The following is a 72,089-nucleotide window of genomic DNA, read 5'->3' as shown; positions in this document are numbered from 1 at the left end:
GCATGATAGTCTTATATGTATTTAAATCAAAGATTTGTATTTAAATATTGATTCCTCATATATTTAAGCTCTGACAGAGAAAATTTATGCATTTGACGATGGGAATAAACTCGACTGGTAAGGAGAACCGGATCCTTAAATAACCTTTCTTCTACTACATTTGCAGCCAGTTCATGAGAATGTTTGTGCCCTTGGTTGAGCTCTTGGGCTTGGGCTGAACCAGGTGGATTTATGCTTGGACAAACCAAACATGACATGGCATGGGTGGTTGGGTTGAACCAGATCGTGATAACGTGGTGTTGAAGAGGAAGTTTTTATTTTTATTTTTTTCTTGATCTTTGGATATGTTATGTTTGAATTGTTATGCTGCGATTTGCTTTAAAAAAAACTGGAATCTGAAAAATTTCATCCACGGGGAAGAAGTTTGGGAGGAGGAGGAAGAAGAGGGAAGTGGAGTCTTGACAAAAGTATTTTAGTATTTTAATAATACAATTATATATATAATAAAAATTATTTTCTCATTTCACTTACATGCCAAACATACTTTTTAAATTTATTTTTATTCTCATTTCTCTTTCCATTTCTATTTTTATTCCAATTCTTATTCTATTAAAAATTATTCCATTGCAACAATCGAAGGCCTTAATGTCTAATAATACAACAAAGATTCAAATAGCTAATTTTTTGGCCAATCAGATAGGTTTGAATTTCATAAATTTCCCACAGAGAGACACATGTATTCATCTTTTTTCACATTCTTCATATTTTTTTACCCCTCCCACATACATACATATTCTTCGTTAGATCCAGGAATATTGATTTAGTTATATGACTTAGTTCAAATATCCTATTACAAGAGCTGAGTTGGAAAATTATTAACATATATAAAATGGATATTTTCTGGTCTAAACTTGATAACTTGTGACCCAATGTGTCAGTGGATCGGGATTGACCCATTTAACTGATATTATCTTATAAAAAATGGATGAAGTTTTAGTACCAAAACCTTACATGACAAGCAGATTTTGAAATAAATCAAAATAAAATTGATCACTCTCATATATTTATGATACAATTTTTTTGATTACATGTAATATTATAGTAGAACTTCTCATTTAAGTGTAAATTTTTTAAAAATTAAAGTATGAAAAAATAATAAATGGATTGATAGGTTGGCTTATTTAATTCACTAACTCACAAGGAGTTGGTTGGGATGAGATTTTTTCAACCCATATAAAATGATTTGAATTCAATTCAACCTATATTTTTCTCAATTTGTATGAGTTAACTCTTGTGATTCAGGCTAACCTATATTCCCAACTTTTATTTTCATATTAGTCCTGGTCTGTTAAGTATTTATCAGCTAATTCAAGAACAATTATCTTATTATATTTACTATTTTGATGTGGATACATATTAACTAATTCGGCTTTAAATGTTATTATATGCGAGAAGGCATAGCGATAGCTCATCTTCTGGTGAAGCATATCCTCGCCGCGTCCTGTGCCTCCGCTTGGCTGTGAATCAGGACCGTTCAAGCTGATATAAGTGCTCCAAAATTGCCTAATCTCATCTCCATCTTTATACGAGAAATGAATTATTTAAATTTAATTGTTTTATAAAACAATTGTCATAATATTATACTTACTCATGTCTTTATTATGGGGCGCATTCTAAATTTTTTTTTAGTCTTTAAATATAAAAACATTTCATGGGGTATTACTGCAATAAGGTAAATAAAAAAAATAACCAAGTGAGTATGGCAAAGATAATGACAGTTTAGGCACCTTAGATATCATTTTAAGGTTCAATTTATGGATATATATATATATATATATATATGAAAAAACATTCATTAAAAGCGGCAACCATTTAAGTTGCTCCCAAATTTTTTAAGAGATTAGTTTCATGGTTGTCGATTGTGGGCATACTTTGGATAACAACAAAAAAAGTAAATAAAAGAGATATTATTTATAAAAAATTTTAGTAACAATATACAACTGTGAAGTACGCAGGTCAAATTTTATCAATTTAACTTTTTATTTTAATATGATATTAAAATAATTATTTTATAAAATTAAAGCTAAACCATTTATTTTATTATTATTTAAAGGCTGAGATAGGACGAGGAGAAGAAAATAAGGGGAGATTATGAGAAGATCCGGACCCCATTTTTGTGTATTTTTTTTTTTATAAAGTCCATATACATATCATTAACTTTACCTAAGATGTATTAAATTCTTTTCACTAGATTTAATCAAAACTATTATCTACACCGTCTTTTTAAAAATATAAGAATTTTTTTTTTGAAATTAGATACTAAAAAATAAAGTATTTTTAATTTTTTAACGTAACTAATAAGTTTTTTTTATAAATATCCTTAATAAATAACTCAATCTTATTTTACCTTTAAGTGGGAAATCCTATTAAATAAAGATAAGTAGAAAAAGATAATATTAATTTAAAATTAATTAATTAATTTATTGAGAATATAATATAATTAAAAATATTTTATATTTTTAAACAAAGGAAGTGTTATATTTACATATATCAGATTATTGCTTACTTTTTTAAAATATTTATTTTGTATATCAATATAATTAATTAATTAAATTACAATAAATGCGGACTGAACTTTGACTAAAAGGAATTATGTTGATTAAAACATTAAAATTACAATTAAGTGCATATGTATGGATTTGCTCCATTCTATTCTTATTATAAAATATATCCTATTATTTTATCGAAATTAAAGAAAAGTGATTAGGTTATTAGTTTTATTTAAAAATAAAATAAATTTTTAATTTTAATTTTATTCATATTTAAATATTTTTTTAAATTTACATTATCTTTTTTATACTTAAAACATTTAAATAAAAATAACATTGAAAAATATATTTAATACATATCAGGTATTTTATATTATAGATTAAAAAATATTTTTGAAAATCATAAGACAGAATGACATATGATAAGATAGGAGGGAGTAAGCTATAAATTCTAAAGGCAGTTTTAAAAAAAGAAAGGGGAAAAAAAAAAAGCTCTTCTCACAGCCTCTTTGAATGCAGCATTTATGAGAATGGATTCTCTTAATTTCCAACTCATGACAATTTAGGATACCAACCTGTCATTTGAAAAGGTACTTTATTTTAAGAAAATCTGGACAAGAGATTTATTCCATCCCATCCTTATCATGAAATAGAGTTATTTTCTCCATTTAAAAATATTAAATATTTTTAATAAAATTTCATCTTCAATAAAATAGTTATCTACCTTCAAACTAATTTTATATTTTTATATTTATTTTTATTAAACACATTACAATAATATAAAGTCATTATCAATAAAAAAATTTTTGAAAAAGAAAGACAACGATTACATTTCGAAAAATTAAAAATGCCTTACATTGACATTTTTTACAACCAAATTCTCAAAAAATGTAAACTTATATTTTTTAATAGAGGAAGTATCAAGCCTCGAGTTGCAGATCATAATGAATAATTAATGGATAAAATTGAAAAATAATGATTTTAAATTTATCTTACATTAAATATAATTTTTTTAAAATTTTATCTTATGTTAAACACCAAGGAAAGTATATCTCAAATTTTAGAAGAATGAAACTTTTTCTAATATATCAATCAAAAGACTGAAAATTCCAAAGCTATTTCACTTGCTCAAATGATACAAGGGCTTGTTTTGTTTTAACTTATTTCATAAAAAAATTATTTATTTTTTTAAATATATTTTGAGAGTTTATATGATGCTTGTTTAAATTTTAAAAATAATCAAAATTTAAAAAAATTATATTTTTAATTATTTTAAAAATTACTTTAAATATTTTTTAAAAATAATTTAATATAGTAGGTGGAAGAGCATTTTAAAGAGAAGTGAAATAAAGTTAATAATAAAAAGCATATTTTGTTGGACGCAGGAAATCGAGGCTTTTAGTGATAAGACTCCGTTTCAAACGTAAAATAGATGTTTACTATTTTATTTATCTTTGAACTTAAGGGAAAAGTTTTAGTCTTTCTAATTGTATTACCAAGGTTTAAAGGTTTAAGCTATAAAACCTCAATTTGAACCCGTTTGTTTAAAATTAAAAAATAATTTATTTTTAAATAGTTTAGAGGTTTTATAAAAAGAGTTTTGTTTTATAGAGATTTAAAAAAACAGACATTATTATTTTATATTTGGTTACAATAATAAAAAAGAAATTATTAATCAATTATTTTTAAATTGTATGATATCTTGATTTTTGTTTTATAAAAATAATTTATTGTTGCAACAGAAATTGATGGCAATTTAAATTAATGAAAAGAAATGCAATTATTCAAATAAAAAAAGATAAAAAAAACATGTAAAAGAATAAAATAGTGTAAAAGACTATATTGATAAGAATTAGATTGATTTGAGAGCTAAGTTATCTTCATTTAGTTACATATACATTTCAAATCATTAATATACATATATAGGGCAAAGGAACAAAAACATTCACCAAGTAATCGGCCAAAAGCATTTAGTAACTTAAAGTGATAAAAAAAAAGCAAAAATACTTATAACACTATCAAACTTGATACAAAAGTGACCAAATCATTAACTTGCTCTAATATCCGTTAGCTTCTAGTGTTAAATATTAATTATGCTTGCCACATGTTAATGTTTGCTAACATGGACTACAAAAAGAGTAAAAATACTCATGAAGTTATAAGCTAAGAGCATCCCATAACTTAAAATGAAAAAAGGATAGGAGGATCCTTAATGTTATTTTAATAGATGTAATAGTGACCAATTCATTAAAATTTATGCCATGTGATTTCTTTTTATCGCCACGTATCTCACCCCCTCCCTCCCTCTTTACTTATTTTTCTTGTTTATAAAACCTGACATTCAACACAATAAAATAGGTTACATGCAATTGAAAATAAAAAATGAAGAGGTTGTGGCTTGTTGTAAAGAATGCAAGCATTTTATGATGGAGATTATCTTTACTCGTAATGTCTTTGTAATTGTGCATACCTTCTACCTACCTTAAGAATATTGGTAAAATCTTAAATGATTTCGTTCACGATGAGGATCAAAATTCTCGATTGGCTTCCAACATTGTTGTAAAGAATCAAGCAATTTAACTTATTGTTTGGTCAAAACGATATTTTCTCATATAGTATTCATACGATGACCAATCAACCTTTGTAGAAATTTACCTGAGAATATTTTTTATTCATATTAGTGAAAAAATTATTAACTTTTGCTTCATTGTTAGCTAAACGGTAAAAATTTAAAAGATTGGATAGATCTATCACTATTACACCTATTAACGTAATATTATGGGTATTCTTGTCATTTTTCTTACTTTAGGTTATTGGATGCTTTTGACTCATGACTTTGTAGATATTTTAACCCTTTTAGTTCACATCAACAAACATTTGATATGTGATAAGCACAAGTCAACATTTTAAAAATTTATAAAAAAATTAAGATTGTAATCTATATTTAATTAATATGTACTACTTGAGTCTTTAATATAAGACAAAGTTAACAAATTTTTAACTTATTAAAAAATATTAGTTATAAATTTGAAAATGTGAAAAAAATTATAACTTTTCAATTTTATCCTTTTTTTGTAATTAATGACACAATAAATTAAAGGATTAATATGCAATGTAAACCTTTGAACTATAGGTTCAAAAGTGATCTAAATTTTAAACTTTTAAAATGTACATTTTAAATTTTAAATAATTAAAGTTAAGCAATTTCTCCTCCACTATTAAGTTGAAACAGACGTTTATTAAATTGGGACCTAATGTGCAATTTTCACCAAATGATGGTAGGAGAAAGAGTGAAATTTGATAAAAATCACACAGTAGGCTCCAATTTTCAAAAAAATTAATAAACATTTGCTAAAATTTAATGATGGGAAGGAAATTGCCTGAACTTGAATGATTTAAGATTTAGAATGTATTTTTTAAAAGTTTATAATTCAAATCGCCATTGGATCAATAGTTCGGGGCTCAAATTATATATTAACCTCAAATTAAATTATTGTTTAAGAATTTAAATGACAATAAATAAGCAAGGATAAAAATTGAGAAAAAAGCATTAATTATTTTAATCTCGTATTATGTTCAAGACTAAAAAAATTTTAAATTTTATATATCATGAATTGGAAGGGGTATAATTTTATTAAAAAAATTTTATAAATTAAGATGAAGGGAGTATTATTTTTGCATGCTCTCAACCTGTCCTCTTGGTCATGGAGTCATGACCAACAATGGCAACCCAAACGAATACTTTTACACGCACACACAAACATATCCATTTTAGGAAGACTTCAAATTTGGAATACATATTTGTATATACTGAACCACAATTTAAAAAATCCTGCAGTCGAGGGAAAAAAGAAAGAAGACGAGGCATATACCAACTTTATTATTTTTTCCAAAATCCAAGACAATTGAATTGAAAAATGCCAAGCCATTTAGTGTTGATCCTTCAACCTATGCAAATAACAGTGGAAAAGTAATTAAATCCATTCCATTACAGCCCAAAACCAACATAAATAGTAATAAAAATCCAATATTAGAAACATTAATTTCAATCTCTCCTCTGCGTGTGTATATATATACACACCCCACACATCTCTCAACCTTCATATTCACATTCAGAGAATTAGAAGAAGAAAGTAACCAACGAAACAGTAAACATGGGTCGCCGGAAGATCAAGATGGAGATGGTGAAGGACGCAGGGTCGAGGTTGGTGACGTTCTCAAAGCGTCGGAACGGGGTCTTCAAGAAAGCGAACGAGCTAGCGATCCTGTGCGGCGCCGAACTCGCCATTGTGGTGTTCTCGCCTGGTGGCAAACCCTTCTCCTTCGGCCATCCTTCCGTCGATGTGGTTACTCAGAGGTTTCTCCGGCACCTCGAAGAGGAAGACGACGATGAGGAGGAGGCCAAATATCCGGCAGGTGGTATGTCTTCCTCGAAGAAAGCTTCTCGAAAAGCGGAGAAACTGAACCAGAGGCTAATGAATCTGACGAAGCAGCTGGAGGAGGAGAAGAAGAAAGGCGAGATGCTGGACAAGGCGATCGAGGAGAAGAAGTTCAAGTGTGGCCTCGGGCCTGAAACCAGTCCTGATGATCTGAGCAAGCTCGAGCGATTGAGGCAAACGCTGGAGAAACTCAGGGATAACGTGAAGTTACGCAAGACAGAAATGGAGGCTGCGTCGTCTTTGCTTCAACTTGCAGAGGAGTTACAGTTGGAGGAAGACGATGATGTTGCAGAAAGTGATTCGCATGACGGCAAGACCAGAAATGGAAACTCAAAAATTTAAGACTTTTTTATCGTTGTTGGCATAAAAATAAAAGGCCAAAAGGTAAAACCTCAAAGTCAAAAGTCTGCTTCCTTCTCTGTCTTCTGACTACTCTGTAACTCCGTCTGCCTGAAACATAAAAGAAAGTTATAATAAGGAAGCTGCTTGCTGACGTGAACTCATTGTTCGACTATAATAAAATTGACTTTATGCAACACAGATTGACAAATTATTAATGCCAATATAAATTACTCTCTTCATTAAAAAATTATAATATATTTTTTAAAAAAATTAAATATTTAAAAATTATTTTTAAATTTTTTAAAATATAATTATTATTTTTTTAAAGTGTCTCTATTCAATAAATTATTTTATATTTTTATGAAAAAATATCCTATTAAATAGGAGTAAATATGAAAACATAAGGTTAATTTCAAGATAAATAATTATTTTATTAGGGGTGAGATTTGATTAAAAATATTTTATATTTTTAAATGGAGAGAGTATAAGATAATAATTTTTACTAAATTTTGTTATTCATACTTAATGAACACAAGTGTTTCATTTTTAAAACATTTCATATCATAGGACCTGTATTTAATATAATAAATACAAATTTTATCAAAAAATATAATAAATAAAAAATTTATAACGAGTCACACTATTTATAGGTTATATTTATAAATTATGAATAATATAAGTCATTTTAACTCATTTTTATATGACATGTAAATTTATAGGGAAAATGTGTTTAATAATTGATAACTAATATTGTTTTTTTTTTGAGTTACAAAGGCAAGCCAAAGCTTGAATTACAAAAGCAAAGAGAAACTAAACATTCCTCTTATCCAACAACAAAATGTCTAAGCAACCTAAGGGACAATTTCAAAGTAAAACAGTGTTCGCTCCAATAGTATGAGCAGTCTTGGCTAAATAATCAATATAACTTAAATTCTCTCTGGACATTTGTTTTATGACAAGGTCCCAATTGCTATAAATAAGATCATGAATTGTCATTATTTTATTAAATGAAGAATCAGAATGACAATCCCTAAAAAACATGTTGATGGCTTCCCAAGAATTAGAGAACAGCTTAATTTTTTGAAATTTTTGTTGGCAACAAATCTCCAATCCTGTTCTTATGGTGAGAAGTTCAGCAACTGAGATGGTTGCTCTTCCTAATTCAAGTCTAAAGCCTAGAATCCAATCTCCCTATTCGTTTCGGAACACTCCCCCGCAAGTGGCATGTCCTTGTTGGTTAATGGATGCATCCACATCAACACGAACATAGCCATTAGGTGGAGAGGTCCATTTATTTACGTCATCTGAAAAACCTTGGAATATTGCATGTTTAAACTTGTTGGTACTTGAATCCTACATCAACAAGTACAGACCTTGATGTCTAATCTCATTAGACTTGAATTGGGTTCCTTCAAAGAGTCTTTTACATCGAGCCTTCCATAAAAGCCAGCATATATTATAAAAAACCGTAATCCCTGAGTCCATGAAGCTCTTCTATGACTAATATGTTAATGGGAAAACTTCCGTGACTTTCATAGTTTTAGTAGTGTAAAGCTGTTCTAAATATAAAATGCGTGAATGTAAAAGCATAGGAAAAAAAATGTTTATGCTTTTATAAAAATGGTGCATATTTTGCTTCGTATAAAGAGATACGTTGACTTTCTCCCTAACCCCATGAAGCTCTTTATGAGATATTATTATTGTTTTTCCATCCTTCCTTCCTTTCTTGATTTGTAATTCTTTTTGTTTTTTTGGGTACTACCTCTGCTCCTTTTTTTAGTTGAATTTTATCGGTATTCTTTTTTATTGTGAAATTTATTCATATTTTCTTTTGATTTCATCACTTGTTATCTTAAAAAATGTAAGAGTGTTACCACCTTCTACTCTCAGACTAATTTTTTTTTTGTATGCTCAAACTAATTTAAACTCCACATGTCATAGGCTTCAACTTAAGATTTCAGAAGAAGCTGATTCAATTCTTTCAATTATTTGAATTATAAGTGCCTCTTGATAAATTTATTGATATTGTTTTAATGCTTGAGACATTAATTTTCTTTAAATTTAAATTATGTGAATTTATGTGAATTTTTTCTTTTTAATAAATAAATAGGAGATTTTATATTTTACAAAAATAATAAAATGAAAAAGTATTATAATTTTTTTTACATAAATTCACACATCTCAATTTTATGGGATTTAAATCCTAAAGCGTTAAGTTTTATTTTCTTTGAAATTGTAGGATCTTTTATTTTAAACTTTAAAATTATAAAAAAAATCAATAGTTCATGATTTAATAAAACTAATAACTATTGTTTAATTTTTGAAATGAAAATAAAAACATACTTTCTCTTTAAAGTTGTGCAATATTTCCTCTATTCAAAATACAAGTAACTTTTAATTATAATTTGCATATCAATAAAATTCAATTATATCATCATTCTCATGATAATATATCATAGTTACTTTTTAACCTTAGCCCTACCTACCAAGAATTAATTAAATTAAAAGAAGCTTGAGAATGGTGAGTAAACCCACAAAAAAAGTCAGGTTAATAAATACAATAAATAAAATAAAAAATAATTTTTATAAATATTAAGTTATTTATATTTTAAATTAAAATTAGATGAAAAAAGTGACTTGTATTTTGAACTAGAAAAAGTATATTTGACAGTACATTTAATTATTCGTTGCCTTGGAATTTTTACCCAGCAATACTCCAAATTAGAAGGTTTTATTAATAGCTAAATGTAGTAATAATCTAATTGTTGGTTCCTGTTCACGAGCTCCAATAAAAATATTTGTGGCTTCTGCCACCCCCAAATCGCCCAATCGTATCGTTGCTGAAAGAGCCAAATCATTTCAAAATTAAAATAGCTCGAGTTCCAAAAAGAATTGTGTCCAAATAAGCATAAACTGCAGCACAACCTACTCAAATCAAATCAAGTTGACCCAAAGAAATCATAAATAGCCTGCTTGATACTGTTAGGGGAAAAACATGGAAAAAGCACTATAGAATCCCCTCTAAGCATTCAAACTACTCGTAAATCTCACCAAGATCAAGTACACAAATAATTAAAGTTAATAATTTAAGTTAAATTTAACGGACTAATTTTCAATTGATTTAAAAAAATTTGAAATAATTTTAATTGAGTTTGATTTTGGTCCAAATACAAAAATAAAAAAATTATTTTTGAAAATATATAAAATATAATTAAATATTAATTATTTTTTTAAATTTTAAGTTATTTTATATTAAAATATTATATATTTAAATCCTATATATTATTTAAATTTTTAAAATATATTAATTTTTTAAAATAAAATAATTAATTTTAATGTAAAAAATAATTAAAAATAATTTTAAAAATAAAATTTAAATATTCAATCCGCTTGAAAAAATTTGGTCTGGGTTTGGCTATTCAGACGTTTCAGGTGACGCACTACAAATGTCCCTAGCTCTACAAATGACTGTGAGATTCCGGACGTGGTTGTAAATAAATTTCCTGTGAATTAACCAAAAATATCCCTAATTCAGAAAGAAGAAAACGCACTCGATAATAAAAAACACTCCCAGACCCACTCCTCTCTCCACCTCCTCTATCTCTCTCTCTCTCTCCCGCTAAGTCGGCTCGTAAGTCCTAACCCTTCACTCAACTATTCCAGCAACAAGACGCCCTTCCCCTGCAAAGTTCTCTATATAACATTTGTAAATTTGTATTAATTAATTAGCTTAGAATATACTGGTTTTTATGATCTTATGTGCAGCATAATAGATGAACAATGAACCACACAAGTAAGCTCAATAAACAGAGGTCCAACATATAGCATGTTATTCCCCATCTTTTAACTGAACATGTCAAAGATAATGAAAAATTAATTAATTAATTATTATTATGGTTATTGATATGATCCATGTAATGCGAGCAATTGATAATCATCTCTTTACTATCTTTGTACTCTTTGAAAAACTATGAGGGCCAAGTAAACTGTAAGTCTACCTACACTTAAGGTAGTCAAAGAATCACATGTCATGAATTCTTTATGTATGCATGTTAATTTCTTATCTTATTTAGATCATATATATTAAGATACTAATTATGACACATGGCATCAGAACATTAGTTATGAATATTAAATTTGTAGTATCTCAATTATTTTATGGATATATATATATATATATATTCAATGTCATGGAGAAATTAAATTATTTGAATTTCAATTTATTATTTATATCATTCTATTTTTTTTCACTCATGATAAATATATATATATATATATATATTATTTCTATGTTTAAATGTTATGAAAGTATGGAAATGTGTTCAGTTTGTATGTTGATTTTTCATCTTGCATTGAGATTTTATTTGAAGATAAAAACATTGTATGATGGCATTAGTGGATCACTTAATTCATGATTTTATCCACTTAAAGATAATAAACTATTTCTTAATATATATCAGGTAGTGAACTTGTCTCTGGTTGGTATTTGTGTTCTGGGGACTAAAAAAACATTTTTCGAGATCACGTGAAACATTGTCGGAAATATCTCTTGGCTCGTGGCGTCACATCACCTGAAGCATCGTACTGTCGTCCTTTGAGCCGAAAATGCTATTGAGGACGCCGGGAAACATGGAGATAGACATTGTAAATTTGATAATTCTATCATTTTTAAATAATAATAATAATAATTTTTATGAAAAAATTTTATACATTTTTCAAAATATGCATGAAAAGATTATTTTTGAATCAGTTGAGCTAGCCTGATGCCTAACTATACATCAGGCTAAGCATTGAATAGGGGTGATGTTCGACCCAACCTTACCCATGTGCAACTCTAATGAAAGGTTAAAGAGATAGTTGAAGAATGAAAATAACAAATAAATTTTTTTATTAGATTAAGAGATTGGGAGTAATTTTATAAATGAAATAATTATATTATGTCACTACATCTTTGAATTCCCAATTTTGGGGACTAAAAAATTGAACTATGAATGAAAATGAGGATTTTAGAGACTCTTCTTTATCATTTCATTCCTTTAAAAAAAAAAAAAATTCACAAACAATGACTTAGACTTTTTAGCTCAAGTAGATCCGATAATTCGGGCGAATCGGGCTTATTCAGGTCGGGCTCAATTCAGGCCGGGCTTATTCAGATCGGGCTTAAAAAATCTTACTCATTCTAAAAAACCCATATAACCAATCCTAACCCTAATGTCTTTGGGCTTCGGACTTATTCGGGTAGGCCGAATACCTGAAAATTTTTAAAATATTTTTTCTTTATTTTTTAATTAATTTTAATTTTTAAATAATTTTATTAAGCATAAAATATTATTTTAATTTGAAAGGAATACAAATAATAATAACTTATTAACTTTGCAGTTAAGTGCTTAAGTAACTCTATTACTATTTTGTTGTATTATGAATGTTTCCTTTACTTGTAAATTAATTTCTTATTTATTTAAATATTGCCCTTATCATGGTTACATAAAAATATTTATAAATTTTAATTGAATTATATTATTTTAATTATGACTAAGTTAATTTAAATTCAACTACGGTTAAACCACTAATTTAAAATTATTGCTCTAATTAGCTCAAAGTTTTTAATAACTATTGGATATAAGAAAAATAGCCATCATTATATTATATAAAAAATCATTTAATTATGGATAAAACACTATTTTTTTAAATTTTTTTAATCTTTTATATTGTTTAAGCCTTATATATAAAGGGTATTTACTTTAGTTTATTTTTAATTTTTAACCAAGTCTGGCATGGATGATAATTAAATAATTATTTAAAAATATTATTTTATTTATTACATTTGTTTAGTAGTAGAGTTAGGAATTTGTACATGCCCAAATTTAATTTTTAAAATTATTTTTAATTTAAAATTAATTATTTTATTTTATAAAAAATATAAAATATATTTTTTTGGACAAGAAAATGGTGTATATGACTTAATTTTTTTTTGAAAAAAATTGAGTCTTAAAATATAAAAATTAATATTAAAATATATTTTAATTATTATTTTGAGATATTTTATTTGATTAAAAATAATAAAAATAAGAAAATCTAAATATTTTTATTTTTTAAAAATAACTATAGTAATACACTCAAATATATGGTATTTCATAATAAAATGATATAAAACTTTAAAAATAATTAATATTTATTATATTATAGGTGTTTTTAAAAAATTATTTTTTTATTTGGGTATTCGGGCCAAGCTCGAACCCGATTGGACTTGGCCCGAATTTTTTCGGGCCTATTTGGGCGGCCCAAATAGGCTCGAACAAGAAAAAATATTATTTTTTTGAGTTTGGGCTTAAATTTTTCGGGCGGGTTTGGGTTGGCTCGTTGGGCTTGGTCTAAGTTACTGACTCTAAGTTTAAGTCACAAACAACTTGCAATATAGGGCCAGGGAGAAAAAACTCTCAAACAAGTCCATTCCATTCCCTCTTGAAAATATCTTCCAAATACAAGGTTAGGGATCCGGATAGGTGAGGACAAAGATGCCTCATGTTCTGAGCCTCAGCCCTTTCGGGCTTGGACCTGTTAGGACTTAAAAATAAAATGGTTATGGGCTTTTGATTAGTGAAACTGTTCGTTTGACTTAAAGAAAGGGATTGGGCCGAAATTGAGACCCAATTACATTTTAAAAACAAAACCATGGTGAACGCTCCAGTTTTTATTCATTATTTATGCCTGAAATTTCAAGAAATTACGTGTTACCCCAGGAAAGTTTTTGACATTACAAGTCATCCCTAAACTTCCAGAATTATATTTTTACCCCAAATATCTTCCAGAATTACAATTATGCCCCCAGACACTTTTAATATATCGAAGTCCCATATTCTTTTCCCTAATTCCTAATTTCTAAGAAACTTAAAGGATTCACAAAATTACTTTAGTTCCTCTTAAAAGTCTTATAATTTGTCATGATTTGAATTTGATTGCATTGATAATGGACATATGTTATAGGTGTGACACTGCTAATTTAATTTTGGGGTTTAGACTTTCAAGGATAGACACGCAACACTTATTATGTATTTGATATTTGTTGTATCCTATAAGTATGAAAATATTTAATGCATTTTTGGTATGGACTTTTGTATGAGCCAAATCTATGTGATATGAGAGCCTTCTTGGTGCATGATAATAGTTACATAACTGAAATTCACTTGTTAGGAATTTTGTATAATTATGTTGTGCACCATAATTATTATTTTTTATTTTTTATTTTGTGATTTTAGTTTCTATTTTTTGAGCAACTATCTTTTGTTAAGGCCAGTTATAAAACTTCTTGGTGTATGATAATAGTTGTATAACTAAAATTCACATGTTAGGAATTCTATACTATAATTATGTTATGCACACATAATTATTATTTTTTATTTTCTATTTTACGATTTCAATTTCTATTTTTGAGCAACCATTTTTGTTAAAGCCTTTTGTGAGACTCATTGGGATCATTTGTGAGAGTCCCTATACATGTACCTTACTATTTTGAGAACTATTTGGCTTTGAGTGAATCTAGACTAGGATCTCTCTTTATAATCTAGTACTTTTAACAAGGCCTATCATCTTTTATAAGTCCAACTGATCTGTTTGACAATGATTGAATTCACTATTGAGAAAAGGAACTAGAAATGACATTTCTGACAATAATATTACAATTGAATATTTGAAAGTTGTTAATAATAGTATGTCAAGACTACTATTATTTGATGCTTAATAGCAATTAATTATGATGAGAAATTAGATCAATTGGAAGCAGTTGATGGGAAGAAAAAAGAAGAAAAAATTAAAGATATTAAACATTTGAGAAGATTAGAAAATCAAATATATTTTATTAATTAAGAATGTTTTATTTTAATTATCATAATACTTGAATTATTATCATATTTCAATATTTGTTGTTATCTTTTCATTTAATTTTAAGATTTCTAGAATTTTTTCATATTTATTTCTTAGATCGAGACCTATAAATAGTATCTTAACTCAATTACTTGGTAGATATGCTTTTGATTGTATAAGAATTGCTATCAGTTTGCTTCTTCTTAGAGTTTATCTCTTCTCTCTACCTAGTTTTCTCTTCCCTCTATATTCTCTCTACTCTCTTTCTCTCTTTTCTAATTTTTTTTCTCCCTTTCCTCTTCCCCATGCTGCATCATTCAGTATCAAAGCCAAGTTGCCGTTCCACTTCTATTGCCAAACTCACTATAAAATACCCTCCCAGTGCCAAGAACTATCATACGGAAATGCTTTTGGGGGAAAAATTTATAACTTAAGGCTCCATATGTTATTCGGCAAGGTACTTTAATCCTAAATTTTAATCTTTAAGTCTTTTCGATATTATAGAGGTATTTTGAATCCCTTTCTTCCTATTTCTTTTCCTAATTTCTTTTTTCTTTTGTTCATGTTTTGTTTATATATTTCCTTCATTCTAAACCATTCTACTATAACTCCTTCACTTTTTGCTCCATATTTTGTTTTCTTCCTTTGTTGTTTTATTTCCATATTTCCTCACATTCCTTTAATCATCTGAGTTTTTCCTTTGAGTTAATCTAAAAAAAAATTGATATCTTTTAATCCTCTTACTTATAATCTTAGGTCACATCCGACTCTTACACATCATTTGGCCTTATGCTTAGGTTAAAATTTACCTTAGGCTAGTCAAAGTTTTTATTGATTTCCCTAAAGAGTTTATAAGCCCCCAGAGGTCACCGTGAAGACTTAACTCAAGTTATTATTTATTTAATAAGTATGATCCTTGAGAAACTTTTAAGTTATAGGAGGGTTACAACAAGTCTTCATCTTAATGAGTAAAGGCAACTTGTAAACTTTTTTTCATATATAGTATATCAGACGTTCCCTTTCCATCTCACTTTCCATTGCTTATAATCATACAAAAAAAAAACCACCTTCAAGTGTGATGTTATGTGCTCATTCAATCATGATATGATTATATCGATGGTCAATATGTTTACATTGATTATTGTTGGTATAATTATTATTGTCAATATGATTATGTTAATTTGCACCACCATGATTATGTTAATCACCATCAATGTCACAATAAATATGATTTTGTTGATCCATCTGACTTGAATTTCATATGTTTACGTCTTGAACTTATGAGAGATAAAATTGATGAACTCTAAAGCTCCCCTCGATCTATATTAAAAGAAAGGAATTGCTATCAAGTTGAGAGAGAGAAGTCAAATTGAAAGAAAATAACTCCTAATCCTCGTTATAGTATTGTGAAACCTTATATAGAGCCTAATATTTTGATCTCAAAAGGAAATAAGATGCCTAACCAAGACCATGTATATATTAGTGATGCTAGAGAGCAATATCATTACTGATTTTAAAATTGAGGCATATGACCATATAAAAATTAAAGAAGTCCAGAAAAATCATATTAAAGCTTTTCCTTTTACCCTAGATATAAGCATCGTTAAGACTCAAGAGGTAATTCTTAACCAAGAAAAAAAGCAATTGTGAAAGAAAATTCTACAAATGGTAGCTAAGAATTTTGAGATAATTAATGATGGTGTCCACTTCATCCAACTCCTACTTTGCTTCACTCGTCTACCATGCCTTCTAGTGCTGTTGTTATTGCAACTATGGAAGCACACATTATTCTTGAACCACATGGTCCCCTCTAATTTCTTTGGTTTGTTGGAAGTGATTTTTGTATTTGTTTATTGTGCTTCTACATGCTCAAATTGTTTGCTATTCATTTGATGCTATTTTTTGGTATCTAATTTGCTGGAAGAGGTTCCCAAATAAAGTAATGACTTGAAATCTTTTGATCTTACCATATTTCCTAAGCATACCTACAGTTTTACTTTCCAAACAAGAGTTGTTCGAGTGGTGGAGAAAAGATGGAAAGAAAAAAAAATCAAAGATATTGATTTAAGAAGATTGAAAGATCGAAGATATTGTATTAGTATATTTATTAATTAATAATATTTTATTTTAATTATCATACTACTTGAATTATTATCATCTTTCAATATTTAATATTATCTTTTCATTTAATTTTAAGATTTCTAAAAAATTTTCGTATTTATTTCTAAGGTTAGGTTGAGACTTATAAATAATATCTTCACTCAATTATTTTATAAATACATATTTAATTGAATAAGAATTACAATCAATTTGCTTCTTTTTTAAGCTTCTCTCTTTTGAATACCTAATTCTCTCTCTTTTTTTTCTCTCTACTCTCTCTCTCTCTTTTATATTCTCTTCTTGTAACATCTTAAGTTTTCTCATTAGTAATTATTAGTGTTTTCAAGGATAATTTGGTCAATTTAGATAAATTTTTGATTTAGCAAGGGTTATGGAGACTAATATAATTTTTGAATCCTTGAACAACCTTAGAAAAGGACTAGATCGATGTTCAAGAGGGCCATGGCACGGAAGAGAGTTTAAAATTTTGTAGGGTATTATGTGCAAAATTAGCACTTATTAGATCGGGAATTAGACTTAAAAAACAAAAGAGAGAAAGTGAGATAACGAGAGAGCGACGGAGGAGAGCTTATGGTCTGTTAGGGCACAATCTTTAGGCTACTTTGAGGGCATTTATAGCTTGAATTACTATTGTATAAGTTGTACATTCCCTCTTCTCCCTCTTTTATGCAAAATTCTAAATATTTAGGGTAATAGAGGCTTTGATTTCTGTTCCTTTAGGTTCAGACCAAACCTATTGGTTTATTTAAGATCTTGGGGAGTTAAATCAAGCTTCTAACCTTAAGTTTATGAGTTTTAAGGTGACTGAGAATTTTTGATAAAGGTTTGGACGAACCTTAAGTATAATTTGAAGATTTTGAGACAATGTGAGATATTGATTAGCGAATTTAGTGTGTTGGAATGTTTATAGGATGGTTAGAATGCGTGGGAATGGTTGGTATTGTTAGAAAAAGAATTTGAGTATTTTAGACACTTAAAACCTAGAGAATTTGGAGTTATCCGGAGTAATAATTGACAATTATCACTTATTAGTATAGATTAAGCATTTCTCGGGACATATCGTGTGCATAGAATGTGTGAAGCTAATGTTGAGCCATGGTAACCTTTTTTGTATGACAAAGGATTAAGGTAACCACATAGTTTATTATGTTTATTAACTATTATAACTATGTAGAAGTAATTACTAATGATAAAGTTGTGGTTTTGAAGAGTTTTATGTATAGTTTGACATTATAAATGATTTTAGCATGAAAAATTAATTTGTAAATAGTTATTGATTTTAATTGAAATGTATATACCATGTATATAAGTTTGTAATGTGAAAATGTGATGAAAAGTAGTAAAAATTATAAAAGAGCATGATCGTAGGGGACGGGGGTTTACCCGAGATATGTAGGGATATGTGTGTGTGGAGATATGTGAGTGAAAAATCCATATAGTTGACCTGACACCATGGGACATCCGATGCAGCATTATATAGGACTGTTACCATGAGACATCCGAGTAGTCTGGCAACTCCCTAATACTTGTTAAGGTGCGGTTCGGAGTCAATGACGCCTCTATCATAAGTGTGTGAAGAGGGAAAAATCATAGTCCATGGGCAGGTTAGATTATCTTTGGTCAGGTATTTCTACCATCGAAAGTGTACTCGGGTCAATAAGTGGTTGATCCAGTCGGGCCTATGGTTTCATGTCAAGGAGCATTGGAGGTTTGGTGATTAGATGATCATGCTAGTGTGAAACTATGTGTTTTGTTGTGAAAAGATACACTCATCTCATAATTATAGTATACTTGTTATTACTATAGTTTTGATACTTTTTCATGGTTATTTGCAGTAATAAAAATTTGATAAACTATATAAGTTACTGAGATGTTTATTTTACCCCGTGGTTAAATTTTACAAGTGAGGGCTCCGGTAAGAGTAAGGGAAAGGAAGGGGCATTTGAAGAGTGAAGAGTATTATTGTATAGCTCTTCCTTTCTCTTTTTGGGTACTATAATGAATATTGTCACTAAATATTGTCAACTTAGAAACATGACATTATTTGGATATCACTTATATGAATTTGTGATAAGTGTGTATATCTTGATCCAAGATTGATGTTGTGGATTAAGTGTGTGCTTGGCCAAGTTATATTTACAAGTGATATATATTTAAAGTGTTTTGAGTGTTAAAATGACCAATTAATTTGTGTGTTAAATTTTATCCGCCCCATTGTGTTATTGTCAATTGAAAATTTGGTGATCATTTTGATCATGATTACTCAATTGTGTGTTATGATTGAATTATTATGTGGTGTGTGGTTCATTTGAGGTAGTTAAGGTGTCTATGGGGCTAATCGCATTTGGTATTGTGAGTTGGACACCATGGTGTGTGTTTTGTTGTGAAAACAAATCATTTTAGGTTCGAATGTCCATCTTTTAAATGGATGGTTGTTTGAGTGTGGAACCAGAGCCATTAGCTAGAGGGCTCAAAGAGCTTTGTGTGGACACTTGAATCGCTCAAATCGGATGTCGAATGGCGAAACGGCGAGCTTTGAAAGTTCAGAGAGAAGCCATGATAGCAATCTGTCATAACAGCAGGTGAAAGCCACGATGTGTGGTTGTTGCGCCACGGTGTAAAAAGCCTTCAAGGGATTCGTCCCTCTATGCCATTCGCCGTGGCGGACGAACAAATATTTACTGAAAAATGACGTTTTTAGCCTAATTTTGACATGATGTGTTTCCCATACTTTTATATTTGTTCTAAATTAATTTTTAACTATGATTTGAGCACAAACAATATTTTAAAATAAAAAGATTTTTTTTTTGAATCCCAATGTTTTAAACTAATTATCTTTAAACTCTTGAGTTGTGGTAATTCCTTTAGAGGATTTTTATTTGATTCTAATTATCACAACGATGTGTGAGTATTATTCTGATAATATCAAGGTGGAGATTATACTTCTCCATTTCCCCTTCCCCATTCTTCATCAAAAGCCCATAGTTGAGCGTTGCACGCTTTACTTGCTTTACCATGGCAAGACGATGGTCTGGGGAGTCAATGCCGTGAAGATCGACAGGGTATTTTGTCATTGATGAAGGGATAAGGTTTGAGGGTGGCTAAAAAGAAGAAAGAAGTTGCAAAGGAGAGGGAGAGAAAGAAGAGCGTATGCAGCTTTGCAATTTTTCCTGCAAATCATGAGTTTTCTAGTAAATTCACAAGAAATTTTATTTATATTTAAATCCCTTGAGATCTCCTAGCTATTTGCATAGTTGATAGGATTTTTGGATAGTTAAAATACTTGTAAGGGACTTTTTAGTCATTTTCTCAGCAAAAAAAAAAAAACCATCATCAAAAGCGCCCCGTAGTTTCAGGTCCAAGAAAAAAGAAACAAAAAAAAAGCCCATATTCAACTAATTCAGGACCCAATACACACAACGCCACACACACTACTTCACTCTTCAGAGCCTCATCAATTGAGGGCACAGTACCAACCTAATAACTAATTCAAGTTCACCTCAACTCAAGATGCTGCACCACAACGTCTAAGTGTGTGTTTGGATTAAAAAATTTATAATTGAAGTTAAGATTCAACTGAAGTTAGCAAACTGAAGTTAGAAGAAAAGTCAGTTAATGTAACGTAATTTATGTTTGGATACTTTTTTTTTTTAAAAGTTAGTTAGATAAATTGAAACTTGTTTGGGTGATTTGATTCAAAAGTCAGTTGAGATGTTTAATGACAAAAATAAGTATGAATTTTTTTATCTTAAATATTAAATTTTAAATAAGCATGTTTATATTTTTTGATTAACTAATAAGTAAAAAATATTAAAATTAAAATCACAACTAATAAGTAAAATATTTTAAATATTCAATCATGAAAATAAAAAATAAATTAATATTCAATTGATATTTAATTATATCACAAACACGCTGCATCTGTCTTGACGATTTGGGTAGATTTGACAAGGATGCCTCACCAATATTGATATCTTACTCATGGACATCTACACTTTCATCTTCAGATTGCATGAATTGCTCATCAGTAATTAAATTTCTCCTAATAAAGTTATGTATTTCCATTGTTACACAAATAATTTGAACTTGTATTTTATATCTAAATTTATGCATTTTTCATATAATTGCAAATCGATTCTTCCACATTCCAAAAGTTCTTTTTATAGTGCATTTCAAATTTGAATGATAATACTTCCACACTCCAAAAATAAATGTAATGGCTAGGAAATTTAGGAATTTTAAAAAATGTGATAAATAATTTTTTTAGCAAAAAAGAATTAAAATAAAATGATCAATTGTTCTTGTTGGTATTTTGACTTAAATGTTAGTGAAATTCATAATATGGACATGCAATGATTTAGAAAATAATTATGATATTAAAATTATTAATAACATGTTTTGATGATATTTTTATAACTTTATAATTTTAAAATAGATGCAACAAGAAGTTATTGGCTTGATGGAGTCTGTACTTGTCGCCTACATATTGTCGAGTCTCCGCAGCGATAAGGGATAAATTTTATTCTGCTCTAAACACTACAAAATTACCAAAATACCCTTTTTAGAAAAAAAAATCAGATTTTCTCCCCTATTTTCCATTTCATTCGTGTTCTGCATATAAAAAAAAAACAGGGAGTAGGAGACAGCTTCAAAAAAACCCTTCTCAATTCTTCTCTTCCGTTCCCAATCGAAGTGATTTTCCAACCATTCTTCCTCCTCCATCATCCTCTATCTCCTTTGTTCTTCTTGTTCGTTTTGTTGACAAGCGCGTGCGCAGAGGAGTTCAGTTTGTCGCTATTAAGTTCATGGATTCTTCTTCTTTCTCCATCATATTTTGTAGCTGATTCCTCCTAGCTTTTTTTAAAACTAGTCGACGCTGCTATGTGTGTGGGTGTGCACGCAAAGCTTCCATTGTTCTTCCTTCGCATCGCAAATCGTCCACCGTAGCTGGTCTCTGTTTGGTTGATATTTTTTTTTCCTGTTCTCTCATGCTAGATATGCTAAAGGCAAAGCTCAAGTTGATAAAAGACAAGAGAGAGAAAGCATAAAAATTTAAAATGCATTTAATGCTTCCAACGAGCAGCAACGCTAACGCTGAAAACCAAAAGCCAGGTTAGTGGGCTTCTTGAATAATGCTCGTTTGCATGCTAATTGAGGTTGAAAACTTATGATAATCCAAACAAGATTTTTGTAACATTTTGCATCCTAACTTCAGTTTGACCCACTCTAACTAAGGTTAGAATGCAATCCAAACATGCTCTAAATTTTCAGTCCCAATTCAGTGTCAAGAGTGGCGCAGAACAAGGTCACGGAGAATCCAATCTGAAACCGAAGCTTCGAGAAGGAACGGAATCAATGAGACTGTAATGAGCTCTTTGAAGGAAAAAGATACTATATTGGAGAATGTCCGTTTTGGAATTTGCATCTTGTGGGACTTCAGGATCAGAGTGGCAAAAGGGAGCTCATATGTCTTCGGAGTTTGACAGTCTTTTATAGTCTGTCCAAGATATTTTTGCTTCATACGTCAATTCTAAACTGACAACTATAACTTCAAATTCAGAATGCATGGTAACCACAGTTTCAAAATCTTGCGGTTCCAACCTTAAACATCTTGACCTTCCCATGGAAAAAAAAAAAAAAAAAACCCAAAATATCATGTTGGATGTTCTCCAATATCTATTTTTGCCATGATTTTCATTCATTAAATCATCCTGGCATATCTATTCTTGAATGAGAAATAAACACGACAGTAAAAGTGGTTCATAATAGCATTTCTTACTGAGATTGACAAAATTAAAGCCGTGCCCGGACCTCCTCATTTCCAATAACCTTCTTCAACAGGACAACAATCTAATAGTAACAGGATATCAAATGGTCTTCCACCAGACTTTATAGGCTAATCATGGCATACATATAAAAGAATGTGTTCAACCACGGAAAATACACAGTCACTGAAAAGACAACACTCCTCAGTTGATGCTACTAATTAACAATCAACAATGTCTCACCTCCCAGCTTTTCATCTTCTGGGAACCACGAGTTTTATAACTCCAAGTAGGGTGAAATGGCACCTCGTACGTTAAAATGAAACTCGGGCGAGTATACACATTTAGGAATTGAATAAAAAGAGTGATAATACCGCTAAGGAATTGAGCTTCACAAAGCTGAAATCTTGGATCAGTTTTTGCCCAAGGGTCCAGGCGGCGATAACTAGGGACAAAATTAATAAAAGTTTAGCAGCGAAAAACAGCAGAGAAAAAGTGAGGGAACACAAAGAAAGTGATGACAGATCCGAACTTACCCTCCAGAAGACCTTGGCATGAAGAAGACCGTAAGGAACAGGACCAAATTGTCTTGAATCCCTGGAGTTATATATGTTATCTCCCTGAACCCAAACGTGTCCCTTGGGAACCTAAGCAAGTGAGGCAAACACTCAGCAAACAAAATCTCCATAACCATTCACGAAGATACAAATCAACAGATGTCAAAATCACTCTTAAAATAGTCCTTCTGAATCATCTGGAACTGAAAAATGTACATGGGAAATCAACGGTACCACTACAGTCTCGCATTTATCACTATACTTAGGATCGACGAGAAATGTGACACCATCACCCTCCAATCCAAGCAAGCGCTTGCACATCAACTTTCGAGGGTTTTCAGGTGACCGCACAATAACAATATCCCCGCGCTCAACTTTACCAAAACGTGGGGAGTTCCTTTCGGTCAATATAATGGTAGGCATCGGACCCATTACCGGAAGCATGCTAGGACCATAGATCTGCACATTCGAACCAGCTCTTTTGATGTCTTTATCTTGAAATAGAATGTAAACATAAGGGTTTCTTTTCTTTTCTTTTCTTTTCTTTTTTTTTGGGGTGGGAGGGCTTACCTGAATAGGATCCACGAGATAGGTGGCGGTGACATGAAGACAACAGGATAATTTGACAAGAGAGAATGCCATATCCCGTAGTTCTCTGGCAGAGAGTCCAAATTGCTTCAAATTTCTCCAAAACATTACTGCCAGCTTTGTTTGTTCACCATCAACAACAACAGAACACGCAAACTTGGGGCTGACGCCGGTGTCGGAAGCACAGGGACCACGGGAAGAGGATCCGCTCTACCCAGTGGGCGAGGGATTTGTTAATGCCTTTCAATTCTCTGCTGCCAGACCAGACGCCAGGCTCAGACGTGAAGAAGACGAAGGTGAGAGCGAGAGGCGACGACTCGGACGAGAAGAGGAGAGAGCGACGACGTCGTGAAGAGTAGGTGAGGATGACGGCGCCGTGCAGAAGAATGTGGCGGCGGCGATCTGGGTTCGAACAGAGTTCGAGAGACGAGTTGAGCTCTTCTTCGGCGTTGGAACTTTGGGCTTTGGCCCTGGCCCCTGCGTGACAGCTGGCTGGTTTTTCGTGAAAACAAAACGGCTGTCTTTTAATTTTCAAATTTGACTCTATCAGCTACTATTCTTTAATTTTAAATATCAAATGAATAGATCCAATTTATTAATTTTTAATTTATGTGTATTTAATAAAAATAATTTTTTAATTTTTGGTAAAAAATAATTTTTTAATTGACTAATTAAAAAATATAAGATAGCTTGATTATTAGAAGGAATAAGTATATCATAATTTAATAAGTAACATTAATTATTAATTAATAAATATCTATAAAACAATGGTATTATAATATGTTTTTCATTTATAATTAGTATGTAAATTGAACTCTAAAATATAGATTCAGAAGCAATTTGAACTATAAACTTTTAAAAAATATATTTTAAAACTTAAACAATTCAAATTAGAATAATTTCACTTTATCGTTACATTTAAACAAATGCTTGCTATTTTTAAAAAAATTGAAATTTAATGTGCAATTTTTATTAAATTTTACTTCCCTTTCTCTCCTACCCTCATTTTAAAAAAATCACACAAACAGCCCCATTTTTTTAAAAAAATTAATGGATATTTATTTAAATTTAATGATAAGATAAAATTATTTTAATTTTAATTATTTATTATTCAAAATATGTATTGTTTAAAGGTGTAACATTCAAATCGCTGTTGAATCTAGAGTTCAAAATTTAAATTACATATCAATCTTTTCAATTAAAACTATTCTTATTAGTTACCCAATCATGTGATAATATTTTAAAATTTTCTTATCATTATTATTAAATATCCTCACTTATTATTAAAAAAACACAAAAAAACCGAAGGAAGGAAAAAAACTTTTAACTCATTCTATTCGTTATTAGTTTTTTTATACTCATTTTTTTGTTGTTGTAGAGTATGTTTTCATGATTCCGGCCAATAATATATTAGCCGTCTTTTACAACATCTGCATTGATAATATTTAATTTCAACTTTTTTTTGTTCCAGCATATTTAATATTCAACTATTACTTCTTTCATTTAAAAATATAAAATATTTTTATTGAATCTCATCTCTTAATAAAATAGTTATATACTTTTTAATTGACCATATTTTTTTATATTTACCTCTATTAAACACCTTATAATAAAATATAAAGTCATTATTAATAGGGGTAAATTTAAAAAAAAGACAATAATTACATTCCGAAAGATTTAAAATACCTTACATTTTTTAACATCCAACTCTTTAAAAAATACTTTACATTTTTAAATGGAAGAAGTATTAATTATTGTAATTTTAATTAGATATTTTTTTCTTGATGATTATCATATTTGTAATATTTTTGAACAATAAAATTAAATTACTAAATATTTAACTACAATTTATTTTTAATCTCCCCGCACGTCATATGGAGAAGTAAAGTCTAATTGATTAGTAGCACAAGGTACAATTTAAAGAATTGAAACTCCCAAAGATCATATTTGCAGCATACAAACTAACATTAATGCTATGTTTGGGATGGTGGAAATAATTTTGATGGAAGTAGAAATGGATATGAAAGTGAGTATAAGTTTTAAAAATATATTTAGTTTGTTCATGAAATTTTAGATATTATTTTTATTCAATATTAATCTTAAAAACAAGAAACGACTAAAATGCCCTCTTATCAAAAAAAAAATGCCTCGCCACAGATCAAAGGACCATCGTGTAACTCACATTGATGAAGAAGACAAAGCATACAACGGAAGAGATGCAAGCAATTCATCCTCTCCAGTTTTCTCATCGAAAATTTTGTCATAAAAAAAAAGCTCCTACCCATAGATTTTAGAAGCAACCATCATGAACCATCTTCGCTAGACTTCCACCAGAAAAGAAGAAGAAGACCAAATGATGATGCTGTACTAACTAAAGAAGCTCAGGGTCTAGCTCGAAGAAGATTGTCGCTGGAACCATGTTACTGACTTCATCATCCTTGCTCTTCAATTGCATGGGTAGCCTTCATCATTATCATTGCAACATCCTTCATCCCACCCTCCTGAGGGTCTTTTGGATTGAACCCACTCATATCACTGCAGCGGAGGCTGGCTTTCCTAAAGTGATACTCAGGTTATTTCTCACCCCACCCTCACGGGAGTCTTTTGGAACCTTCCTAAATTCGAACCTCCAACCTCTACCACCTTAAGGAAGTTGATGCTAAGTCTAGTACCATTGAATCACTTTGTAACATCCTAAATTTTATTTGGCCTTAGATTGTTGATAGCCACTATAAAGACTATAAAATTAAGTAATCACTTAGTAATAGTTGTTTGTGTGTGTGTGTGTTATATATATATATATATATATATATATAATATTAAAAGTTAAATAATCTTGTTAAGTTTTAAAAGATATTATAAAGATAATAATAATTAATGAAAAGAAAATTAGTTTGAGTTTATAAATTTAGGAGTTTAAAATATATCAAAACCCTACCCCCTAGGTTCATTTAGTTTTATTCACTTTTCTCTAAATACGGCCGCCTACTGTTTTCCAGGAGCACTCGCTGGTATCCTTCTCTGTCTTTCCTCCCATCTATCTTTCATTTTCCTCCTCCCGTGCCTTATACACATATAATAAATCTATGCTTACACGCACAATACGCGAACTATTGGTCAAGTCATTCCTCCTTGTTTGTCCTTTTCTTTCCTCTAGCTTTTGAGTTATAAACATATATACTAACAGTCCTTCCTCCTCGTTTGTCCTTTTCTTCACAGTAGCTTTCATCTTGTATACATATATGATATAATATAAGAATTACCTTCCTTTATGAAATTTTAATAATTACTCTTCCCCAGTCACGTATAGCCTTATATCTATTTAAAACAAAAATCTATATTAACATTTAAAGATTTAATTTGAAAAACTTGTATAATTAAAATTTAGCATGAACTCAGACTAATCTAACAAATTAATTAAATTATAAAGGGACATGGGTCTTAAGAAAAAAAAAAGAAAAAATTTTGGAGTCCTTTAGAATAACTTTAAGGTCCTAGAGTAATTTTAGAGTTATCTCAAAATAATTTTAAAGTAATATTTAGTAACTTTAAATTGTATCTTAATATTTTTGTATGTATGTGATTTATGTAGAATCTCACTAAGAGCTTTTATTTGCTTGAATTTTTGTTGTGGGATTACTTATTAGCTTAAGGAGAATAGATAACTTGAGATTTTTCTGCATGTGTGTAAGCTCTGTGTTTGATAACAAATGCATATACCATAAAATTTAATTGTAAGAAAATCATATATTACTTGAATCTTATCAATATTGTATATGATGTGAATGTAGGTTAATAATGTTTCTTTGATGAAAATTATATATTATTTAAGAGTAGTTTATTTCTTTCAAGCATGCTTGTATATGATGTGAATGTTGTATATGTGCTGTATGCATTGGGGGATGGGTTGATGAGGAGATGATGATGTTGATGTATATACGATCTAGTGACCACATGGTTTGTCTCCATTGCGTGCATAGTGGTTGGCCTTTTTCAAAGCCTCGTTCCTCATTACTTACCTAGCTAGGTTTGTAAAGAGGGAATGTGGGACAGTGACACCTCCTAGTTGGGGTTTTTCAAGGAGGGGAGCAACAGTCTGCTTGGGCTCTGCACCTTTGGCCAAGTATATCTCGAGCACTGGAGAAGTTTGATCAGTCCAACATGTAGGCCAGACTATATTTAAGCTTATGGTTCCAGTTAGCGTAATAAGGATAGATGAAATAACAAGGGATAGTATTGGTATTGCATATTGACATGTTATGATCTATATCCTATGAAATTCTTATGTTATAACTGAATAATTCTTATGCACTTACCAGTGTTTTTAAAACCGGACTGGACCAGCCAGTCGGACCGGTCTGGTTCAAAAGAAAAAGTCATTTTAAGGGTTGAGCCGTTTCGAACCGGCGGTCGGACCGGGAATCGGATCTAGTTTTAAAAAACCAAATTGTTCAAAAAAAACTTTTTTTAAATTTTTATCAATTTTTTTAAAAATAACTAATTTTTTTAATCATTTGATATTATGTTGTATCATGTGGCTTGTTAAGTCATGATAAACTTAAAATATTTAATTTTTTTAAGTTAAATAGCAATTTCATATGTATTTCTTATATTTAAATTATTATATACATATATAATTTTTTTTATTTAATTATTACGTTACCGGTTAGACCAGTGGTTCAACCCGATTGAACCATGCGAACTGTGAACCGCTGACTTTTCCGATTCAATGTCGGGTCTGGTTCTAAAAACATTGGCACTTACTTGTGTGTGGTTGTAGTTTGCGTATACATGGTTAAACATTGGGTTACTAAGACGTTAGTGCTCACTCCTCTCTTTAACATTTTATGTAAGCTTAGTGGAGTAAGGGGAAAGCGTTTGGAACCTTAGGACTTAACTTGAGGAGTAAGCTTTAAGTTCTATTTTAGTTTGTAAAATAATCATTTGTCAGTATAAGACTTACTTGTCATTTAGGTTGAGCTTTAAAATTATTTATTATTTATTAATGACTGAAAAGAGTATTATTAGTTGAGGCCTAAGGCCATAGAAATTACTTAATGGATCTATTTAGAACAAATACTTTAATATAAGATTCTAAGTGTTGAGACATTTATTAAAATAAATATTTGAGTATTTATGGTGAGATGTGACATGCACGTTGCAGGCTTTAGTAAGCTTAGACTGTTATTGAATGGAATATTTATTTTTTTTTGTTCTTTTCTATCTACCATGGTAGACTTTTTTCTACCATGCTAGGATTGTATTTATGATTTTAAATAGTAAGTGCAAACTTTTATAACCTTTGTAGCCCTTTTTAACTAGTTAGTTGTTTTTACCAATGCTAGATTTTAAATATCTTTTTAGTAGATGAAATTTTTATAAATATGGTAGTTTTTTAAAATGTAGATTAACTCTTTTCTATCATGATCATCTTTTCAAAATAAATTCAAGAATTGGCTTTAAATCAATATACCATAGTAATTATTTGTTAATAGTTTAGATTTTTTTTACTATAATATTTGGTTAAGTTTTTAGTTAGTAAAGTTGGGGTGTGACAGTCATTGTCGTGAAAAAGAAGACCCGTTGTTGGTAGGAGAGATCGTGAAATTGTTAGAGGTCGCCAGAGATTCTGGTTCATCCTCGTTGTTCACAAACTTTGGTTTATCCTTACCATTTGTAGAGAAGGCCACTGTCATTCAATTCAGTGGATGAGAAGACAAAGAGATAGGTGGAATTAGTGAGGGAGAAGGTCATCGATGTTGGTGAAAGGAATAGCACGAGCAACAGTGGCTGAGTACTAGAGGTTGGAGATTGAATGTTAGAGGTCAATCTTCATTATGCTGAGGTTGCCGTCGTTCAAGAAAAAGTGGAATTTGGAATTGCAAAACAGAGATTTTTTGATGGAACTTAATTCCATCAAAATTGACGAAAATGATTTTTATGTGGAAGCCAAGTCCAAACTCATTTTAACCAACCAAATATAATTTTTTTTTAATTCCAACTCCATATCCATTTCCACCCTCTCAATTTTATCACACCAAACGGGCCCTAATGTAGATTCCATTTTCAATTCTGTATTAGTCTTCTTAATTCCAAAATACTAAACATAGCATAAGGAGTCACCAACTATGAAATTCTCGGCATAATTGTTGAGATCAAGATTTTAGGCTTTTTTTATTAGAAGTTGAAAATGGTCATATTTAAAAGTACGTCAGTTTAATTAGCATTATTATATTACTGTAAAGAAAATTCGAAATGTTTATTTAGTTATTAATTTATATTTTGGTGATTGTCAGTTTCAATTTGTGATGCACCCCGAATGAGAATTCAAGAGGATACATTAGTCCTGAAAATAATGTAAGTTGTAACTAATTGATTTTTTTTAAAAGAAAAATCAATAAAAAAAATTAAGGCAGAATCACATGCAAGGACTCATAAAAAAAAAAATATTCACAAACAAAAATCAATACAAAACTGATTGATATTAAAATGAAAATATGATTTTTTTTAATATGACTTGTTGTCAGTTTTTATTTATAAATAATTTTTTTGAGAAGTTTTTGGATGTGACTTTTCCAAAAATAAATTATCAAACCATATCAAGTTTATAATATTTCTTAAGGTTTTAGCCTTGCCTTTTTCTTTGTTTTCTTTCTTTGTTTTTTTTTTATTTTCTTTGTCTAGCTTTTTCTTAGTTATGATATCAGATTTTTGTCCAACATAACACCTTTGTCTTATCCTGTTCGCGTTCGTGTCTTGAGATTAAGAGAGATTAATAAGGCCGATAAAAAAAATAAAACTAATATTAAAATATAAAAGGACACCAATAACCTCAATGGGCATTTGGTCTAGTGGTATGCTTCTCGCTTAGGGTGCGAGAGGTCCCGAGTTCAATTCTCGGAATGCCCCACACAAACACGGGTCCTTTTAGCTTCTTTTCAATTAGTTTTTAACCAGCTAACGTATCAAGTTCTTTATTTTAAAATTCATCAGGTTACACACACTGACGCGCACACATCCCGTTTAAACGTATTTTAGTACTAACTAAACCATCAATCAAAGGCAATTTGTATTTCAAGCGAGTCATTCAATTCCCCCTACGGATAAGATCAGCAGCGACCATAAGCTGCAAGAAACTAAAATGATCGATCAAGTGGGTTTAGTTCAGACTTCAAAATCCAAAGAATAAAACCCAGATAGGCTCGTCAAGTCAGGTAAAGAAGAAACAAAAATATAGCTTACTTGGGTCAGAGACAAGAAGAAGAGCATGGGAATAGAAGTCACAGTTCCAGAAGTTGCTGCCCATCTCAGCATCGTACTGATATGATATCTCTCACGTGATCGCTCTCAACGTGACTTTGCATTGCTCGCTGAAGGCTTCGCCACATACCACCCCTCCTCTCGTAAAGAAACGTCACTAAGCTGTTCTTTTGCATATTTACTTTACTGCTAAGCATCATCTACACCAAACGTTTTCAAAACCAGAGAGTCCGTAGTATCTGTTTTTTTCTTGTCCATTGTCAAACTTCACATTATTCCCTCTTGCTCAAGCAAATTTAAAATCACTTAGCAGTTACAAGGCCAATTATAATATGTTGTGTGTGTGTGTGTGTTGAAGGCGAGAAGTAATTAACATAATTAACGTGTTGAAGGTGAGAAGGGAGAAGAAAAATGAAGAGAGGTGAAAGTGGAATGAAGACACAACCATGTTGAGAGAGATCGAAGTAACTTTTGAGTAGCGAAAACAAAGCTATGATATAGTGTGTGGTTGCGATTAATTGCTGTGGATTGTTGTCATATTGAAAACCTTAAGGCAGGGTATAGGTATAGATGTTTTACACAGTTGATGCGTCAGTTTCGATATTTGTTAAAAAAAAAAAATATTAATATTATTATAATTTGTAAAAATATATCTGAACATCTTGTTAATGAATGTTTGATTTTGAGTTTGTAATTGATTGATTTTGGCATATAATAGAGAAAGATAATTGGATATATTTTCATAAAATCATGGTGTTTGCCTTTAAAATTAATTAATTTTGTTATCCAAATATCAATGATGAATCTATCTATGTATCTATTTATCTATTTTTTCTTCAGGATTTGTAAAACCCCACCTGATTCAAGTTATGGGTCGGGTCTAATAATTAATTTCATTAATTTAACCTGATTAGTATTTAAAGTGTTTAATGATTCATATTACTTTCTTTTTTCCTCGAGTAGATATATTTGATCACATACTTATCTTGTAGATAGTACTCATATTTTTATTATGACGAGTCACGCCCGCTACCTACCTGATGAAATACACACTGTAATATTTTAAAAATTGACACTGATTTTTTTTTAAATTATATGATTTCACAAACCAATTTTATTTATTAAACACATATCATGATAAAAAATAGTCTATCATGATAATACATGATAAAACTGTACTTTTCAAACACTACCACGGTAATAAAAGTTTACCATCATAGAAAAAATTTTAAATATTATTTGAAAGCCTTACCATCATAGAAAAAGGGCTGTGATGGTAATGAGAGTCAAAATCATTTATAAAGTCTTACCATGGTAAAAAATGTTTTTTGTTACAATCAAAACATTTCTCAAGTTAGAATATTATGGTAGAAAAGATTAAATATAATAAAATAAACTTACCATCATAATTTAAGAAGTTAGTAACTCAAATAAAGTGTACCCAATGGGATCCGCTTGAAAACAAGTAATTAGATCCAATAAAGTTATATAAATGGTAATTAAAAATGAAACATGGTTTCTTGGGATTAAATTGTCCAAATATAAGTTACAAAATGTTAAAAGGGTTAAAATGACCATTCCAGAACTCAATTTCAAAGACACGAGCTTTTTTGTAAAAAGGGGACCATCTGCCTAGTTATGCCATCTGCCGTGAATTTGTGATGGAAGACATAGAGGGACTGTTACTACAAAAAAAGGCATATTGGACGATTTTTTTTGGTTATATTGGACGGCTATAAGCTATTTAATATGCCTTCGTCATATATTAAGAAAATAAATACTAGACATTTTTTGCAACCATCCAATATTATAATATTGGACAAGCCAAAAAATCACCCAATATGTGGCCCAATATATGGGTTGTGAGAGAGAAGAACATATTGGACCGTTATGACTATAACCGTCCAATATAAACAGCTTATATTGGATGGTTATAATCATAATTGTCCAATATATGATGATATATTGTCGTATATTCAGGTTAAAAGTTTATTATCCTTTGATAGCATTTCATGAATAAGTGAAAGAAATGAGGTGAAGATCATATCAGTTAACTTGTCTCTTGCTTTCAAATTGTATAATCTTAACATAATAGTCAATTTTGAGAATTCAGTGCAACCAATGTATAAAGGTCTCCCTACATCATTTCTCAACTTTTCAAGCATTTCAGGACAGTCTTGGAGTTCCTCTTCAACACAATTATCCTTGTCTATACTTTGTTTCAAAATCATGTAACAAGCATGTATTGCTAGACCCATGACTTCTATTAGTTGCATCCCTTGATTCACCATGTTTATACTAATATGTACAAGAATGATTGATTCTATAGCACACTAAATGGCCGTCCAGCTCGCTTGTTCTTACTCTCTTCAAGAGGCCACACATTACATAAGGGAATACACTGTTATTATGATCTGTCTCATGCTCTAGTGCAAATCTAATGAACTCCTTCACCCCATCCACATATTCTTTCATGACTCCATTTGCAAACATTCATTTCTTGTCCTTGCTTTCTCTCAAGTTTAATTAATAAAAATTAAACTTTGCAGTAAAACACAATTTAGGTTGTCTCCCTAAAAGCCAATGGATTCATTACTTGAATTAGGATTATAAAAAGCTAAAAAGTGAGAGAATTTTTTTTGGAGAAATTAATTTGAAAAAAAACTAAACTAAAGTTAGATAAATAAAGGAAATTCAACTGAGAAAATTACCAAGAACAAACAGCGCAATCAATCACAATCCAATTACCTAAACTTAATCTTTCTCATCCATAAAATAAATTAAATTTATTTAATTTTATTATTTTGGTTTTATTATATATTTCTCAAATTATCATTCAAGAATTAAACAAGAAATTAAGTTATGAAGTAATTAAAACCTCCCTTAATCTATAACTTAACAACCATATTTGTATATTGACCACACCAGAAATAAAGTATGAATAATCATCCAAGCCGGGCTAAATTGCTCTTATTTTACTATTTCAATTGATTATAGCAAGTAAAATCTCATATGAAAAATATATAAAGCTATGTTAATCAATAATAGCAATTAAAGCATAAAATTTAGAGGTAGAGAGAAGAAGAGCAAATTAAAATAAAGCTAAAATAAAATAGCAATTAAAACATAAAATTTAATTTTAAATGGAAAGTTGTCCTAACTTGTTGTCAAATGATAGCAATTTTGTTATCTACAATGTGCAACACATCGTGGCACATGATGCCTGCATCACTGCATGTGACATAGAAAAGGAGGAGTCCTAGCACATGTACACAAGCCGCAGCGTATTGCTCTGTTTTTCCTTCCTTGTTAATTTTCAACTTTTTTTGTGTATTTTCACTCGTACGAGGTACCCTATGCTTTTAAAACACTATTTTACTTTGATTAGAAGTTTGTTAAGTGACTTTGAATAATTTTTAAATTTTGAAAATTTGAGATCCTATTTCTATAAATTACAAACTTGGTGATCCCTTTTGGGTTAGTCCTTCGATTATCTTGGATTTTGAATGTGAGGTGGATTAGTAAAGGTAACCTTACTTATTTGCTTAGAGTTTTTACGTTTCTTAAGTTAGATTTTTGCCATCCTTTGTGAAGGCAATTCGAATTGTGAAGTTGGGCCTAGTTGGCCCAATACAACACCAGACCTGATCCAAGGATGCAGAAAAAGCCTAGTAGGCTTGATAGCCCTCTCTAACTATTCTCAAACACAATTATTATTGAATTTCCTTAACTACCCTCTATTAACTTACTTAATCAGGGGGTTAACTTTTGAGGATGTTATATTGTAGTGGATGCATCATGTGTCACAGTGGATAGTGCAAGATGCCGCACCTCACTTAGGCCACAATGTTGGGCTAGATTTGGGTCAATATCCGTTTTCAACCCCATTTAGCCCTCATACTTCATCCTTAGCCCAAGACAAACCATAATGAAGTGCCTAAACATATGATTAACCTCTAATGATCTCATATTCAAATTTCCTCCCTGATAAAACCTCATAATTTTGAACCCTCAATTTCACAATTAATTCTTAATTAAAAAAAAGGGATGTTACACACTATGTCCACTTAATTAATAGTAACCTTCTCATGGATGAATTTAGATTCAAAACAAAAATTATGAAAAATTGAAAGTGCTAAGTTTACCTTTATTATTATTATTATTTTTTGATCAATGTGGGAAGTGAAAAGATACACAAGTTATAAAGATATTGATAGTGAAAACATAAAGAGAATAAAAAATTTAAAGTGATTGAAATTTCAAATAACATACTAGGATGTAATGAAAAATGAAAATTATAAAAAAATTGATTAGGATTTGAAAAACATTTTTATGTATCCAAATGAATGATTTGGTATAAATCTAAATTCAAAACTCTATTAATTCAAACACACTATTGGGTTCTTTTTCCAGTTGTTTGTTCGAGTTGATTCCTGTAGCTCACACCTAAAAATATGGCGTGTTTGGTTCCCCATCCTTTTCCTCCCTTTTTATGCTTCCCTACGGTTATTTGAATGAGGGATAAACGGGATAACGACAATTGAAGACATTATAAAAAATAATATAAAATAAAGACTTTGGAATTGTAATTTTTTTATAAAAAAGTATAAATTTTTAAAGTTTAAGTAGTAACAAGTCTTTAATATTTTTTAAAGATTTTTATTTGTCATTCTCCCCCCCCCCCCCCAAATAACAAAACAATGCATTAAAGAAGAGTTTGCGAAATTTTTACTCTATTAAGTTTTTAGCTATCGATTTAATATCTAAAATTCAATGTCTGTTAATTAAGTCTCCAAAATTTCATACCCATGCAAAATTTGCATTTTCGTGAAGCAATGGGCTCACATTCCATCAAGATACACACACACACACACACACACACACACACACACACATATATATATATATATTAATTTTTCTGTTAAGCTATATATTTTCGTTAAAAAACTTTAAAGAGCACATATAAATGTATTGTTTTGTTATTTAAAACGCAAATAACTAATAAGACAAACGGTGTAAAAAACTAAAACAATGATATTTTTATAATTTTAATAAAGTGCAGTATAGTTTTTATAGTAGGTGAATTGTTGGTTCACTTACTCTAAAAAATTTTTTAAATGTCATTTCCTCCCCCTCATTTTGCTCCTACTTGTCTCCTCCCCTATTTCATTTTCCTCCTGCACGCACGCCCCCTCCCTCATTTCCTCCTCGGTTATCATCATAACTGTTGTAGAATTTCAAAGTTTTTACATCAATTATGGTAATAATCGATGTAAAATTTGTGTAAAAAGTTAGGTTTTTACATCAGTTAGAATCCCAATTGGTGTAAAAACATGACTTTTTACATCAGTTGGGATCCCAAACAGTGTAAAAAGTGCCTAGTGAATTTTTTTTAATTTCTAGATATAGTTTCAACATTAGTTATATAACTATTATAGAAAATTTAGTTTTTACATTAGTTGGATAACCGATGTAAAAAAATGGGGACATTCTACATTCTTTGAAACAACATCACCTTTTTAATCACTGTAAAAAATTATTTTAAATAGCAGTAAAAAAACCTTTTTTGTATTAGTGTAATAAATATCTTAAATCCTAAACTATTGCATGAATAACATCTTAAAAATCCGCCATTAAGTTAGAAAAAGTGGTTATTATTTTTAAAGATTAAGATGAGTGCCATATCAGCATGCGACTAAATCTTATAACTATCAAAATAATGACTGTTTTTTCTAATTTAATAGTGAGATTTTATGTGTTCGAAATTTAAAAGTTGAGAAAATTTTTTACACATTTTGACAGTTCAAAGTTCAGGATGTTATTTGTGTAATAATTTAAAATTTAGAATGCTAATCCTAACTAATAAATCATCTAAGATATGCGTTTTAAAAAAATTGACAAAACCTCACGTTATTGATATCTGAAAAATGGCCATTTGACACCTAAACATGGGAAGCTTTTATGGACGGCTTAATTTACGATATAATTATAACTGATCTATATGTTTTTTTTTTTTTTTGGAAAGCGTAAGTGGTCTAATCTCCCCTGTTAAATTAATAATCTTAACTGATCCTGACTCATCAAATTGAATTTCAGTGAGTATCCTAAGTGTATTTACTCAGTAAGTGTATCCATTATAATAATTAAATTTTACCGATACTTAAAAATTATTAATATATATTTCTAATCCTTTCAAAAATTCAAAATAATCAGCCTAATTAGAATACTTCATACTTATGATGTCTTCTCCAAAAATTTAAAATTTGATACATTTTGAATATTCTATGACAAAATCATTGATGATAACTGTTTGATTAAATCAAATTGACATTACTGGGTCAGTGAGTATGTTTAGAACACTGATCGAATCCAAAGTCCCTCACGCATAATATATCCAAGAACCACAACGCATATTCCGTCTTTCCGAATGTAAATTCACATGAAATATCAATATGAAAATCGTTTATTGTTGGTAAAAAAAACAAAGAAAATCGTTTATAATATAATTAATAATTTCTTGGATAAAGGTCATACATTAAAAAAAAAACAAATTTTCTTTTTCTTTTTTTTTCCAAAAAAAAAATGTAAGAATCCAAACTGGCAAGATATCAGCTGTCTTAATTCTTATACCTTGGATCAAGGCAATCATGGATCGAGATTGACATGATATTCACATCCCATGCTAGATGCATATACTTGCATGCTATAATATGCGTACACTTCAAATTATTTCAACATCATATTCAATATTGATACTTGTTTTATATATATTCATAAAGTATTAGAATATTATTTTTTGAATTTAAAAAATTTAATTTTTAATACATATATGATACTTCAATATTGCAAGTCAATAATTTAAAATCGATATTTTAAGGAAATTTTTTTAAAATTAAATCTTATTAAAGATTATGATATTAAAATTTTTATTACTAATATCGTTTTTTGATTTGTTTTTAAAGTCAAAGATTAGAATTTTCTTAAAAAAATAAGTTTTTGATGTAATAAAAAAATAAAAATTACAATTTTCTAGATTATAATATAAAAAAGCATGGGAATGTAATATGATTTTTACAGGTCTTGATGAAAGAAGAAAGGTTGCACTTGACTATGCTGATTTCTCATCAAAAGCAAATGATTTTTTTTTTCTTTTGACTCCATTAAAGATAGGTGTACATTAGATTCCAAATCTTAGTAGGTGATGCGTGGTTCTCCAAACCCTCTACCTCAAAAGCTTTCTCTTAAGTTTCTTGAGCAGCCTTGCTTTTCATCATGTTAAGAAAGAAATTGAGGTACCTACTCATTCATTCATTCAATGAAAAGAAACAAGTTCAATCCTTAAAAGGTAGAAGACTTAATTTATGTCCATACTAATTGCAACTTCTGGCTAAGAAAAGTGAAGAATATAAACAAGACAAGTCTAAGATGTGGGACGTTAGTGGAGATGAATAGGATAACCTTGATGGTGTAGAATTTTAGGAGTGACAAACTTATCTTTTGATGAACAAAATATAGAAGCTACCCTTTTATAGATGATGGTCGAGAGGGAGAAGATATTAATACTATATCTATTAGTATGGACTAGGTAATTAGGCATAGATTGAATAAAAATATAGTTAATGATTATGTTTTTCTTATTATTACTATAACAAACTATATATGTATGCTGGTTTGGATATTTTTTGAATTAAAATTATATTTTACATATTTTTATAATTTTTTAGGAAAAATTAATCATTTGATCTTTGTAGTTTTAACTCAATTGTAACTCAGTCCCTCAACTTTGACTTGTTATAACTCAATCCTTGAAGTTTTAACTCAATTATAAATTAGTTCCTAAACTTTGCTTCGTACAATTTAGTCCCTCAAGTTTCAACCTCTTAAATATTACTCCCTATATTTTTAAAAATAAAATTATAAAAATTGAAAATATTTTAAAATTTTAAACCCTTTTAATCTTTATAAATATTATAAATATTAAAATATTAAAATATTTTTGTTTTTTATAATTTTATTTTTTTTGAATTACAAGGCCATGATAAAACCGTGCAAAAGACTAAAATCTAGTCATATTTAAAACCATGAGGTTTCTACAATCATGCGTGGTTCAACAAAAATCATAATATTAAAAGTATCATACGGAGGTTGGTGAATTAAAAGATCAGCACATTTGTTAGCTTCTCTATGAACATAGTCAAAGGTGATTATCCAACCTCTCATAACAAGATCTCTGATCTTCTTGATAGTGTCAGAATAAGGGTGACTCTCAGAGTAGGTACTGTTAATGAGTGATAATGCCTCCATCAAATTAAAATAAATATTGATTCTTGGTAGTTCCACATTTTAGCAAAGTTTAAGTCCTTCAAATATTCTCATAAGTTTTGCTGCTATGCTAGGTTGATATTCAAAGAACTTGAAAAATTTTTTAATTCAATTATCCTTATTATTTCTGATGATACTTCCACAAACTGTAGCACCATTAGTGTTGACATAACTGTCAGTGTCGAGTCTAACCCATCCGAGTTTAGGTGGGCTCCATTTTCCTTCATTTGTAGAGTTGCTTTTGCCTAAGCGATTGATCTTGGATATAAGCTTCAAGTTATTATTTATTTGTTGAGTGTTGGAGAAGGCGATATTGCTGTTAGGGATGTTATCTGTTAAGTATAATTTTTTACATCTAGCTTTTTAAATATTCCAACAAGCTTGTGCAAAAAGCCTCTACCAAGGCATATAATTTTATTTTTTAAAATACAGAGATAAATATTTAAGAGATTGAAACTTGAGGGACTACATTGCAAAAAAAAAAGTTTAAGGACTGATTTATAATTGAGTTAAAACTTTGGAGATTGAGTTATAATAAATCAAAGTTAAAAAATTGAATTACAACTGGATTAAAATTACAAGGACCAAATTTATATTCATACATGCACATATGAGATCTTAAATTTTTAAAAATAAAAGCATTGGCGTATCATATATTTATCTCATCCAATGTCCATGTCACTATCTTTGCGTCCTAGCTAATATGAAAAGGAATCTTTGCTCTTGGCTCTGCGCATGCAGGCTCGCACCAGGATTTCGGGTTTCTGTTCAGAGACGTAATAGGCGGGTATTGGGGCTGAGATTATTTGTCAGGTTAAGAATATATAATTAATCTCATCACAAAACATACTAACTGACAGTTTGGCCGAGTGGTCTAAGGCGCCAGATTTAGGCTCTGGTCCGAAAGGGCGTGGGTTCAAATCCCACAGCTGTCATAAATCACATATATTTTTTTTTTTCCGGTAATACTGGAACGTGGTTTTAGCCATTATGTCTTTTGCCGACTCGGAAGACGTGCGAGATTCCAATTAGAAAAATGCCTCCTAACCGATGAATGGAAGGCATCACCATACTATGATTACCCCCGTTAGTTTCTTTAGCTCTGAGTATCACCAACCTTATCGCCAACTTAGTTTGTTCTTGCATATCAATACGGGCCCCACTCCGACTCCTCCATAGTCCATACCGCGTTTGATGCATCAGTTGCAGTATTCTTGTGCTATTTGTCATCTCTAACACCACTTGTCGTCGCTCACTATAATATATTAGTCCACTTGCTTCCCTTTTCTTCTGGGTCACTCACCACATGTTTTCTAATATCATACTCAAAACTGGATCCTGCTTTTGCGAAAATCTATGGTCATACTTGATTAATTAGTCCCACGGGTTGGAGAAAATTATTGACAACATTCGAAACTGTTAAGTTCAAAGTTCATTGCACCAATCGTATAAGACGTACTATTGCTGCTTTTTTTGATACTGGGTTCTGAATATGGATAACACACTTTCAACTTCTCTCTCTCTTTTACAGTTACATCGTCGTCAACTCGTCGTTATCTAAGGTCTCAATCTGTATTATAGGAAGCAACTTGTTTGGCAATACGCCAACGGCGACATGATTTTATGAACACTAGAAGTCAGCTTCTACATGGTCAGGTCTCTGTCCAAACAATGAACAATTTCGTCCTTTCTTAATCTCTGCTAATCATTGATTTAGCAGCATGTGATGTGTAAACCCTCTATCACAAATGGGTTCACGACTCTTCTTGAAAGTCGAAACTTGGTCTATATAAAGGCTTCTTCTAGTTCAGCATTTCCTCATATCTGCAGACTTGAGCTAAGCCAACCCATCTTCTCTGTCTTACATTCTTCAATGCTGATGTCTCCAAAAATCAGTTTGTCTATACTCATAGTCTTGTTCATTTCCGTTTCACCTATACATTCAAATGCAGAATCAAGCTCACTAGCAGTTGAAATTGAAGCTTTGAAAGCTTTCAAAAGCTCTATCACTCATGACCCAAATGGAGCATTGGCAGATTGGGTTGACACAACCCATCATTGCAACTGGTCCGGCATTGCTTGTGATCCGTCCTCACAACATGTCATGTCACTCGCTCAGGTTGGCCAGAAGCTCCAAGGTAAGATTTCACCATTCTTGGGCAACCTTTCGGGCCTCCAGCTTCTTGACTTAACCTCAAATTCATTCTCTGGGTTCATCCCTCCTCAGCTCAGCTTTTGCTCCCAACTTACTCAGTTGATTCTTTTTGACAACTCTCTCTCTGGTCCAATCCCAATAGAGCTAGGAAACTTGAAAGGTTTGCAGTATTTGGATTTGGGTAATAACAATCTGAACGGAAGCCTCCCAGAAAGCTTATTTAACTGCACCTCTTTGTTGAGTATTGCTTTCAATTCTAACAATCTGAATGGTAAAATCCCTTCAAGTATTGGCAATTTGGTTAACGTTACACAAATTGCAGGATTTACTAATAAGTTTGTTGGATCTATTCCTTCTCCTGTCGGTAAATTAAGGGCTTTACAGTCTCTAGATTTTAGTCAAAACCAATTGTCAGGAGAGATACCTGGAGAGATTGGGAATCTAGGAAACTTAGAATATCTTCTCCTGTTTGAAAATTCCTTGGTTGGAAAAATCCCTTCTGAACTTGGTCAATGCATGAAGCTAGTGAACCTTGAACTATACACAAATCAGTTGTCTGGAAGCATTCCTTTCGAGATAGGAAACTTAGTTCATTTGGAAACATTAAGGATATATGGCAATAAGTTAAATTCTACAATCCCTTCTTCCCTTTTCCAGCTGAAATCATTAACCAACTTGGGTCTGTCACAAAATCAGCTAGAGGGAATAATATCTCCTGAAATTGGATCTTTAAGATCACTTAAAGTTCTAACCCTACATTCAAATAAGTTTACTGGACAAATTCCTTCATCAATCGTAAAGTTGACGAACTTAACTTATGTTTCAATGAGTCAGAATCTCCTTTCAGGTGAACTTCCTTCTAACATAGGATTGCTTCATAAATTGAAGTTTCTAATCCTGCACAACAACCTTTTTCATGGTCAAATCCCCCCTAGTATTACCAATTGTACTGGTATGGTGAATGTAAGTTTAGCCTTTAATTCACTAAATGGGAAAATTCCTGTGGGCTTTTCAAGGATGCCTAATCTCACTTTCTTGTCTCTTACATCAAACAAAATGTCTGGTGAAATCCCAGATGATCTCTGGAACTGCTCAAGTCTTCGAACTCTAAGTTTGAGCGACAACAATTTTAGTGGGAGGCTAAAACCCACTATCCAGAATCTGTTTAATCTCAGGATGCTTCAGCTGAATTTAAATTCTTTCAAAGGGCCTATTCCACTTGAGATAGGGAACTTAAATCAACTTTTGACATTAGCACTTTCAGATAATCGATTTTCTGGTCACATTCCATTAGAGATATCCAACCTCAGTCTTGTTCAGGGTCTCTACTTGCATGGTAATGTGTTAGAAGGCACAATACCTAATCAACTCTTTGAACTGAATCAACTAACCGAGCTTGACCTACATCAGAACAAGCTACTTGGTCAAATCCCAAAGGCTTTCTCCAAGCTTAAGATGCTTTCTTATTTAGACCTCCATGGGAACATGTTCAATGGATTAATTCCAAGAGAGTTGAGTCAGCTTAGCCAGCTCTTAATGTTAGATCTGTCACAGAACCATCTAGCAGGGTCGATTCCTGGAGATGTCATTGCACAGTTTAGAGACATGCAACTATATCTCAACTTGTCTCATAACCACTTTATTGGAGCTATACCAGAAGAGCTAGGTGCAATGGAGATGATTCAAGCCATTGATGTTTCAAACAACAATCTTTCTGGTGTCATTCCCAAGACACTTTCTGGGTGCAGAAATCTATTTAATCTTGATCTTTCAGGAAACAATATCTCAGGGCCTATTCCAGCAAAGGCTTTCAATGAGATGGGCTTACTTCAAAGCTTGAACCTTTCAAGGAACAATTTAGATGGAGAAATTCCCGAGATATTGTCAAAGCTTGAGCATCTTACTTTGCTAGATCTTTCCCAGAATGACTTGAAGGGAACTATATCGAACAATTTCGCGAATCTCTCCAATCTAAAGATTCTCAATGTTTCTTTTAACCAACTTGAAGGTCAAGTTCCATCAGGCGGAATATTCTCACGTATAGATGAATCTGAATTGATGGGAAACCCTGCTCTGTGTGGAACCAAATTTCTAGTGCCATGTAGGCAAACTCATTCACTATCCAAGAAGAGCATATCTATTATTGCCTCACTTGGATCCGTTGCTCTACTCCTAATTTTGGTTTTGGTGATTCTGTTTCTCATCCGAGGTGCCATATCACGTAATTCTGACAGGCTTGAGAATCTTGAAATACTAGACTACACATCAGCTTTGACACTTGAAAGATTTGATAGAAAGGACCTAGAAAATGCTACTAGTTCTTTCAGCTCAGATAACATCATTGGAGCGAGCAATTTGAGCACTGTTTACAAGGGCCAATTGGTAGATAGCAAAGTAGTGGCAATAAAAAAACTGAATTTGGACCATTTTTCTGCAGAAGCTGACAAACTTTTCAAGAGAGAAATAAGCATCTTGAGCCAACTAAGGCATAGGAATTTGGTCAAGGTTCTGGGGTATGCTTGGGAGAGTAGGAAAATAAAGGCTCTAGTTTTAGAGTACATGCAGAATGGGAATTTGGATAGCATAACACATGATGAAGAGATGGATCAATCTAGATGGACATTATCTGAAAGGCTCAATGTCTTCATCTCTGTTGCTGATGGGCTGGATTACTTGCACTCTGGTTATGATATTCCAATTGTGCATTGTGATTTAAAGCCTTCCAATATTCTTTTGGATGGAGATTGGGTGGCCCACGTGAGTGATTTTGGAACAGCTAGAATGCTTGGCCTCCATTTGCAAGATGATGCTTCTACTGTGTCCACATCAACAGTTTTCCAAGGCACTGTTGGTTATTTAGCACCAGGTAATTTCCTTTTTTCTTGATGCATTGGTTGTTAAACACACACACACACACACAGAGGGATTACAAAGGTTGCTAATTTATTTATATTGTTTTTTTTTCACATATTTGCTCCTCTTTTTCTCTCTGTTTTCATGTTTAGGTGCTTTGTCAGATGCTTAAATAGGTTGTCTTCTTAGTCCTTTTATGACATTACTATTTAGACACCTTTTAAAAATACTTAAAGAAAAAGGGAGAGTAAAACAAGGATTGAGTACAAATGCATAAGCTCAAGTTGAAAATTCAATTGAATTATATTTTCATTTTTAGTTAATTAATTTGTATTGTAACCTACAAATAAAATTCAATTATATTTTAAACAAGAAATTATTTAATAGTTGTTTTTCCATACTCTACGAAAATTGATAAGATTTTACAATTAAAAATACATTTTGTGACAAAAAAAGGTACTACTATTTTTTATCCTTATTTTTAATATAAATTAGAATAACATATAATCATAACTGTAAATTAACAATCACATATTAAATTTTAACTAAAAATCTATTCATAGTTTTTGATATCTGACCATCGCTACTTTTGTTTAATTTTCAGAGCTTGCCTACATGAGGAAAGTAACGACCAAAGTCGATGTGTTCAGCTTTGGCATAATAGTAATGGAGTTTCTAACAAGAATGAGACCAACAGGGCTTACAGAAGTGGATGGCTTGCCAATAAGTCTACGTGAAACAGTGCAGAAAGCACTTGTGGATGGAACAGGGTCACATGTTTTTCATGTTGTGGATCCTGTGCTCCTTGCGACGGACCATCTCCATCATGATGATGTCTTAGTGGAGCTATTGAAACTATCATTGAGTTGTACACTCCCTGATCCTGAAGATCGACCTTGCATGAATCATGTATTGTCCATCTTGATGATGCTCAAGAAGAAAATGTCATAGGTCTCCATCATGTTCTTGTTAAATGATGCCTTCTGTGTACAATGTAATTGCTCTGTGGTATTTATTTTAGTTTGCAGAAATGAATAAAAGCTCGAGCACTTGTAAGATACAGAGAATTGTAATTCATGTCTGCAGAAATCTTTTACAAACACGCAACACCGAACACCAGTCTCAGCTTCACACTCACTCAAATTTACTCGACTTTCACACTTATACATGATAATGTACTACATTTCCTGCTCACTTTCCGGGGACAAAGTTTGTAGCATAAGCCCAAGCATTGTTGTTCACTGGGTCTGCAAGATGGTCTGCAAGGTTCTCCAGAGGTCCCTTTCCAGTCACAATGGCTTGAACAAAGAAGCCAAACATTGAGAACATGGCCAATCTACCATTCTTGATCTCCTTCACCTTCAGCTCAGCAAAAGCCTCCGGGTCATCTGCAAGGCCCAATGGATCAAAGCTTCCACCTGGGTAGAGTGGGTCTGTCACCTCACCGAGAGGCCCACCGGCAATGCGGTATCCCTCAACGGCACCCATCAAGATCACTTGGCAAGCCCAAATTGCAAGAATGCTTTGTGCATGAATCAAGTTTGGGTTGCCCAAGTAGTCAAGCCCACCCTCACTAAAGATCTGAGATCCGGCCTTGAACCATACAGCCTCACCGAATTTGACACCATTACGGGCCAAGAGCTCAGGGAAGACACAACCCAAAGCTCCAAGCATAGCCCATCTCGCATGAATGACTTCAAGCTCACGGTTTCTAGCAAAAGTCTCTGGATCAGCTGACAGCCCAGCAGTGTCCCAGCCATAATCACCTGGGAACTCACCAGTCAAGTAGGATGGAGGCTCACCAGAGAATGGGCCCAAGTACTTGACACGGTCTGGGCCGTACCACGGGCTTCCAGAAGGACCAGCAGGCTTGACAGCCCTCCTCATGGAAATCCGGCCGACACCTAAATGAGCCGGAGACACCTCGAGTGCCTCACCGGCAAAAGTTGGGGAGGAGAGAGCCATAGTAGAGGCAGCCATTATAACACTTTAGAAATATTCTTTTACTTCAATGAAAAAGTGTGAATTAAGAGTTCAGAATGGAGGGATAGGTGTTGATACTTTTGTTGAGCCTGATAATCTATTTATATAACTCGTAAGAGTCCAATCCAAAGACCCCTATCTTATGAGATCTTTATCTGTATTTCTATTGGCTTAGAGTTTTATTGATAGCCTTGAACATTTTCGTGTTTCCCACTTATCACCTTCGGGTTGTTTAAACTCACGATGAGATCATAGGATGCCTGAAGCAATACTACAAGCACTTCCTCTATCCAATAAGGAATTGCCACGCGGCCTTCAAGATAATGGCACTATATCTACAAAATATCAGGAAGTAATGCATAGTGTAGGACAAAAAAGTAATATTTCACTCGGCTAGAATACAGAAGAGAACTTGTGGAAGAAAATACTTGCACAGTTTGTATCAGTGCAGAGTGACAGGAAGATAGAGCCATTGATTAATGGAAGCCTCCACTTTTATGTCCTTGCGAATATATTCAAGGTAGAATGACAGATAAAAAGTTTACAATAATGCTAATATTAAATTAAAATTTCTCATCGTTCATATCCCTAAATCTCAATCTTTCTCCTATCATGTTTTAGTATTGAAGTTTTTAATTTGACATTAATATTTTTACAAGATCCTTACTTATCATTCTCTATACATTCAGCAGAGGCATTTTAAAAAAAAGAAATATAAAAAGTTTTAAAAATTTATTATTTAAATACAATATATTTAACCTTAAGTTAAGTTAAATAAAATTGATTAACTAATTATATTTGTACTTTTCTATTCAAAATACAGAAATATATTTAAATTTTGATACTACATTGAAATGGTTTTTTTTTTTTGAAGTGATAGTGATTAATATTTTAGTGAGTTTAAAATCCTAAAATTTGTTGGAATAAGGCGTAAAATATAATTTTCTCATGCTAACATGTAATTTTTTTTTTCTAGCTAAGTGGGGCATTTGCTGACAACCTCTTTGAGTAAAATATACAAGAGAACATCCATTTAAAGCTTAAATTAAAAAGCGTCAGATAAAGCTTAATTTGTTGAAGCATGAAATTCTTCAATGATAATACAAATTCAAAAGCAAAGTCATGCATGATACATGGCCTCTGGATATTAAAATTTAAGAGAAGAAACTGATAAAAAAAAATTGTTCCAACCATTCAATTCATATAATAATATAATTTTCCAATGAAATCTGCAAGATTGTAGCCATCATTCACCATTACTTGATCTCTTTAGCATTTTATTTTATTTTCTTTAAAGGATTTTTATGGAATTTAAACTTGTCCATATTACTCAAAAGAAAATCGAATCACAGTCGCTATCGTATGACTTTGAACAACTAATTAACCTTTCACATATTGTGACTTTCAATTTTACTTATGAAAATGATAAGCTTACTTTTGAAAAGGATAACCCTTCACCATGACATGCACATATATTCAGGTTCATGCATGGAGGAAAAAAAAAAATCTTCAAGACATAGAAATCTTGTAGTTACACGTGGGATTCTCTCATTGGATGCCCCTTTCTTGACAAATCTACCCGTTAGGTGGATGAGGCAGTGCCAAGTGGACACAGCAGCACAGCAACAAAAATCTTGGAGCCCCAATGAGAATGAAGATTTAGATACCCTATGATAAGAATCTTACCTTTCCATTCCCTTATAAATAAGGACCCACACTCGACGTTTCTTTTCACCTCGTCCTCATCACTGACAACCTTCACAATAAGCTGCATTTTGTTTAACCATGGCTGCCTCTACTATGGCTCTCTCCTCCCCAACTTTTGCCGGTGAGGCACTCAAAGTGTCTCCAGCTCAGTTAGGTGTCGGCCGGATCTCCATGAGGAGGGGTGTCAAGCCTCCCGGCCCTTCTGGCAGCCCGTGGTACGGCCCTGACCGCGTCAAATACTTGGGACCCTTCTCCGGTGAGCCTCCATCCTACTTGACCGGTGAGTTCCCGGGTGACTATGGTTGGGACACTGCTGGGCTTTCAGCTGACCCAGAGACTTTTGCCAGAAACCGTGAGCTTGAAGTCATCCATGCCAGATGGGCTATGCTTGGAGCTTTGGGTTGTGTCTTCCCTGAGCTCTTGGCCCGTAACGGTGTCAAATTCGGTGAGGCTGTGTGGTTCAAGGCTGGATCCCAGATCTTCAGTGAGGGTGGGCTTGACTACTTGGGAAACCCAAGCTTGATTCATGCGCAAAGCATTCTTGCAATTTGGGCATGCCAAGTGATCTTGATGGGTGCTGTTGAGGGATACCGTATTGCCGGCGGGCCTCTTGGTGAGGTGACCGACCCACTCTACCCAGGTGGAAGCTTTGATCCATTGGGTCTTGCAGATGACCCGGAGGCATTTGCTGAGCTGAAGGTGAAGGAGATCAAGAATGGCAGATTGGCCATGTTCTCAATGTTTGGCTTCTTTGTTCAAGCCATTGTGACTGGAAAGGGACCTCTGGAGAACCTTGCAGACCACCTTGCTGATCCAGTCAACAACAACGCCTGGGCATACGCCACTAACTTTGTCCCTGGAAAATGAGCTTAGAAAGATGTGCGTCTTTTTTAGAAGGAAAAAAAGTGTGGGTTGTTACTTGACGTGTAAATTTGTTGCAGGCCAACGAAAGAACATATTGTGTTTCGTGCACCAGGGCTCATGTTAAATTGATCTCAAAATTTTACTTTCTAGTACTTACTACTGGCTAATAATAATGGTACATGTATAAGTAATCAGATAAACACTGCATATTTTTTATTTCCGTGGAAAAAGGGGTAAGAAGAAAAATTTTATTTTATTAACACCTGGCACAAATTTAACAGGGTGCATAGAGCATGACGGACAGCTTATTCCCTTGAATTCAAACAGAAGAATCCATTCACAAAACGACACAGAAGTTAAATCTTGAAAAGTTGCCACAGAAGTGAAAGTTGTTAGGTTTGTTTAAGTATATTCCTTCTCCTTGCTCTAGCCACAGCATTGCAGTAGAGCTTCTCATACTGTGCTGCTGAAGATTTCCAGCTGAAATCTATGTTCATGTCCTTCTCAACAAGCGATTCCAGCTCTCTGGATTTCCTTTGTAAAATTCAAATGCACGCTTCAAAGCATCATCTAATCCCTGCCCAAATTTGTTTTCATCAGAGTTCATTGGATTCCTGGAAAGTTTCTTGGAAAATCTCCTATTGCATGAAACAATAGACACAACCTTTTGACAAGCATACAAGACTCGAGATTTGATACTTCACCAACTTACCTTCTCATCTGCCTTCAAAAATGTAAATCCGTTTCTTGACTCGTAAGGTACTGTACTATCATTGACATCAAAAACGCTACAAAAAGGAGATACAATTCGATCATTCTTCAGGAAAAAAAGAAGAGGAGTTATGTTTCCACGAGGTGATATTATGCAGGTTCTGGTACCTGTCATTGATTCCTCCAGTTTTTCTAGCAATGGGGATGGTGCCATATCTCATTGATATCATCTGCAGGAAAGATAGTAAGGTTCGAACAAATGCATTAAAACAAAGCGGAAGGTCATTCATGAGGGTGCTAAAGATGTGGTCTTGATTTGTGGATATCTGAAGGTAAGCAAACTTCAAATTAAACATGAATGGACAATGTTGCAACTTGCAAAGGAATAAACTCATTTGATAAGTAAGTATTAAATGTGCTTCCATCATGAATATTCTGCAACAGGAGTAACATGCTCTAGTTCTTTGCTCTTCAAGTTTCGTGAACAAACAAGGAGACTTTACCTGTGTTAGGCCACAAGGTTCAAGGATCGATGGAATGACAAACATGTCAGATGCAGCAAAAATAAGATGGGAGAGAGATTCATCATATGTCAATATCAACCGAACATGGTCATTATCCTGAAAGCTGTGATGCATGGTCTCAAATTCTTCCTGGAAAAGAGAAAAAACACAAATTAAATCACTAGAGAATATAATAACGAGTTGGCACTCTAAAAGGAAATTAAGTCTCCAAATTTTTAAATCTATAGATGAGAACACTTTGAAAAGGCAACGATGATAATGCACTTGGTTATATCAGTTTGAGCATCAATATAAAGCGTATCACAAAATAATATCAAGAAGATGAAAGGCAAACAATTACTTAATACTTAGTCAGCTACGTGTCAGGACTCGGGATAATACAATTGAAGCTACAATGGCTAGGGATCATACACGAGAGGGAAGTATATACATTCAGATACTATGTTTTCCTGATTTCACATACTTAAGCATTATTAAACTAAAAATTTAGAGATTAACTGAGGAGCTTTGCTGTTCAATTACAACTTGATATACACGTATATGTCTGCTTCAAATTGAATGCATTTACAACAGACAATAGTTTTACGAAAGCAAGCCAAAACAAAGAGAGAAATATGAAGTGCATTTTCGTCTCTAGTTTTTGATAAGATAACTTCCCAGCTAATGTTCAAGTTAAATGCTTATAAAGTTTCAGTTCTTATGTTATATTGCTTGATCTTCTCATTTAACAAACAGAAATAAAACACACATCAATTTTGGGGGCACAAATATGACCTGAATTTCTGGTATTGGACTTGAACCAAGAAGAACAAATTGTCCTCCCATCTCTAATGTTCGATAAATCGCATGTTTGATAAGAAAAACACCTTTTTGTGGTACCAATCTTGTTACACAGCCAACCTAGAAGAGCAGAAAAACATCCAAACATAAGTCAGTTTGCACAATCCTCTAAAGGAGGAAAGAATGAAAAAGAAAGACAGGTTATTATACTGATCGAGTCAGGATTTTTTGAATTATGGTATAAAGAAAATGGCGTTGATTGTGAAACTTGAGGAAGGATACAAAAATGAAAATGGTTGCACCAAGTGACTTCTTATTTATAATAATAACAGAATCACCAATGGCATCCTGGCATCTGCAGATGAGAGACCGAGTTTCCTTCTCAGGTCATCCTTGTTTTTTGATTTCCCTTGAAGATCACTTGCATTGTACCGAACTTTGAGATAAGTATCAGTATTAGGATTCCATGCATCAGTGTCGATACCATTTAGAATGCCAAAAAATTTGTGGGATTGTGAACGAAGCGTTGAATGGAGGCCCTGTCCTTCCTGCATTGAAGACAACAATATCAAGGTAACCATTCGTAAAAATTGAAATATTGCATTGTTGTTTATGCCGTTATTCTCTAGCTTTCATATTCTCCCAACTATTTACCCATCCTCCTCTTGCATGCATGCACCAAGTTCCAACAAGTTCTCTTCCTGTTATTTTGGTAAAGCAGAGGAAAAACTCATAATCACAAAAGCAAGGACCATACCTCCATGGTCTGCAGCTGTTGAGCATAAGTAGGTGACACTGTTGTCACAATGTTAGAGAAAACAATTCCACCCTGACAATTGAAGGTAAAAATTAGTATTTTCTGTTCAAGAAATAAACTATAATAGATAACTTTAACTTCTTATGCCTTGACAAGATTGACTCTGTCATGAGCTTTGTTGTCCTGCAGTCTGTCTGGTCTGTTAAACTGGCGGTAATCAAGACCACATGATGCCAATTCTGAAGCTGGTGCAGTCCCTTGATACTCAAAGTTGTGGCATGTAAAACATATTCTTGCAGAATTCAATCCCTTTGGGAAATATACATGCCAATATAGTGGAGCCTAGCAGAAGAAACATGAAATCTGGTAGTAGAAAATTCATCGATTTCGTAGGTAACTCAAATGAGTCATAATTTATCCGCAAAAAAATTGATAGTACATACAACAAATGCTGTCTGCCAATCATGGCAATGAATGACATCAGGCTTCTTGCCTGATTGATGAAGAAACTCAAGAGCTGCACGGCTGAAAAATGAAAAGCGCTTGAAATCATCAAGTTCTCCATAAATATGTCCTCTCCGAAAGAACTCACCATAGTTGACGGGCTCAATGAAATACACAGGAAGGCCTGCATAACCAAAGTTAAGTTACTACATAAGATAAACAGAAACATTTAGTACACAAGATAGAGGTATTCAATGTACAGAAATATTAAATTGTCAACCTTCAACAGTGCCAACCCAGATTTTATTTTTGCATAGTTGTCCATCAAAGTATGAGTTTATCTCTACATCTAAAGCCTGCGACAAGGATCAACTTATCATGAGTGGTTCATGATAATAATATTCTTTTCTACTTGTTTGATCATTTTATAAAAAGACTATAGCATACCCTTAAGTCATTGATCTGGTCATACTGCATGCAATCATATTTGGGAAGAATAATTTCAACATGGTGTCCTCTCCTCTGCAATGCTTTACAAAGGCCACTAACAACATCCCCCAAACCACCAACCTATTATAGAAACAAATCAATCTTAATATTTATATTAAACTCATGAACAGTTCAACTCAGAGATGAGGTATGACCAAAAAAAAAAAAAAAAAAGCTACACCCGACAAAATTGTTCCATGAGACTGGAAAATTTGAACTCATGGAAAGGCTTAGATCCAGAAGTGAAAAGATTCCTAAGCTGAGAACTAGATGAGTCTGAGATATATAAATTATGAATAACTTCACTTGAAAAAAAGTAACTATGAGAATTAACTGTTAAAATGTAGGGCTAAAATTAGTTCACCTTGGCTACTGGTGCCATCTCTGCTGCAATGTGAATCACATACAATCCCGAACTAAAAGGCAAAATAAGAACCAGATAAGACAACAAAAGAAATATAAAGTGCAAAATAATTACTATTGAAAAGATAATACCTTGTCGCAGATGATGCAAGAAGTGCCGAAATGATTTCATGTTCACTCTGTTCTTTGACAGCAATGTATGTATCTTGAATATATCTCTCTCTTTTCCACACCTTTTCTCGCAGAACCTTGGCATCCTGTATTGATATTTTCTTTTCAAGTGACCAACCATCAATTATAAGCAACAACTGACTCCAGAATTCCTGTGGCATATCATCCACGGGTTCTTCATCAGGTCTCCTTAATTGTTCAACCTTTCTTTGAAGGTCCTGGTTTTGTTGCAGTACTGTAATAGATTTGTCAGCTTGTTTGGTTTCCCTATCTATCAACAACTGTGAATTTTCAGTCTCATCCCTTAGATCCTTGCCTCTAATTCTTAGTGTTGCAAGCATCTCCGATAAGTTTTCCTGAGAAACAGAGAACTTTGACTCCAAGCTTTTCAGGCAAGACTTTAAGAATGAGTACTCTCTTTCCATGCGTTCCACACGCACCCTTTCCTGGCCGGCCACTTTTAACTGTGCTTCAGTCTCTGCCAACCTTTTCTCCAAGACTTCAATTTTTCTTTGCAATACTTCCATCTTATGAAGAATGTTTTGAAGATCTCTGAGTTCCTGAACTCTAGCTTGATTTAAGAGAAAAGCGTTGGAATCTAGAGGATTTTGAAAGAAAAGAAAAGAAAAACCACTCAGGCAACAAGCTATTAAACCAAAAAAGTTGAAGAGGGAATTGAAAAATGTCTATTGGTATTTCTGAAAGATATCTTACCTTTCTCTACATATCTCTTCTCCTCCAACAAATTCTGGAGTTGGGTACCTGATGGCTCCTCGCTATGCTCTATTACTATATCTTTGATTCCGGTCTGTCACACAGGACAATATTAAACTGAGGCTAGTTTGTACACTGACAGAAATTCTTTTTTTCAGACTTAAACTTAGGCTGGCTTGAGTGCAATTAAAGGGAGTTATGCATGTGTGTGCATGTGTGAACAAGCCATCATTTATACACAACAAAAGATTGGGGAAATAATAAGATGCCATTTTACAGAATCAAGAAAGACAATCTTTATTTCCTTTGTCAAGCCTAGTTGAAGGAGATACCAAAGGCGTGATATTAGAAAGACTAAAATTCTTTGCAAGGCTATTCTCTGCAGGAGTACAAGTATTTCTTGAGTTTTCCTTGCTAGAGTCGTCATATTCTTTTGGTTGGCGACTCCCATGTGCCGAAGTTTGGTCATCAGGAACTTTCTTGATGGGTTGATTTTGACGCTGGAAACTGTTTACAGTTGAATGAGTTTGAGTACAACAAGAAGCTAGGGATTAAAGTAACTATTATAAAAGAAAAATATAAAAGAATTAAAAGGCAACACAATAAATATTAGAACTAGATTCTTTAGCGTGATGTTAAATTTTGATGTAATATGTTGAGTCATTGAAATTCACAGATCTCACAGGCTTCAAAGGTTCATATAATAGGAATAGAAGATATCGAAAACAAAATCGGATGTGAACAGTACAAACTCAAAAAATGGCCAGAAAAACAAGAAATTAATATCATTTATAACAAAATGCAAGCATAAATATACTATCTCCAACATTTTATCCCTGGCACTTTATGTCCTGCCACTTAGACTCAGCTAATTTAACTTGAATAAAGTCGGAGTCCAAGCTCAAGAAAAAAGATTCACAGATCATGCTGTTATGCCTTGTACAGGCCCCAGCAATAGCAGGGGAAGCACCAGCAGATTCATCCAGCCAATCAACAATAAAGATGATCATCCATAAGTTAAGAATGTGGTAAGAAGTCAATAAGAGCCAAGCGTCAAGGAAGATTCAAGAAAAACCAGAACGTTGCGGTATATACAACAATTCAATAAACAACCTCACTTCCTAGGCTCAGAACAACTGATAATCATCCCATTCATCCAAAATCAATGCAAACGAAATTAATCCCGATTTCAACAGCAGCTGCATTTGGTGAGAAAGCTTCATGCTCGCACTATGTCTGAACTCAAAGGTAACTCCCGCCCCGGGAAAGAAAGAAACATGCAAAACTCACGAAAGCAAACACTCATTTCTATTTAAAACTTGTGATGTAAAAAAGAAAAACAAAAATCATTGACAGTAACGAATTGGAGAAGTACGATCACATTAATTAATTAACATGTCTCAAGCCATTGAAGAGGTACTAAAATGTGGAATTGTACTTGGGGTCCTCCTGCTTTCCCGCTCTGCAAGTAGCAGGAAGAAGGCGACGGTGTGGCAAGGGAAAGTGAAGTACATTGGAGGGCTTAGAGTTAGAGATAGAGTTGAGCCCCGTGATATTCCAGTGGGAAAAGCACGTCGTTAGCTTCGTAGTCATTTTCAGGGCAAGAGAGAAAAGCTCGAGAGGTTTATCAGAAGAAGAAGAAGGAGTAACGATTTCAGTTATGCCTGGGCATGAGGACTTGGGATTTACTATATACCTGCGCTTGCTTGGCCAAACAGAAAACCAAAATGCCGCCACGTCTAATATTCTCTTTCTTCCTTTCAGGTAAACGAATACAGAAAGGGTGTTCATGCAGGAAGGTCATCGAGCTTTCCCTGTGCTTTTAGACAAAAACTGAATTATTCTTTGGTTTTAACAGACGGTAATAAATACTAATGCAGCGAAGAAAACTACAGTATATTGAATACAATATATTCTATTAAAGGAAGAATTTTTCATAAACGTACAAACCCACGTAATGTTAGAGGCAAACAAAAAGAAAAGGGAAAATATCAAAGACTAACGAGGATATTTAATATTAAATAATAATCAAAAGATTTTAAAATATTAATATAAAATCAGGAAATTAATTTGAAAATAATTTTAGATAGAAAGAGATTAAAATACTCCTTCTTCTTTTTTTTTTTAAATTAACAAGTAGTCATTTGTTAATTAACAAGCGTTCATTCACATTTAACAAAAAGTCATTCACTAATTAACAAATACAAGAATATGAAAGAATTTAGTTATGAAAAGGGATTAGTATAAATTATATTTTAATAAGTAATCATTTATCAATTAATAAGTATTCATTCGTATTTAACAAAAAACTATTCATTGATCGACAAATTTAACAAAAGAAAAAAAAAACAAGGACATTTAGTCTTTTCTCATCTAATTTTCAAATCAATCCCTTAATTCTACAGGATATTTTAGAATCTTTTAATCCTTATTTGATATTAAATTACTTTAATGATCTTTGAATGACATTTTCCCTAAAGGACTAGGTAAATTTCTCTTATGCATAGGGAATTTTTTAGTTAAGAATAAAGAATGATTGTATTCTTCAATCTATAACAATAGTATATCCTCTTTGGTCCTATTTATATGTTACTTCTAACATGTTTTACTGAAATCAAGGAAAAACTAAAATTTCATTAACTTTATCTTAAAATTTAACAAGTTTTTACCTTTACTTGTAGTAAATATTATTAAATCTCATTATTGGCATTTTTATTCAAAACATTTAACAAGGACAAAAATATAAAGAGGAGTATTGAAAATTTGTAGATACCTTATAAGTAGGATCAATTTTTTTCTTCTCTTCCTGCCCAATAAATAGGACTAGAGTAGTACAATTTTTTAACCTTACTTTCTACTTAAGTAAATTATAGTAAGGAGAACAAAGAAAACAACAAAAATAATAATCAATTACAACTAAGAATAAAGCAAGAATGTAGTATGCGTTTATGTAGATTTGATTTGTTTTTAATTTTGTCAAAAATAATAATCAATTACAACTAAGAAAAAAAAATACCCATCAATTTATCAGTCAGGAGTGACTTGTAGTTTAAAGTGAGAAAAAATGCAAAAATATACATAATATTATCTAAATTAGTGCCAACGTGACTAATCCGTTAATTATCACTGATATTAAGCCCCTTTCTCCTTGCCAAGTGGAATAGAAAATATGACACGAGTTTGAATGTGCGTGCCACCTATGCATCTTCTTTGTCTTCCTCCTCACATTCTCATCCCACGAATGCTTTAGAATTGAAAGAACAAAGAACACAAGCAAAAGAAACCCAAAGAGGCAAGGAAAAACACCATCATTGTTGAAGAATTGTACAAGTCAACAACAATTTCCAAAAAAAAAAAAATCAATCCAAAACTTGTACAAATCTAGACAATTGAAGAATTGAAGTAGATCAAAGTGAATGGGGGAAATAGAAGAAGGTAATTGAAGACAATGAAATCAAACACAAGAACACTTTTAGGATGTTTAATAGATCAAGAACAAGAAGAAAAATCCCAAGATTCTTCGAACTAGATTAGCAATGACAAACCAAAGGGGAGATGAGGTTCTAGCATCCACCATGATCCTTTGTTACTAAGCAAGACAAATGCACAACTTGGACCCTTAGCAATAGAGGATCATGATGGATATACCCCCACTCATACTGACAAACACTCTAGAAATGAAGGAGAATGATAGAGGCAAGGGTTTTGAAGATTCTAGATTTATAAGCCCCATCCCCTGAGATCTTGGTGCCTTCTAGATTGAATCTCAATCTTAGAGCTGTGACCCTCGTCCTTTTCTAAATCCATCATCACTCATCCATTTTTGGATTGCACTAATTAGAATCATTCTTCACTCGTCCCATTCATGCCATTGCACATGTCCTAGTTCATCGAGAGGTACCTAGTTCATCGCATGATTGTGCTGCCACCACCACACTGTCTCCCTCTATTTGGCGCTTCGTAAGCTCATCTATTACAATAATCAAAGATGGATCAGAAGATGAGAGTGGAAGGAGCAGAACACTGAAGAAGAAAAGCAATAAGATATTCAGGTAAAGGAGACTCACATGTAGCAAGCACATTCAAATCCATGTCATTTTTTATTCTGCTTGGCAAAGAGAGAGAAAGACTTAACGTTAAAAATTAACATAAATTAGTAATAGTTAATTGATTGGTCATTTTTGCACTAATTTAGGTAATGGTATGGGTATTTTTATCTTTTTTCTCACTTTAGGCTATTGGGTGTTCCTTGCCGACCACTTGGTGGGTATTTTTGTCCCTTTGCCCTTTAATTTTTTTATATAGTTTTTTATTGTCTAAGTACAAATTTTAATTATTTTATGTATTTTTTATTTCATAAATATAAATTAAATTATTATAACAATGATGGCCTTTTTTAGTATAAATTAATTATAACATCGCTAAATAACTATATACATTACCTAATTTATCTTATTTTAAAACTTTATATTTAGTATCTCTATAATATTGATATTTCTTGTCATAAAAAATAATTATATTTTTACCTATTTTAAAAATATTTTAACAATATTTTCTAATCAACATAAGTTATATTTTTAAGTCTAGACCATAGAATAGGACTTTCTTTAAAAATATTATTGACAATTTTTATAATTATTTTTTCAATGATACCCTACTTCATCTATTATTTAAAAAAATGATGTATTAAAATTTTAGTTATCATTATTGAGAGAGGAAGGGAAGAAGTTATAAATAGAGTTAGGAATAAGAATCGAACTTAGAGAGTTGCCTATTTAAGTCCATTTTTATAAGGGATTGAGTCTAGAAAATTGGCTATTTTTCAGAAAATTGTGTTTTAAAGCCTAGCCCTTTTAGGCCATGAAGAAAGGGGCCTTAGCAGCCCTCTAATCTCGATTCCTCTTTTTTTGACCCCTTCTTCAAAAAAAACATACTACAGACTTTGGCTTAAAAAACCCTTAGCTCATAACCCTCACTTACTAAGCTCGACTCTACACTTTTTCTCTCTCAACTCTCACGATCTCTTATGAAGACCTTTGTCATTAACTACACTTAAACCCAATCAAGTAAATCAATCATTATAATTAAGAAATTAAACAAAGGTAAGAAGATCAACCTTAGCCAAAACACTTTTATAAAACATCTTTGAGTAAATGGGATCCTAAAATCATTAACTGTAGAGATTGCACATTAAGGCCCTTGTAAAACACCTAAAATTAGAGTATAAGAGGCTTTTTAGAAACATGGTGTAACATCCTGGATTTAATTCCTAAATTAAGTTAATTAATTGAGTTTAATTAGTTAAAAATTAAGTATTAGCTGGTTTAATGGTGGTTAATGATTTCCTAATAGGCCTATTAATATTATGTATAGCCTTTATATTAAGTCTGGTAGTGAATTAGGCCAATTGGGCCCAATTATGGGACAAAAGTGACTAAATTGTTAACTTGCCCTAACACTATTAGTTTTCAGTGTTAAATGCTGAATGTGCTTGCCATAGATTAGTCTTTGCTGAAATGGACTAAAAAAAGGGTAAAAATACTCATGAAGTCATAAGCCAGGAGTATCTAGTAGCTTAAAATGAGAAAAAAAAGGCTAAAATACCCATAACATTACCAAAATTAATGCAAAACTGATCAATCTATCAAATTCCTTACATATTGATCGTTTAGCTAACATTAAGTAGAAGTTGACCATTTTTTCACTGACATGGACAAAAAGTATTAACAAGTGAAATTATATGAAGGTTGATTGATCATTGTATAATTACCACAACATTACTTTAGTAAGTGCAATAGTAATCAATTCGTCAAAATCCAAGTCACATGGTTTCTTTCCATCACCATATCCCCTAACCTTTTCCTTCCTCCCTCTCTACTCATTTTTCTTATTTGTAAAACTTAAGATTCAACATAGTGAGATAGGTTGCACACAATCAAATATCGAGAATGAAGAGGCTATGGCTCACTATAAAGAATGTAAGTACTTTATGAAGGAGGTTGTCTATGCTTGTAATGCCTTTGTAACTATGTATACCTCCTATGCCACCTACCTTAAACATATTGGCATGACCTTAAACAATTTTATTCATGATAAGGTTTGAAATTTTTAAATGGCTTCTGCCATTACTGCAAAGAAGTGAGCAATTTAACTTATTGTTCAATCAAAACAACATTTTTCTATATGTTATTCATACAATAATTGATCAACCTTCATAGAATTTCACTTGAGAATATTTTTGGTCCACATCAGCAAAAAATAGTCAAATTCTACTTAAGTGTTAGCTAAACGATCAACATTTAATGGATTGGTTACTTTTAAACTAACTTTAGTAATGTTATGGGTATTGTTGCCTTTTTATCACTTTAGGTTATTGGATACTCCTGGTCAATGACTTCATGGGTATTTTGCCCCCTTTTTTAGTCCATTTTAGTAAAGGTTGACATATGACAATCACAGTCAATATTTAACATTGAAAACTAATGACGTTAGTGTAAGTTAACGGTTTGATCATATTTGCACTAATTTTAGTAACATTATAGGTATTTTTTCTTTTTTTTCCTCACTTTAGGTTATTGGATGCTCCTAGCTAACCATCTGGTCAGCATTTTTGCACCTTAACCTTATTTTAAACATCAAGATTGAGCTTGGGCATGAAACAGAAAAGGAAAATAGGAAGAAATAGAGGAGAGATGACGAAAAGAGGATTATGGTCTACTAGGGCATAAGTCCTTTAGCACATTAGAGGCCTTTCAAGCTTGATTTCATCTAGGTAAGTATTTTATCTCCTTTCCTCTTTCCTCCACATGAATTTAAGTGAAGATTTAGGGCTAGAGCTATGGCTTCAAACCATTGGTCCTAATGGGATTAATAGGAGTGGTTTAACATTTTAAACTAAGTTTTAAGGATTTCACAAGGTTGTGAGCTTAGGTTCAGGGAACCCCAACTACTTTAAGGAAGAATTTGAGTTGTTGGTTGATATATTGGTTGTTATTTAAGTTAATAGGAGCTAAATGGAATTAATAGGTTTTAATAAATTCATTGGATGTGAGATTTGACTTAAGGGTGTAAAATTTGGTTAACAAAGTGTGAGTTTATTATTTGGAAAGTGGAATCTATGTTGTTGTTAGTGATGTTGGTTATTGTTGTTTGTATACCAAGTTCATTGTGCGCCATTTAAGCTCAATTCTAACTTGAGAAGCAAGTTGAGTAAGGCTAACCTTTGAGTTTTTAAAGGTTTGAGGTAACTAGAAGAATTCTATCTTATGCTAATTGTGCTTCTTAGATTAATTTTGATTGTTTATTATGTGATAAAACTATTTTAGAGCTTAACAAACTTAAGTTATCATTTTTGAACTTAAATACAAGTATGTCTTATTTAATATATAAATGGGAATAAAATCAAAGTTGAAATGCTAATTATCATTTAACTGAGAAATTTGGGTATCTTGAAAATGACTGAGGATGGGATGATGAAATGGTGGTTATGGTTAGTTGTTATGCCATGTTATTCTTATGCCTTATGGATGGACTAGTTTTGTTTGCATGACATGTTAGGCGAGAGGCTGCCCTAGAAGGAGTTAGAGATTTATTTCCACATGAAATATAACCAATACTATTAGTGGCCCTCGTGATTTGGTTTAGGGTTAGGTGTTCCTGAGTCTCGCTTAGAAATAGGTGTAAGCATAGATTGCATAGACCTTTAGTCCTTAACCTCAGCTTGGACTGAGTGAAAGCTAGGGCTTATGACACCACAGTGAATTCAAGAATGGAGGAATTTATGGTTTAAGAGTGAGCGTAGCACTTTTGGTTAGGTAACTCCTCACAATTGATAAGCTTAGGCTAGTCCATTCATACAGACTTAGTTTTATTAAATTATTAACCCACAGATTGAATCAGTAATATATGAAGGAGATAAGGAGTATTAATCATTCATCTATGATATCATGTGATGTGATATTGTGCTATATCTTTAATGTTGTTTTTGGATGGGTGAATTTAAGTTGGGAATTTATATTTAAAATCTCATATTTGAAATCTTACATTTGAAATTCATAGATTCTAAATTCTTTATTTGGATGATATAAAATTTAAATTATAGCATTAAAATCATTTATTTAGATCTAAAGTAAAATTCCAAATTTTAAATTTTAAATTTGAATTTAAAAGAAACTTTTGGTAAAAAAATTAAAACAAACTTGGACGACATCGACAATCCATTCAAAGTCAAAGTCAGTAGTTTGAATGGCTAACTTTTACTAGGACCAGATTGTTAATGCTGACTGGGACTATAGAATTGATGACAACTAGGACCGTATGACCTACTTCCATCGGGACCAGACTAATGATGATGACCAGGATAGGACCGAGGATGACAATTAGGATAGAACAGCCGAATTCCATTAGGACGAGACTAATGGCGATGATCAGGATAGGATGACTGACTTCCATCGAGACGGGACCAGTAATGATGACTAGGAAGAGATGACTGACTTCCACTAGGACAGGACCCAAGATGACGCTCGGGATGGGATGAGATAACTGTCTTCTACTAGGACCAGGCCGACAGTAATGATGGGACGGGACGACCAACTTCCACTAGGATGGGACCTATAACCAGGATGAGACAGTAGACTTTTACAAGGACTAGATTGATGATGATCACTAATTGCAAGAGGTTATCTGATCCCAGTTATCATAGGCTGCTCAATCCTAATGAAGTCGACCATCTTGTCTTGATCCTCTCTATCAATCCAGTTTGGTCTCAATAGAAGTTGACTGTTTGATCCCGGTTATAATTGCCAATTCAGTCTTAGTAGAAATTGGCTGTTCAATCTCAATCATCAATGTCTGTCTGGTCTTGGTGGAAGTCAATCTTTGGTCTGGGTTATCATTGTCAGTCCTGTTTAATCCCGATGGAAGTCAACCGTTTAATCCCAGTCATTATCGTTAGTCTAGTCCTGGTGGAAGATCGTTTGTAACATATTTTCTTAATATTACTAAACACACGGAATACAAAACATAAGGCACTATTATGATAACCAGGATTAATTAAATTTCTTATATAAGGTTATCATAACACAAGAGTTTAGCAATTATTTAATAGATTAGGATCCCAAGAAATCCTTTTTGAACATATGTTTAAGCTCAAATTATAGTTAAAAATAAGTTACATAAGATAATGGAAGCATAAAAATCAATTATAACTCTTAAAAGGGTCAATAGTACATTTTGGAAAAAGCCAAAAATGTCCTATCCGCCATGGCTCAGGCATCACCAATCGTGGAGGATGGCATAGAGGGATTACATTTCTCTTTATATAGTGCACCATGATGCACCTACCTTACACCGCAGCGCACTCTTGCTGTCATGACAACGCCTCCAGCTAACTTCCTGAGTGCATCATTTCGCCATCCGACGTCGAGCAATTCAAGTGTCCACATGTAGCACTTTAAGCCACCTAGCTATTGGCATAGTCTCACACCCAAACACTTAACTACTTAAAAGTCGGACACCTAAACATAAATTTTTCTATTTTCATTTCAAAACAACCACAAGGTGTCCAGATCTACCAACTTAGTGTCAATAACCTTGGAACTACTTGAACCAACTCAAATGGATCATATGTAATCTAATAGACCAATTACACAACAACAAAAGTAATCTAAACTCAAATTGACCATTAAACCTCATTTTGCATAATAACTCAAGACGTAATAACATACTACACTTAAACATTCTTATGACCATTCTAAAACATAAACAACACAAAAACATCACTTGCACTAATATTTTAACCTTTCACAACAATTTCATTACAATTACATTATCTTTGGTCAAGATATCCATAATTACAACATTTCTCATGCAAGTGACCTCAAAACATAACATGCTCCTAAGTTGGCATAAACATTTAAATCATTCATTACAATTACAAAATGAGAAAGAGAGAACTATACATATTATCCCTTCCCTTTACCCTTATCAAACCTTTTACTTGTAAAATATAACCATGGGGTGAGTCGAGAACTTAGTAATTAAATAATCTAAACAAACTACTCATGTGTAAAAATAATTATTGTGTATGTGAAGTGGCATTTAAACATATACTTTAGATATATCAAGTTATATACACACATGGATATACAATATAAACATATGTATAATCAACACCCCACCTTATATCCTCCTTATTTTCTCTGATTGAATTTGTAGGTTAACAATTTGATAAAACAACATTCATGTGACTAGATAGGCTCAAGCTTATCAATTGTGGGAGGCAACCCTAGCCAAAGGCACCTTCACCCATTATGAACCACAGATTTCTTTTTTCATGAATACTCGGGGTGTCATATGCCCAATCTATCTCAAATAGTACTAGGACTTTCAAAAAAATATAGAACTACGTACTAGGGCCTTCACTGTGCTAGTGTACTATAAGAATTTTTAAAAAATGTTCCTGAACAATACTAGGGTGAACTCCTATCCTCTTATAATGATCATGCCAACCATACGCTCAATAATTCCACACATATCTATAAACATGTAGATTACACTTAAATAATCATTTCCACCATAAATCATACAATTTTGCAAGTACACATACATATACATAGGATTTAGTATAAAACTTTCAAAACTACAAATGTGAAAAATATAGTTATATATTCCACTTCACATAAAGTTTCTAAATAAATAATCATTTTCGCTAAGAGTATACTAGTTCAAGATAATAGTTGGATAAACTTTCATAACAACACACAGCCATTAAAACACACAAATAATAATTTTATATAATTTAGTTACTTCAGCGATACCGTGGCCAGAACTTAGCTCCATAAGTGTCCACTAGCATATAAACGCCCAATTAATATTTAATACATAAGATTAAACATTTAACATCAATTCTCATTCTAATTAACCCTTTTCTAGCATAATTTTAGGTATCATTATACCCAAAGTCTCACTTTAACACCTTTAATACTTCCAATACATTCTATTAATTTTATTTAATACCCAAACACTCTAATAAAATCATTTGTTTATCCATATTGTTTTAAAACTCTCAAATCTCACTTAGGGTTCGTCCAAACCCTAACAAAAAATTTTAAATCACCACACAATCTATAAACTTAAGTTTGAAAGCTTGATTTAACCCTCCAAGACTTAACTTAACCAATGGGTTTGGTCAAAACCCAAGGAAACATAAAATTAAGCCCCAACCATACTCAAATCTACTAAAATTTGCATAAATGAGAGGGAAGAAGGAGAGGAAGCTTACCCAAGAGAGTAAGTAGCTCTAAATACTTCCAAAATACTCCAAGAGTCAAGCCCTAGCAACCCCAAGCTTCACCTTTATCACCCTCTCACATTTTCTTTTTTCTTTCCCTTCTATTCCAAACGTAAAGATGAATATGATATATTTAAATTTCTACCCATTTGCCACATTGCATGGTGCATCCATTGCAGTGAATGGTACAGTGAGGCTCAAAACTATTTGGGCCTCTTTTTGTGCTTGATCCACTCGAACTCTAAACTAATCCTCTTTTAAGGCTATCCAATAATCCAAAAGCCATAATAGCCATTCAAAAATATTATTAATTCATAAATATCTTATTTTGGATAAATTTACCCCTTTTAAACACTTGAAATTTTAAAGTTTGAAATCTAAAATGTTATATCATTAGTCTGGTCCCTATGGAAGTTGTCCATCTCGTCCTAGTTATTGTCAAGTTGCAATCCTAATAGAAGTCAGATCGGTGGATGTTGGGGGCCTATCCTAGTCATCACTGATAGTTTAATCCTGGTGGAAGTTTTCCATCTTGTTTGGGTCGGCACTATTAGTTTAGTCTTAGTAAAAGTTGGTCGTCTAGTTCGGATTGTCTCCTGCACTTCAATCCTTACTAGTATAAGTAGTTTGGTCCCAATAGAAGTTGGCCTCTAGTCTTGATTGGTGCCATGGTGCAATCCCAGTTGGCAGTGGCAGTTTGATCCTAATTAACAGTGGCGATTTGGTTTCGTCAACTTTGATACTTTTATCCACATACCCTTTAAGGGCCGATCAAGCCTTCATGAATTTGGGTTAAATTACAAAAGAAATTGACTTAGGATTTGAAATAATAGGGGTTTAGAAAGGATTTTAAATTATAAAGACATTGAGGTAGAACTTGGATTTGGGTCAAATTCAAATCCATACATTTTTAATTACCTAAATAATGAATTTGGTCCAAATTCAAATCTAAATTCATATGTATCCATACATAACATAAATTAATTTAAATGCCCACTTTAAATGCTTTAGTTAATTTGATTTGCATGTGCATGATTTAGAGTTTTCCTTGATCATTAAGTAATTATACTCATTCCTATTCTATATTTTATAGGCACTAGCTCCAATAAAGATAAAGGAAAAGCACCTAAGGCATAAGAATTTGTGATTCCTACTGTAGGCTTCTTTTTTAGACTATTATATTTGTTATTGCTAAATAGGACAATTCTTTTGTTACTTATATCATTGCATGATATGTATGTGAATTTGGTTGTATTTAACACTCTAAAATTTATTTATGAGTTATAGTTGTCTAAACAAAGCCTAAATATTGGTACAAGTATATTTATGTTATTTTGATGATTGCTTATGAGATTGGAAAATTTAAAGTGTTTTACCTCCCCCGTGATTTTGGATGATATTAAGGTTGAGAAGTGAAATTGAGGAATGTAATGTATTTATGTGATGGGGTACATTGTATGAGTTGCCTTAAGTCCTTAGAGTTTGGTCTAGGTAGTTGGTTAGGCTTTTGGCACTTTAATTTAGTCTTAAACACCTTGGAGGTTTTAAAAGTGTGAATAAGGAGTGGTTTTAGTTCTGGGTGTCTAAATTTTAAAATGATATATTTTAGAAATGAAACTAATACCATTAACTAGTTTATTATATAAGTTTTATGTAAACACCTAGAGCACCTAGAATAGGTGTCGGATAAAGATTTGGGGAGTGCTAAAAGTTGGCCCATAAGTCTATCTTAGGACAATAAGAATGCTATCATTTTTGTGCAGTGTGCCACATGTGGATGGCGCCTTCACTATGATGCACAATACAGAGGAGGCTCACCAAGATAGATGACTTCTGTGTCATTAGCCATGGTAGACACACCATCAATCGCATCATATGACTCTAAAACTTAAACAATGACTTATATTTTTAATGTTTGTCAAATATAAATGGTATCTCATGCCTCCGTATACTTTACAATTCTAATTTGGACTTGTTATTGTTTTATTTTGTATATTTAAATTATGAAAGCTTGGGACCTTAATAATTTGAAAGATTTATCTCATATTATATTAGATGGGTTTTATACATTCCTAATGTTTCAATATTAAATGTGTAGTTTTAATCATTTTCTACCTTGGTAGAATTTTTTCTACCATGATAAGGGTTATTAATATATATTTTTTATTTGAAATTATATTTTTTAATTTCAATTCTACTAACCATAATAGATTGTTGAAAGTGGTCTTTTCTTTTTCTACTTTAACTACCACTTTTAACTGTAGTTAATTCCTTTTTATTATGGTAATGTAAGATCATATAACAACACCCAAGAAAGGGTGAATTAGGTGTTTATAAAAATTTTTATTTTCTTAAACTTTTCAAAATTGTAAGCACAATTGAATATGCAACTTTAATTTTCAATATAGTAAATCACAGAGAAATCTAAATACTTTAATTTCATATCACAAAACACTTGTAAAATATAAATTCTTTTGCTATAACAACCAAGAAAGCATGCAAGGTATGAATGAGCTGAATTTAAAAGGAATAGAGAAATACTATATGGTTAGTTTATCATGGTTCAGCTGACAACTTAGCCTATATCTAGTCTCTAAGCTCACACTTTAGATTTTCCAATATGATATAACTTTAATAGGTGCTTGCTACCTCAATATAAATCACAAGCTTTCACGAGTACTTATCGGCCATTCACAAGGTATCTCACTACACTAATGAGTCTCCTTAACTCCTCAATTCAAGATAGTGAGCACTCTTTTAATATACTAAGAAAATCATTCCTTAAATCTCTTTAATGATAGAGATTATTCTTTCCTATCATGTTCTCACTTAAAGAGATAGCTAGAAAATTATTTAGGCACACTCAATAACTCTCTCAAAAAGTAGATATAACAATTTAAGCCTGAAAATTAGCTTAAGAGTTGTTTACATGAACACAGTGAAAAATGAATGTTTGATGCACATTGTTCGTGTTCAGTCTATATGAGTATTACCCACTAGCTCAAATGAGGTCATATTTATAGATTTTCATAGTGTAAGACTATTGAAACCCATAAGGTGCAAAATATAACTGTTATGCACATGTAAAAGTGATCTATGACAAAGAAAGCACTTTTCTTATAGAGTATATTAAATGCTATCAAACCTTTCATTCATGCGTGGATAAGAGTGATCTAAATGTGGATGAGCTCTCTTTACTTTAGCTTACTTATCACTTCTTAATGATCTAAGCAGGGACCATTCAAGGTTTAAGTGTTTATGATATGTTTGAAGCATAAAGCTTCTTTATGAGTCTAAACATGTATAGGTAGTTTGGTTACCAGGTGTGAATGAGTATACAGAGGTACCTTGCCTCTCTTTGATGTGAATCATGCTTGGGCACTCTTTGAACCAAGCTTGAATAGCTTGTTCAATTATAGGGCTCACATTAAGTCAGACTTAAAGGTTGACAAGTGATTTATCCATTCAAGAGAGGATTTAACAAAATCCAAGTGTGGATAGAATACTTCAAGTTGATACTTAGGATTAATCAAGTGTGATAAAAATAACATCCAAGCTTAAACCAGATCGCAGAAGCTTAACCAAGATATTTCTTCACACTGTCTTATCAGTCAAGCATGAATACAAGGATGTCCAAGCATGAACTAGCATACAGTGCTTTGTCTTTACTTTTGATTATCTAACTCAAGCAAGGTCCAGTCATGGTTTAAGTTTGAATAAGATCCTCTAAGTCTTATATACATGAAAGATAATCAATCACACGTGGGACACTTACAATCCAAGCATGAATGAAGCAATATGAAATACAAGTGCATGCATATGTGTGTCAATCATGCGTGGACATTTCTTATCCCTGTATGGATAATAAGTTTTAACCTTAAGGATTTATGAGTCTATGACTTTCTATGTGATGCAAACCATATCATTTTAAACATGTATTTAGCTCTTGAATTATTTTTCACAAATTTATCCTTAAGAAGAGTAAAATAAATATAATCTATAAAAGCTTCTCTTTCTGCTCTTAATTCTTCATTCTTTGAGTGTAGCATGTTTATGTTAATCCTATTATTTGTTTCTTCATGTTCACTTCCATTTCTTGATGTTTTAATACTTAATTCATGATATTTAATCTACATAAGTAACAAATACCTTTCTCTTCAGTAGGTAAGATGATTAGGATAGTCGTTTCCTAATTACCATGGTAATACATGGTACTATGGTTAAAATAATGGAGTAAATTAGGTGATATTACATATAAGATAGAGTTTGAACATTTAAATAAGTTAAATAGGGGTAGAAAAGTCATTACAGTGATTTAGAGCACATCCTCTATGACCATCCTTCATGGCCTGTGGCATAGAGGTCACTCATTGCAACCAAAACTCAATTTACTTTAGCCAAGCTTGGATGACAGATCTGCCATTTCCAATAAAGTGATTTGATTTGGTGCATAAGATAGTACACTATATAAAATATAGTAATTAAAATCTAACTTTTGAGACACCTAATTCTCAACTCAAACCTCCAATTAAAGTAATTCAAGCTCCCATACATGCATAAATAGATGCTCTAACTAATGGATTTGGTTTGACCTCAATCTAGTACCAAACAAGGATCTTGAAACACTTAATAACAAGACATGCATTTACATTCATAATACCACAACCAAGTTCTCCCCTCAAAATAGCCATTATCAAAGACTTTCCACATACATTAAACCTATTCATGCATATCATACCATATATCATAATAGTTATCATCAATTATTAGCACACATTTGCATGGTAGGCCTTTCTCTAAAAACATAAAAGCTAATTAAACAAAATGTCCAAATCAACAATAAGGGCTATATGAAAAATGACATATAATTAACAAATTACAAGAAATTTTCAAGTTGGCAAATTATATATCCAATTACACTACAAAGTAAATAGAGACTTTATAACATAAAGCTCTAGTCCTTTAACTTGAAGGACTCCCTTTTTCTTTTCATCTTATCATCCCTTGAAAAGTATTAACAAGTGAGAGTAAGATTATGCGATCTCAATAACCAAGCAATTTAATTAAAGCATATCAAAGTGTGGCATTCACAATAAGCATAGCACAATATCATAATAGGCAATCCACATGTTATTATTAATGCATTACCAAGAAATAAGTCTCATCATCAAATGAAACCATCTTATTCCTCTCCTTATATTATTAACTAAATCTATAAGCTACCAACTTATATAGGTATAACTCACATAACTAGGCTAGCCTTGCTTTCTGATTGTGAAAGGTTACTCGGCCAAAATTTTTTATACTCACTTTCAGACCATAGATTTTCTTTTCTTGAAACTATCCCTGTAGAGATCATTGATACTGAGTATTGTGTTTGACCCATGCCATACTTTTAGGTTATGACAATATGAAGAACATGTATTAAAGTAACATGCCAACCACTATGCATAAACTCAGTGGAGGCCATTTTCCAATCATGCCCTCAACTAACACTTAAGTGAACTCCTACTCATCCATGATTATGTGTATTGACCTCTATTATTAACCCTAATCAATCCAAACAACCCTTAATTACTAAGAATCAAGCATGGTTAAACAAGAATAATTAATTTACAAAAAGATAACTTGAAGCAAGGATCCCAAAAGTCTTTTAAAAATAATAATGAAGTATTACTATAAAATCTCCTTAAGAGCCAAAGTGTAAAAATATGTGGAAGCATGAAAAATAAGAATAGCATTGAAAAACGATCACACAAAAGTGAAATAGTTATCTCAATAGGGCTATGCATATTCGCTATGGTTGGAAGTCTTTTCACCGTAGCTAACATACATTTCCACCATAGCTAACTTGCATATAGGCATTTGTTGCTATTAAGTAACCACCCATTACAGCCAACCCTAAATTTGGCTATTTGTCTTGATTAAGTACACATTTGTTATGGTGAGAACCTTTAATCAATATAAAATCATAGCATGCGAGAGTTTAACTTTAGAAGTACTTAATTAAATGCTTGAGCCTTTGATTAAGGTGATCTAAGTGCTCACATCAGATAATTTAACCATATCATAATGGTACTATGTATAACTTAATCCAACACTAAACAAGAATCCTAGATCATTAAGGGCTAAAGTGAGCACTTATGCCCATTGTATGTGAACAAGTTTCTCCTTTCTTAACAAATCTTGCCAAACAAATCAATAACTAATTAATCATGCATGATACTCATATCTCTTGATTTGTTATAATCCAAACAAGCATGAACACTAATAATAACAATCACACATTTGCATGGTTGACCTTCCTATAAAACTTGAGGCCAACAAACACAAATGCTTCAGTCTAACAAATAGGTCTCACATGCAAATGATCTATAATTCAACATATATAAATATATATCTATCCCTAGTATTGAAAAATAATGTCAATTATATATAAGTCAACTAGAGACTTTATAACATAAGCTTTAGTTCTTTTGCA

The 72,089-nt window shown here is 32.0% G+C and overlaps 6 protein-coding genes and 2 non-coding genes across 9 annotated transcripts; 5 read left to right on the top strand and 3 right to left on the bottom strand.

Annotated features, from left to right (window-relative positions):
* Positions 1–6,703: 6,703 nt before the first annotated feature.
* On the top strand, positions 6,704–7,330 carry LOC129305499 (agamous-like MADS-box protein AGL29). Its single transcript, XM_054945511.1, has one exon. The coding sequence runs from the start codon at positions 6,704–6,706 to the stop codon at positions 7,328–7,330; it is 627 nt and encodes a 208-aa protein (XP_054801486.1).
* Positions 7,331–22,406: 15,076 nt separating this feature from the next.
* LOC129304727 (uncharacterized) lies at positions 22,407–24,729 on the bottom strand. Of its 2 annotated transcripts, none has more exons than XM_054944489.1 (4): positions 24,204–24,729; positions 23,850–24,092; positions 23,613–23,723; positions 22,407–23,521 (listed from the first exon to the last, which is right to left on the bottom strand). In XM_054944489.1, exons 1-4 carry the CDS (start codon positions 24,327–24,329, stop codon positions 23,489–23,491), a joined length of 513 nt encoding a protein of 170 aa, XP_054800464.1. In that variant the 5' UTR covers positions 24,330–24,729; the 3' UTR covers positions 22,407–23,488. The 2 variants fall into 2 exon arrangements, with proteins under 2 accessions (XP_054800464.1, XP_054800465.1); XM_054944490.1 differs by having other exon boundaries at positions 23,868–24,092; positions 24,204–24,727.
* A 6,329-nt stretch (positions 24,730–31,058) lies between these two features.
* Positions 31,059–31,130, top strand: TRNAP-AGG (transfer RNA proline (anticodon AGG)). The gene has a single exon. It is a non-coding gene; the product is annotated as a tRNA-Pro (tRNA).
* Positions 31,131–40,658: 9,528 nt separating this feature from the next.
* TRNAL-UAG (transfer RNA leucine (anticodon UAG)) lies at positions 40,659–40,738 on the top strand. Its single transcript has one exon. It is a non-coding gene; the product is annotated as a tRNA-Leu (tRNA).
* A 579-nt stretch (positions 40,739–41,317) lies between these two features.
* Positions 41,318–45,869, top strand: LOC129305781 (LRR receptor-like serine/threonine-protein kinase FLS2). Its single transcript, XM_054945863.1, has 2 exons — positions 41,318–44,824; positions 45,416–45,869. Exons 1-2 carry the CDS (start codon positions 41,530–41,532, stop codon positions 45,760–45,762), a joined length of 3,642 nt encoding a protein of 1,213 aa, XP_054801838.1. The 5' UTR covers positions 41,318–41,529; the 3' UTR covers positions 45,763–45,869.
* LOC129305783 (chlorophyll a-b binding protein of LHCII type 1-like) lies at positions 45,862–46,885 on the bottom strand. Its single transcript, XM_054945866.1, has one exon. It carries the CDS (start codon positions 46,789–46,791, stop codon positions 46,003–46,005), a length of 789 nt encoding a protein of 262 aa, XP_054801841.1. The 5' UTR covers positions 46,792–46,885; the 3' UTR covers positions 45,862–46,002.
* A 1,637-nt stretch (positions 46,886–48,522) lies between these two features.
* On the top strand, positions 48,523–49,476 carry LOC129305782 (chlorophyll a-b binding protein of LHCII type 1). The gene has a single exon (XM_054945864.1). It carries the CDS (start codon positions 48,580–48,582, stop codon positions 49,366–49,368), a length of 789 nt encoding a protein of 262 aa, XP_054801839.1. The 5' UTR covers positions 48,523–48,579; the 3' UTR covers positions 49,369–49,476.
* A 123-nt stretch (positions 49,477–49,599) lies between these two features.
* Positions 49,600–56,109, bottom strand: LOC129305498 (probable starch synthase 4, chloroplastic/amyloplastic). Its single transcript, XM_054945510.1, is given in 17 exon segments — positions 49,600–49,882; positions 49,885–49,942; positions 50,078–50,153; positions 50,245–50,306; positions 50,580–50,729; positions 51,375–51,500; positions 51,719–51,928; positions 52,138–52,209; positions 52,285–52,479; positions 52,581–52,765; positions 52,862–52,937; positions 53,029–53,151; positions 53,435–53,486; positions 53,566–54,202; positions 54,319–54,412; positions 54,651–54,825; positions 55,757–56,109. Coding segments are annotated over 17 exon segments (2,769 nt in total). The 3' UTR covers positions 49,600–49,757.
* Positions 56,110–72,089: the final 15,980 nt, after the last annotated feature.

Source organism: Prosopis cineraria, unplaced genomic scaffold (genome assembly GCF_029017545.1).
Source record: "Prosopis cineraria cultivar Desert tree isolate PC_DT_omini unplaced genomic scaffold, ASM2901754v1 PC3, whole genome shotgun sequence".
NCBI lineage: Eukaryota > Viridiplantae > Streptophyta > Magnoliopsida > Fabales > Fabaceae > Prosopis > Prosopis cineraria.
Note: the sequence above shows the minus strand (reverse complement) of the source record. Positions and strands in the feature narration are given on the sequence as shown.

What these genes read in the sequence shown, in the direction of transcription:
- LOC129305499 (XM_054945511.1), top strand. Translation starts at nt 6,704, where the DNA reads ATGGGTCGCCGGAAGATCAAGATGGAGATGGTGAAGGACGCAGGGTCG.
- LOC129304727 (XM_054944489.1), bottom strand. Translation starts at nt 24,329, where the DNA reads ATGTTTTGGAGAAATTTGAAGCAATTTGGACTCTCTGCCAGAGAACTA. An exon ending in TGGTACCGTTGATTTCCCAT is followed by an intron (nt 23,724 to 23,849) that starts GTACATTTTTCA and finishes TCACTTGCTTAG; the next exon opens with GTTCCCAAGGGACACGTTTG. An exon ending in ATGCCAAGGTCTTCTGGAGG is followed by an intron (nt 23,522 to 23,612) that starts GTAAGTTCGGAT and finishes TTTTGTCCCTAG; the next exon opens with TTATCGCCGCCTGGACCCTT.
- LOC129305781 (XM_054945863.1), top strand. Translation starts at nt 41,530, where the DNA reads ATGTGTAAACCCTCTATCACAAATGGGTTCACGACTCTTCTTGAAAGT. An exon ending in TGTTGGTTATTTAGCACCAG is followed by an intron (nt 44,825 to 45,415) that starts GTAATTTCCTTT and finishes TTTAATTTTCAG; the next exon opens with AGCTTGCCTACATGAGGAAA.
- LOC129305783 (XM_054945866.1), bottom strand. Translation starts at nt 46,791, where the DNA reads ATGGCTGCCTCTACTATGGCTCTCTCCTCCCCAACTTTTGCCGGTGAG.
- LOC129305782 (XM_054945864.1), top strand. Translation starts at nt 48,580, where the DNA reads ATGGCTGCCTCTACTATGGCTCTCTCCTCCCCAACTTTTGCCGGTGAG.